The sequence below is a fragment of the Lathyrus oleraceus genome, chromosome 5, assembly GCF_024323335.1.
Source record: "Lathyrus oleraceus cultivar Zhongwan6 chromosome 5, CAAS_Psat_ZW6_1.0, whole genome shotgun sequence".
Taxonomy (NCBI): Eukaryota; Viridiplantae; Streptophyta; class Magnoliopsida; order Fabales; family Fabaceae; genus Lathyrus; species Lathyrus oleraceus.
The window spans coordinates 242,977,678-243,049,766 of NC_066583.1; the positions used below are offsets into that span (position 1 = coordinate 242,977,678).

At 34.8% G+C, this 72,089-nt stretch overlaps 3 protein-coding genes and 1 pseudogene across 3 annotated transcripts; 1 reads left to right on the forward strand and 3 right to left on the reverse strand.

The window, feature by feature from the left end:
- Positions 1–9,065: 9,065 nt before the first annotated feature.
- On the reverse strand, positions 9,066–22,582 carry LOC127079982 (uncharacterized; annotated as a pseudogene).
- A 6,055-nt stretch (positions 22,583–28,637) lies between these two features.
- Positions 28,638–36,331, reverse strand: LOC127083454 (uncharacterized). Its single transcript, XM_051023768.1, has 10 exons — positions 35,956–36,331; positions 35,663–35,819; positions 35,021–35,195; positions 34,374–34,489; positions 32,496–32,555; positions 32,099–32,249; positions 31,575–31,641; positions 30,794–30,865; positions 29,810–29,875; positions 28,638–28,864 (listed from the first exon to the last, which is right to left on the reverse strand). Exons 1-10 carry the CDS (start codon positions 36,157–36,159, stop codon positions 28,730–28,732), a joined length of 1,203 nt encoding a protein of 400 aa, XP_050879725.1. The 5' UTR covers positions 36,160–36,331; the 3' UTR covers positions 28,638–28,729.
- A 1,835-nt stretch (positions 36,332–38,166) lies between these two features.
- On the reverse strand, positions 38,167–43,831 carry LOC127083455 (probable plastidic glucose transporter 1). The gene is made up of 11 exons (XM_051023769.1): positions 43,361–43,831; positions 43,047–43,247; positions 42,418–42,517; positions 42,095–42,207; positions 40,115–40,208; positions 39,882–40,038; positions 39,464–39,610; positions 39,300–39,373; positions 39,074–39,162; positions 38,733–38,847; positions 38,167–38,609 (listed from the first exon to the last, which is right to left on the reverse strand). The coding sequence occupies exons 1-11, from the start codon at positions 43,654–43,656 to the stop codon at positions 38,427–38,429; spliced, it is 1,569 nt and encodes a 522-aa protein (XP_050879726.1). The 5' UTR covers positions 43,657–43,831; the 3' UTR covers positions 38,167–38,426.
- Positions 43,832–57,480: 13,649 nt separating this feature from the next.
- On the forward strand, positions 57,481–65,979 carry LOC127079983 (metal-nicotianamine transporter YSL3). Its single transcript, XM_051020330.1, has 6 exons — positions 57,481–57,644; positions 57,726–57,860; positions 57,969–58,158; positions 58,254–58,371; positions 58,451–58,867; positions 65,960–65,979. Exons 1-6 carry the CDS (start codon positions 57,550–57,552, stop codon positions 65,977–65,979), a joined length of 975 nt encoding a protein of 324 aa, XP_050876287.1. The 5' UTR covers positions 57,481–57,549.
- The last annotated feature ends 6,110 nt before the right edge of the window (positions 65,980–72,089 follow it).

The following is a 72,089-nucleotide window of genomic DNA, read 5'->3' on the forward strand; positions in this document are numbered from 1 at the left end:
AATGTTGTTAATTTGATGATCATTGGAGGCTCTCCAAGCCAAAGGAAGATCATCCACTGCAACTGGACTTTCAACCTTCTCCTTTTCACAATTTTTATCTTCTTTTTCTCATGTTCCACCGCTTTGGGATGATAAATTCCTTTTTTGGTTTCTTTAAGAATGTCTTGTGAAGATATACTTATATCATGAAAAGAAACACCTATCTCAGCATTTGTTAGATAAAACATTAATAGTAATCAACATGCTTTTACCAATTAAAGAACACTAGTTGTTGATCTTCTTTGGTCACACAACCCTTATTCCTTACAACAAAGTCAATAAAACAGGTAGATGTCACCCATATCATCTCTTGAGCATCCACAAACAAAATCTCATACTCTCTTCATAGATCCAAGACTTTTATCCTGCAAGATCAACTAAAACTGCTAGGTACTTAATCTTCATTGGGTCCTTGAGGATCAATGAAACTTTGGTTGCATTTGGGGAACCATTGAAAAACATCTTTAGGAAAAAAAGTCTCATAAACTTTCATTTTATAATAGTACGACCTTTCTTGCAACAATAGTGACAAGATAAGTTGTGATGTGATGTACTTTTTCTATTTTAGTCCTTTTGAACACATTTACGCTTTTAATATGAAGGGTTCAAAGACCGTTCAAAAATTGATGGATCAATAGCAAATGCAATCTTTGGTTGTAGTAATTTGTCTAATTTAGCTTGAAGAGTATATACCTCTTTTTGCCAATTGTGACAAGATTCACAACCAAACCATGAAGGTTTTTCATCCTCATTCTCGTCCTTTTGAATATCTACCATAGATTTCTTAATAGCTTCAATCTTATTTTTGATTTCTAAAACTTTAGCTTCTAAGTGTGAAAAAAATCTTTGGTGTGAGTCTAACTTTTTAAAAGCATCTACAGCTTATCTATGTAGATTATCAAAATATTTTTGTAATTGAGAATAAGATAATTTATTAATAGATTCAAGCTTAGAAATACTTACATTCTTCTTCTTATTTTTGTTTTCCATGTAGCAAATTTTGGCTGATTCAACATTTAAACTTGAGCTTTCATCGCTTGAAGAATCACTTTCACTCTTTCAAGCATCACAGGCTCTTCTAGACTTTCTAGATTTCTTGTGATGACCCTATCTTTATCTTTCTTAATCATAGGACAATCTGGTCTATAATGACCGACTTTTCCATAATTGTAGCATAAACTTCTGGGTTTATCCATCTTATTCTCATATTCCTTTGAGGAGTTTGATAGACTTCTAGATTTGATTTGGTTCTTGTCAAAGTGCTTAACTCCATATTTCCACATGTATCTATTAAACCTTTTGACGAACAACCCTATATCTTCTTCATCAGAGTTCTTGTCATCTCTTGTTTCACAATCACTTTGCTCATTAGTTGAGGACTGTGAGCTTAAATCCTTTAGATAAATAGACTTCTTCTCTACCTCCTTGTCCTTAACTTTATCCTTCTTCATCTTCCTCTCAAGCTTTTTCTCATATTTTAAGAAAGTGATATCTTGCTCATGTTCTTCTAGTTTTCCAAATAATGTTGTGAGATCAAGTGTTTTAAGATCATTCGCTTCTTTGATCATGGTGACCTTGGGTTACCATTCCCTATTAAGACGCCTCAAAACTTTATTAGTAGAAATATCATTGGAAATAGGCTTACCTAGAGCATTCAACCAATTTATAAGATGTATGAACCTCTTTTGCATATCGGCAATGGTTTCACCATGCTTCATGCAAAATAGTTCAAACTCTTGATTCAAGTTATTGATCCTAGATTGTTTGACTTAATTAGTTCCCTCATGGGAAACTTCTAATGCATCCCACATAGCTTTAGCGGTTTCATAATAAGAAACACGATAATATTCATCAACATCGAGTGCGGGTATGAGAACATTTTGTGCCTTCCAATCATGTGACCATAATTTCTTATCATTATCATTCCATTGATCTTCGGTTTTGGTACGACGACACTTTCATCATTGGTCATTGTAATTTGATTAGGATCATTGATGATGACGTCTCATACACCCTTATCAACCAAGTTGATATGGACACGCATACAAGATTTCCATTAGCCATAATTTTTCCGGTAAAAATGGGCGTTCTATTGTATGCCCTTTTAGGTTCGGTAGCCATTTTCTAATAAGAGAATATTGAAGCACATAATTAACCGAAACTCATGATACCACTTTCTAGATGATAGGCTTAGATCTAGAGGGGCGTGAATATATCACAAGTTAAAAAATTTAACAAAAAAATTGTTTTGAAAATTTTATGGCAAGCGAAAGTAACACGGATCAAATCATCTAATCGAATCTCTATCGAAAATATCAAATATGTGTTAATGCTATCAATGTATGATAATGAACACAAATTGATCAAAGACTTTTAATCATTACCAATTGAAGGCTATGCTACAATAATAGTCTATTCCCAATGATAAATCACACAAAAAATCTATTGCGACAAATGATCGAATCTGTGCGCAATCGATTTTGTTTAGAAATTTTTATGATTTTTTTGATCTTTAAATCCAATCACAATCTAAAGGATCGTATTCAGCTCAATAAAATCTTTTTCAAAAGGTTATAAAAAATTCTATTCAAACATAAAACAATCGATAAATCCAATAATTTGCAAATGAAAAATAAAAGAGAGAGAGAGGGAGAGAGAGAGAGAGAGAGAGAGAGAGAGAGAGAGAGAGAGAGAGGGAGAGAGAGAGAGAGTACACAAGTATTTGTTTCGGAAGTTCCACAATCGACCTTTCCATGGGTACGTCTGCCCTCAATTCCAACTCATATTACGATAACGAAATTAACCTTACTTTTCAAAAGTAGTATACAAGAGAAATGTAGCAATCCAACCCTACAAACCCTAAGTTTGATGTTGATTCTAACACCTTCCCTTCCCTTAATCAAAGCTTGATCAAGTAAACCAACAATGCCAATTTGATCCACCGTTATTCCTTTACAAGAAACTTCGGTTCTTCAAAGCCTTCACTCGATTGGGTCCAAATTGTGAATTTTTATAATCCAAGATTTACAAATATGATCCACTGTCCCACACTAATCCTTTGCAAGAACCTTCTATTCTTCAAAGCTTTCACTTGATCGGATCCAAATTGCATAATCTTGTCCAAAACTTTCAAATCCCAAATTGATCTTGAAGGAAAACTCAGCTCGGTTTTCTTATTTGAAACCCTAAAAGATATCAACCCAATTTACACTTCAACAACCTAAATTGGATGTTATCAACCCTAATTCTAGATGGTACCGAAACAAAGAATGATTATGTGTAGTTTGTTTGTGTGTATGCATAGAATAAGGTTGAAGATGATGAGAACTCTTTGAAATCTTGGTTTCGTGTAGGTTTACTCTTGAACCTTACTTAAAATGAAGAATATATATGCATGCATGTTTTGAGGCAAAAGGAATGCAAAATATTTGAAAGAGTTATGACTTTTTGGAAAAATATGTTGCAAGGGTTGACTTATATAAGTCATGTGCCGACCAGTTCGATGCATGTTGCTGTGAGGGAAAAGATTCTTAGTCCTTGTTTTAATGATGTCAAACCTTTTTAGCTGCTCATAATGTGTACTTTGGACGGATTCATCATATCATAGAATGTATTCATCCTCTAACATGCTCAAAGTATAAGTTCAATGTGTCCATGCATATAGTAGCATATCATAGATGTGAATAATGCACTTGATCATCGTTGGTACCTTAGGTTCATAAGAGAATGGTTTGAATTGACCAAAATACTTCTCAAAAACTCATTTTTGACAGTTTAAGAACTTTGAGTTGACTCATGACTAGGAGCGTAACTCTCAGGTCTGAATCGATCGAGTCTATGAGTCGACTCATGACTTGGAGCGTAACTCTCGGGTTTGAACAGGTCGAGTCATAGGTCTACTCAACTCTGGAAAAACCTGTTTGAGTCGACTCATCCTCTATTTGAGTCGACTCATTGTCTGTTTCATTTGAACCATGTTTCCACGGGTCTGAACAAGTCGAGTCATAGATCGACTTAACTCTGGAAAAACCCTGTTTGAGTCGACTCATCCCCTGTTTGAGTTGACTCATCGCCTGCTTCACTTGAGTAGTTTTGCCTCGGGTCTGAACAGGTCGAGTGACCATTGTGAACAGGTCGAGTGGTCGTTGTTGGTACTCAATTTTCTGCTGTGTATTTTTGCAAAATTATTTTGTTATGTCTGTTACTTGGTCCATCCATCATATATATATTCTAGAGTCTCTTCTTCAATAGAGAATAAGAAAAATGAAATATATACACTAAAGGTCCTCTTCATCTTCATTCTTCATTGCATTTTTCAACAACTACACATAACAATTTTTATTAATCATTATGCATTGTTGTGGTGATAACGTCCAAATAGAATTGTGTAATCTTGGTTTGGGTAGAGGCTTTAAGTGGGGTTTTCTTGAATAAAACCATTGGGGTTTTGTCCTCCAAGAATTGAGGGTTTTTACACTAATCTTTGCTTCATAGATTCAGTCAAGTGAAAGGTCTGAAGAACGGTGGGTTTGTTCAAATAAGTAACGGTAACTGGAGAATTGTAAAGAAAGATTAGGGTTCAAGCGTCTTACGATTGAAGTCAACCGAGCTAGAATTTTGGAGAACATGGAGTTCTTGCAATAAGGTAGCTACAACCGGAGGTTTCACGCATATCTAATCGAAATCAGCCGAGCTAGAGTTTTGGAGAACGTAGAGTTCTTGCAATAAGGTAACTATAACCCGGAGGTTTATTTGGAATGCTTGAAGGACTTGGTTCAACTTGAATCAATGGGGGAAGTGAATAGGATCTGCAACAACACTTGGGGTTGGTTGGTGGTGATCATTTCTTCTCTTGTATTAACTTTGTAATTTGATAATAAATATCTCAATTCTAGTTTTGAAATTGGGGGCAGACGTACCCTAACCGAGGACGAAAGGGGAACTGCCTAAATAAATCTGGTGTTGTTCTCTCTTTCTCTTAACTCTTTAAATTCTGCATTAATTGAGTCTAGTGTGAATTTAATAGTAAAATTAATCTCGCTTAATTGTTGTGTATAGAATCTGTTCGATAAATTGGTGCAATCACTTTGATTGCAACTAAGTAAAATTCTTCACATTCAATTCGAGTGAAATTGAGACTTGATGTGAAGTGCACACCAAGTGTTTGATAAAATTGACCTCACACGAGTCTATCAATATTTTACTTATTCTCTTATTGTGTTAACTCATCATTAATGGTAACTATATCAAGGATTGGGGTAATTAATCGATTGGTTAAGATAGTAGTTGATTAACTCCATCTTAGTTATTCCATTTGGTTTCCCGCATATCCGATCTTTCCATTAACAGGTCGTTTAGACGATTGTGGTCTAGGGAGATTTCGTAACCTTTGAAAACATTTTTAAAAAGCTCTAAATTTTAAATACTGATTTATTCAACCCCCTCCCCCTTCTAGATCGGTACTATCGTCTAACAGTTGCGACCTATATATGTTATGCGTCGACCTGTATAGGTCATGTATCGACCTGTAGAGGTAACATATCAAACAGAAGCTACATGCTTTAAAAATGGAGTATATTAACCGACCTGAAAATCGGATGTGTCGACATATAGGAAAATGTTTCTTCTATGTGTCGACCTAAAGCATGTATGTGTTGACACATAGATTGTTTTGCCCATAAAAACTTGTTTTTGATGCATGAAACTTTTTCCAAATATTTTAAATGCTTCCTAATGCTACTATGCACATTGAGAATCAGAGGATATCGTCCAATATACATAAACGCTAAAGTATCCTAATTTTGACATCATACAAAATACGTCTAATGGAAAGTTGCACTTACAATTGGCTACTTTGAGGGAGCTAGAACATAAAATGAAATGGGATTGCCAGAGGGTGAGGAAAGAAATATGCTCATAGTCAGAGACTTCCTCGGTGTTGTCATGATGGTCTTTGATGTAGTTGTTGAAGCTAGGATGGTCATAAGTAAAATTAAGTTGGATGTGGTGCTTAAGTGTAAGGTTAAAACTTTCCCCAGTTGGTCGAAGACCAGTGATATCAACAATATCTAAAAGAGTAGGAGTGTCCAACCACATGGTAAATGAAAAGTGTTAGTCTAAGACTCCCCAAAACAGATAGTAACTATAAGCATGTTAAGCTTATACCTGGGTCCAATTTTTGATAGTTGGATCAAATCAAAAATACCCTGATCTTTCTAATTTTGTTCTTTCTTCTTTTGTATTTTGTGCAACCAACTAAGGTAAGAATCACTGTTGGTGGAAGGATAAGAACAAAACATACGGTTGAGATGTTCCATGAATCCAAACTCAAAACTTCTATGTTCAAACGCACGAGGTTTGTTTGATGGTAAACAAGGGAAAAACTTTTCCAGATTGGTTGGTTTCATAGATGATATGGGCAAAAGACCCAAAAATGCATGAACAGTATCTGTAAGAGAAAAGGGAATCAATACCATGGAATCCCAAATGGCAATTTTCTCCTTCTCAAGAGGTTCTAGAACATAGCTCCGGTTGTTAAGGAGGACAAGTCATTGAAGATCAGCAGTACAAGGGATTGGAAGTTTCTTTTTCGTGTCAGAAGAATTCATTGTTCTTAGAACTTGAGTATAAGAAGGGGTGATAAAAATGAAAGTTGCAGGAAAGTAAAAACTCTTAGGGTTCAGACAAGAAAACAATATGGAGAAAAAGAAGAAAGAAGGAGAATAAGGTATATATAGTTGTGGAAGAAGACTCTTTAGTTTCTCTCTGAAATCAAGACAAATGACATTTTGATTTTTTGTTTTAAAGTTGTTAATTAATGATTTTATTTGTATTTTAAAAGGTTAAATAATGTGGGCCACAATGGCCTTAGAAGTTGGAATCGGCGTCGTGATTGCACACACGTTTATTGAGGTGACGACTAGGGGAAAGTGGTCATGATGACGGTGACATATGCATACTACTTTAAACAATGTCAAGAGTGTACTAAAAATGCCACCTATCTTCCATATTGTAAACATGATCAGAAGTGGCATATTTGGTGGGGCATATATTAGCCTGAGATTTTTTACTCAACATATTCTACAAGAGTGAAGGTGAGATAAATATACATGCTAAGTACAAGTATACAAATCATGTTTTTGATGCCAAGATCACAAAGATTCAAAAATAAACAAGTTGCTTCTCAACAAAGGCAATTGGAAGACCTAAAGATGTTTTTCGACAACCATAGTAATTTTTCAGTAGTTTAAGAGCTGAAGACACGTGGAAGTAAAACAAATGACAAAAAGTCACATAATAGTGTATGTGTCGAGTGTTGGAGAGTTAACCATTGTTGATGGTTATTGATGTACATGTATATAAGTCGATTTGATATCTATAACAAGGGTTAACATTTTTCATTATCGCTCTCTATAGAATTCAAACATCCAAGTTACAGAGCTAAAAAAATTATGTGAAATGTATGAATCAGCGTTCCACTTTTAATCTAAACATTTTTTCCTTAATTTATTTTATGATTCTCTTTGGTTACTTTATCTTTCAAGCAATTATACATTTTACTTCTTGGATTTTTATCTAATTGTTTTACATTCAAACATTAAGTTATCAAACACAAATACATTTTCTTAAAGATTCTTTGCACAATATGTCTTTAGAATTTTTTTAGACTTTAACCCTTTAAATTAATTAAAGCTTGTGATTTGATTTACTAAAAATACTATTTGCATTCAATTTTATATTAAAAAAATGTATTTTTTTAATGATAAGTAATACTACTATGTAGAATGTTTATGGGAAAAAGAACAACATTATTCTCATTCTTATTGTTGGAAACATAGCAACTTTTATTATTGTCCCCCAAAACGTTTTAATTTTTTCCAAACTTGATCTGAAACTACATTCACTTTTCAAACCATTCCTTTAAATGAACTTATAGTAGAACGCTTAATTGTTTCACCGTAGGTATTTATAAAAGGTATTACCAAATCGTTTCATTTGCATGGTTGGCTGATGGAGTCGAATTCCATTCCAAACTGGCTTGATGTTCCAAGAGATCTGACAGCAAACATCCTTCTGAGACTCTGTATTGTTGAACTTTTCACGAGTGCACGACGAGTGTGCCTTCTATGGTGGAACATTTGCAAGGATTCTCTCATGTGAAGCACTATTAAGATGACTAATCTCTTTTATACATCCTATGATGACACGTATTTGTTGAAGATTTGTTTCAATGTTGTGAAGCGAAGTTGTGATCATCTCGAAAAAATTGATATTTACCGTTTTGGCAGCAATGATCTCCTTAAATGCATAGCTAATAAGTAAGTAATACCAAAATTTATTGTTTTTATATTTCTTTTCAATGTACCTTCAAGTGGAAATCAATATTGTGATCTAGGGTAACTTAACATCGAGTTTTTACTTTAACTAATTTACTTTTATTTCCGGATAATCTTAGAACTGAACGGTGTCTTTTGTGTGTTTTTGCATGGAATTCCTATCATAAGTCAGAGATAGAATTATACATACTTAATACTCTTTTATGCAAATATGTAACAAGATAAGTGTCATAATCGACACTTTTACACATATTAAAAAAATATAATAAACGAATGAGAGAATGTCAATTTTACCAAAGTATCCTTATTTATTATTGATGTATTTTTATTTTGATTAATGCAAGATGAGAAAAATAATAAATTAAGAGTATTAATTAGAGGATACAATTGGAAGATCAAAACTAAAATTACAATGAAAACTAAAAGAGACACTTATTTTAGGATAAATAATTTTTGAAAATGTAACATTTATTTTGAAACAGAGTGAATATAAACAAGTTAAATACAACAAATGAATTACAACATATTAGCCTCAAACCTCACATAATGAAACACTCAAATCAATCGGAACTCATATCATTTTGTCTTCATATCACATCACATGTACTTATATGGCACAAAATACAAAGATAACAATAATTAACCTCGACTTAATTAAAGTTCTACCTTTCGCCCTTTTAAAAACTTTAACTAACCAATAATTGAATCATGGTTGAAATGTTCAACTATCTCATTTTCAATGTAAAGCATTATATTGTCAGTAAAAAGTCCATCGTTCATCTTATTTTGCAATCTTGTTTTGATTATCTTCCTTGTTGAGAATGATCTTTCTATATTAGTTATAGAAACTAGAAGAGTTAAGATAAGATAGATTAGTTGATCAATCAAATAGTATGTATATGTCTTCCCTGTCTTTTTTATAGCTTCACACAATTCTGATATAATTGATAAGTTATTTAAATATGGATGACCAACAACATCAAGATGAAAGTGTTGAAGTTGATATCTCAAACTATTTTTCTCATGCTCACTTAAATCTATAGGATATAATTTATCTACAAGTGCACATATATTATTCATATCAAATGCTGTGTAAATATCCTTAGGAATCAAATTGTTGTTTAGACTTAAAAGTTCCATTGTTTGCTCACAAAACCTATGACCCAATTCTTGTAGTTGTTGAATGATTGTAACACAAAACAAATTTACTCTAAAATGTTGACCCATAGTCATGTGATCCATTTGATGACGTGCACGAACTTCACGCTATATATAAACTGCATTACAATCAGGAGAATCAATATCATGTTTTCACAAAACAATATTACATCTTTCAATAAACCATCCTAACCATAATCTATCAACTTCTATATTAAAGTCTTTATAGTGGTGACTAACTGAATAACATTAAGTATATCTTGAGATTTTTGTTGTAAAGATTGACACAAACGATCTGTAATTCCCATAAGCTCTCTCATATGTGCAAAATTAATATGAACACAAATTATTTCATAAACTTATAAACAACATTAGCATCCCCACATGTAGCATAACCTCTCCCATTTTTTCTAATATTTGCAAGAACCAAACAAGTTGGATTATGCAAATTTGTCATACTACAAACAGAAGAAAAATGTGACCTCCAACGTGTATCTTCGACTCATTTCAAGTGCCAATCTGATTTTGTCCTTTACCACTATCAAGCTCACCAATCTCTAGCAAATGTGAAATATCCTCAAAAATGGCATTTTGTAACTCATCATAACGCTTACTAGAAGAGCATACAACATTGACAATAAGAGTCGAGTGTGAAAAGAAATCATGAATAAGAAAAGCTTCTCTTAAAGCAGTAACCAAAGCAAATTGTAATCTATGTGCAAAATAATGTATGTAATAAGCATAATGACAATCCTTAATAAATAATGCATGCATTCAGGAGAATCAATATCATGTTTTCACAAAACAATATTACATCTTTCAATGAACCATCCCAACCATCATCTCTCAACTTTTGAATTAAAGTCTTTATAGTGGTGACTAACTGCATAACATTAAGTATATCTTGAAATTTTTGCTGTAAAGCTTGACATGAACGATCTGTAATTCCCATAAGCTCTCTCATATGTGTAAAATTAATCTGAACACAAATGATTTCATAAACTTATAAGCAGCATTAGCATCCTCGCGTGTAGCATAGCCTCTCCCATTTTTTCTAATATCTGCAAGAACCACACAAGTTAGATTATGTAAATCTATCATACTACAAACAGAAGAAAAATGTGAGCTCCAATGTGTATCTTCAGCTCATTTCAAAGTGTCAATCTGATTTTGTCATTTACCACTATCAAGGTCACCAATCTCTAGCAAATGTGAAATCTCCTCAAAAATGGAATTTTGTAACTCGTTATAACGCTTACTAGAAGAACATACAACACTCATAATAAGAGTCAAGTGTGAAAAGAAATCATGAACAAGAAAAACTTCTCTTGAAGAAACAACCAAAGCAAGTTGTAAACTATGTGCAAAACAATGTGTAGCGGTAAATTCATGACCATTAAGCTATGGATAAACTTAACGTCAATAAAACCAGAGTCGCCACCGCGATTTTATTGTTTCCAAAGGAAAAGGGAAAAGTACGAACAAAACTCAAAGATAAGAAGTTTTTAAATTAAAACTAATAAAATGCCAGAGATTACAGGTAAGGGGGTTGGTTACACAGAGAGAATATGTTAGCACCTAAAGTGTCCTAGATACTCCTAGGGAGCCCTTTTTTATGTGTGTATGTGTTTTTGGTATAAAATTATGTTTGCAATAAATAGAGTGTGGGGATGAGAAAAAGAATTCATTAATTATATATTTTTGTGTTTGACAAGACCTTCGGACTTGTGCCTACATACCAACATAAAATGAGGGGTCAAAACCTCGTAGTTCGTTGTATCAATTTCAAACTGAGTGAATTGCTTTTAGCAAAAATTTAAGTTTGAAAGAGGCACAAAAAGGCCTAAAAGAGTTTGAATGAGTGTTAATTCTTTTTTGTTTTTTGAAATTTTAAGTCAATATGGTTAAGTTCATTTACACGTTTGATTAAGAAAAGAGTTTAAAAATGCAATGGCATAAGGTCAAGGTTTCTAATTTGCAATAAAGAGTCTAAGTTGGAAATTACAAGCAAAGAAGATTTTGAAAAGGGGGATAGATTTGAAATTTAAGAAATAGGAGGAGATGAAGAGACTAATCCTAAGCAAAAAATTTAAAAGTTGAGAGTTGAAAAGATCTGACCAATGAGATGCAATCCAATAGACAAGAATGTCATATACAAACCCAATTTTCCTTTGGACTTTAAATCAAGCAATATCAATAAGCAAGTAGCACAATGAAGATCAAGGCATCAAAAAAAGATAGCCACGTCCAAGCTGGAACTTCATAGTCTTCTTCATAATCTTCCCCATGTATCATATAACACACTCCTTGAATGGCTCAGAATAAGGCATTAGACACAGGTTCCAAATAACATTTGCATCAAGACCATGTAGCAGGGGAATTCAGAAAGATCTCAACACTTGCATAAGATGAAAGCTCAAATCACAAGAACTTGGTTTCAAAAATGTTGGCATTGGCCAAGTCCTTTTGCATAGGGAATGTTACCTAATTCTAAGCCCAAAGCTCAGGTCAAATCCAACAGTCCACACAAGTATTTTTAGGGGTTTTTTGCTGTTTATTAAGTATTTTAAGGTCCTAAGACCACAAACACAAACAAGGTACACAAACAAATATATACAATCATAATATATGGCTCAAGTGAGCAAAGTGAAAATGACATAAACATAAACAAGTTAAATGATATGTATAATGGCAAATGATAAATGACTTGAATTGAAAGTGCATAAAGTAAATGATTTGAAATTAAAAGTTAGTCAAATGTTAGTTGATTAGATGTTAGTGGAGTTTTACTTTTTAATTGTTTAAGTCATTCTTTGGAGAACACTCAACCCTCTATTCACAAGCATGAATCCTTGAACCAGGACATCTTCCAAAGGAAGGAAAAAAGACTAAGTTTTCACACAATACCATGAAAGGGGGGAGACTTACAATCTCACTTACTAGAATGATATGCCTTTGTGTCAAAATTTAGCGTTATGTTAAGCAATCGTAATTGGACTTATGCAGAAGTCACAACTATCTGAGGTTGGGCAATAATTTTTTTGGTGTTAATGCATGTTAGAGATATGGTATAATGAACCATACTCCTAAAACATACCACACACAAAAAGAAAATGATCAAAGGATGGACATAATCTCATCCATACATGTATTGGTTCAGCTAACACAAAGTTATTAATGAACCAATTAGCCTTAGGATATTGAGATGTCATTGGCCAATGAAAGGGATGGGATAGAATGGGATTGAAGATGAAGAGGGATGGGAAATGAGACAAACACAAATTGGTCATGGGAGGAATTTTATCAAATTAAAATCATTCATTCATTTTGGGAGATGAAATATATATTTCATCAATCTCCTAAATCCAATGATTTTAGTACAACAAAAGTCAAATCAACTTTGACCAAAGCTCAAGCACATAGTCAAACTTCACAAGTCAATAAAACTGGCTCAACATAATTTCTACACAATTAAACAATTAAAAGTCAAATAAAAATGCATTAAATTAAATTATGTTTGATCAAAAACCTAAAATCTCTTTAAAACACCAAATAAATGGACAAGAGATTTATCATAGGTCAAGTAAGGTCAAAGGACCTTGGAGAAAAAATTTCATTATTTTTGAAAAGTCATAAGTATTTTTAAACAATTAAAATATGCATAAAAACAATTAAATCATGAAAAATATCAATATTGATCCAAAAAATAATTTTAACTCAGAAAATGAAAGAACAAAATATTTGAAATTTTTTGGTGAAAGTCCCATATTTTTTGGATCAATAATGAAATTAATATGAATTAATGAAAAATAAGCAAATAAAAGGAAAATTCAAAAATTCAAAAAAACGTGGACCATCTGATCTCCATCATTAATTGAGGTGGCAGATCAGATGGTGATCAGAGCGCTTTCCACATGCACTGCAGTCAAATGAGACACACGCGTGGTAATCACAATCAACGCCGAAGATTAAAACATTTAAAAAGGAACATATGGTTGAGATGCTTCCAACACATCGTCGGAGTCAGAGCTCCGGTCTTCTTCTCCGGTGGACCTCACCGGACTGGTCCACCTTCAACCATCACCAAAATGAAAAAGCAAGACATGGATTCAAAGAAAAAAAATGCTCAGGAGCTCGAATTTGGCCTCAATTTTTTCCAATTCCAAGTATATAAAAAGATACAATGATTTGAATTTTGAGGATCATGAACTGAGTTGCTTCGATTTGACCTCAAAGCAACTCAATCTTGTTGCCTACATTGGTAGGACTTCAGCAAACCAAAAATCAACAAGAATAATGGAGAATTAAGAGAGAATCGAAGAGAAGAAGTTTCTAAAAAATCACCTTCGAGTTGATCTAATTCCACTTGATCTTTATTTGGATTTGATTGCTTTCTCCTTCTCTTGCTTGCAGAAACCAAATGAGATGCAAAGGGAAGTGAATTTCTGGAGTTTGAACTTCCAAACAGGAGATGAAGTTCAAGCTCAATTTCAAGAGAAATCTCAGAAAATTCTATGGCAGTGAGGGTTTGAATTGGTCTAGCAAAGCTTGGGCGAGGTGTTGATGATGAATCTGAAGCCTTAAGCTTGTTTAAATAAGCAATGCACTTGATATTTGCACCACTAAAAAATTGGACAAATTTGGAAACCTTTTTGCATGGGTGGATGGGCAATGGTTTGGGCTTCGAGAATGATGAAATCCACTTCCCATTTGTGTGTAAAGAGTACTGAATGCATCATGTGTAAGCATGCAAAAGAATTTGATCATTTGAAATCCAATCTTGCCAAAACACTTTCCATAATGAAGCCATATGCAAATCCCTCAATTTTAATCCAAATGAGATGATCTTGGATGTTTTGGAAAGGTGATACCAAGGGGAACAACTTTCATGTTGAACACCTTTTCATTTGAATCTTGGAGCATGATGAATTTTGAGATGGAAGTTTGGGAAATCAAACATATTTGAAACTTTTCTAAGTCCCAAGTCAAATGTTCACTTCTTCCACCTTGAATAACTCTTTCTATGGACTTCAAATGAGAAAAATTCCTTCATCAAAGTTTTAACTCTTTTAAACCTCTTAAATTTTGTCACAAGTTTGACCTAAATTAGATTCGGCATGAAGGCGTTATGCATTTTAGAAGTTGAGGAAAATTACTTGTTCAATGGTATTGGCCCAAAATGACCTATAATGTTTTCACTTGGCACATGCATTTGCAATTTAAATTTGCACTTATTCTAAACATAAAGTTGGAGTAGACATCTTGAATTTTATCATGCAATTTTAATGTATTTCATATCATAAAAAATGAGCAAGTTATGGTCTTGGGAAGTTGACCTCCAAACTAGGGTTTAAACAAAATGACCTATAATATTTCACCATAAAAAATGACTTTCCAAGCAAACTTAGCTCTAGACATCAACATGAAAGTTGTTTGGAATGTCATTTAGAGTAACGTCTATCTTGGAATAAATTTCATATTACAAAAATTGTAGGAGATAGGGTTTATGGAACCCCAGTTTTGATCAATTGACTTCCTCTGGTCAACCACCATGAACCAACTTGCTAGCTAGACATTATCTTGACTTTTGGGACTCATGGAGGATCATATATGCATAAGGTGATATAATGTGAAGTTTCCCTTGAAATATTTTATCAAATGTTGAAGAAACTTGTTGAAGAAGTCACACAAGATACCCAGATGAATTAGGGTTTCCAAGGCAAACCAACTCCAAACTTTTGATAATTTCTTGATCAAAATAACATGTGAAGATCATGGGGATCCATATATGATACTTAGAGTCAATGTTAATCATTTCTTGATTGAGCGCTTTGCATTGAGGGTCTTAAACCCTAGATATGAGCTTGATAGAGCATAGGTGAGCATGTATATTACCTACAAAACAATAAACTATACATTGGCATATTTTTGGTATTTTGGTTATTAAAATAAAGAAAAATTAAGTATGATACAATCAAAAGTGCTTGGTGATCTCTCCCAATACAAACTCAATGAATGAGGGGTGAGGAGGATGCCAAGATGTGATCCCAATGCTAATGCATATGATGAGATAGCATGAGGGATCTTAGGGTCAAAATTGGGGTCTTACACAATGTATGTAAGAATAATAAGGACAATCCTTAATAAATAATGCTTGAAATCCATTCCCATCCCCTATAATATTACAAGCATTATCATACCCTTGTGCATGAATATCTGAAACATTTAGAGCATGTCTAGAAAGAACATCGCAAATTTCATTTTTAAGATGGATAACCATAGGGTTGTTCACATGCACAAGCTCAAAAAATCATTCTTGAATACACCCATTTTTATGCACAAACCTCAAGATAATAATTACTTTCTCCCTCAAAGATTCATCACGTGATTCAACAACAATTATGCAAAATTTAGAATCCCCAAACTCTTCTCGGATATAACTTTTCACTTTACTAGACATGATATGCAAACTTTCCTTTTGAATTGAATGAGAGGTATACTTTGAATTATATAGAGCATTTTCTAGTAATGCTTTTGCAAGTTCATCATTGTATGATGCTAAGAGTTTTTCCATTTCAATAAATTTACCTCTATTTTTTAATCCAAATGATTCATTATGACCTCTTAAGGAATAAGCTTGAAATACGAGCCAACGAATAAAATTAATAGAGCTCTTGAGGTAAAGTCTATTTTGGATAACTTGATCAGCACACTAAGCATATTTTTTATGTGAATTAATTGATTGAACAAGTCTTGAGAAGATTTCAAAACATTATTGTGGTGTGAACAAGGACTCTCTCCAATATGATAAAGAAAAGCGCATTTCTTTGCGGCTATTGAAGTATAAGAGAGTGAGAGACAACTGAATAAATAATGTGTTTAAAAAGCACTACAACATCAGTGGTGATTTCTCCACTCGAGAACCCCTAAGAGATTTTGTAGACATATTAACTAATTGGTCTTTGGATTTTACAAAATCAGTGGTGATTTCTCCTTCTAGTACATTGTCTCTTACATAATGACAATATATTTCTATGTGCTTGATTTGTTCATGGAAAATCGAATTAGATGAAATATGGTGTGCTGCTTGTTGAAACAAAATTGTCCATATCCCTTGGATTTTGATGATAGAAAATTATTTAAAGAACAATTGAGTATACTAACATATGTTTAAGTGTGCATGATTATAAGCTTAATATTCAAATCAGAATTGACCCTGATGAAAGCATATGTAGAGAAGTTGAATGTCTCAGATTCTGATGGATCAGAATCTGATGACTTTAAAAGTGGCATTTCAGCTTTTGGAGGATCAAACTCTGAACGTGGAGTTTCATCTTCTGAAGGTTTAGACTCTGATTATGGTATCACTGCCTCTCGTGACAGCTCAGACTCTAGAGACCTCCACTAAAGGTTCTCAGCTTCTAGTCCATACTTTGTTTCCATAGCAGACCTATCTTGTCAACATCAGACTTATGAAAAAAAAGTCAACTATAGTCTCTTAGTGCAAGGCTCAAGGAAAGTTAATGTGACTTCTTTAGTCCTTCCCAACGTCTGGTTTATACCTGGTATGAAAGCGAAGCAGTGGACTATGTTATTACACATTGGTTGAATATCTTAACAGGGTTTATCTTCCAACGTCTCTCTCTTGGAGTTGCTTCTTTTCAAAGATCACATGTGCAAACAACTTTCCAACGACTCTTTTTCTGCCTCTATAAAAGGGAGTTGAAGATTTGAAGGAATGTTAACAACTATTAAACAATCTAATAGAATGCATTAAGTAAAAACTTTAAGCTGAATTTTTATCTATTTATTTCACAAGCTCTTAAGATTTGTTATCTTTGTATATCTTAGAAATCTTAAGTGTTAAGAATCATTGTGGTTGTTGTAACACTTCTATACTTCTGATTTTTCATCAAAGTATAGTTGTAATCGTTTCTATTAAACTATTTGTTTAAATTAGATGAAGTTTCTTGCTGGTTTGCTTGAGCAATGAAAGTCTCTTGCTAGTTTTCTTGAGCAGTGGAAGCCGCTTGCTTGAGCAGAAATGTCTTGATGTATTGCTTGAGTGGAAGTCTCTTTCTAGTGTGATTGAGCAATTGAAGTCTCTTGCTAGTTTACTTGAGCAAAGTGTAATCAGTTTGATTATAGCGGAAATATCTTGTTGGACAAAAGGACTTGATTACTCCCAGTTTAGGAGAAGAACCAGGATAAACACTGTGTGTTGATTGACTTCTTGCTTCTAAATATTATTCTTTCGTTGCTATTAAAATTTTGATATCAGACTCTAAAATTGTTCAGACTCTGAAGTTGGTTTTTAGAAGTTGAAAAAGAATTTACATACACAATTCAACCCCACCTCTTGTGTATTTTTCTCACCTTCAGTTGGAATCAGAGCACGGTCTGTACTAAACACTTTACAGTGGTACAATAAAAGATCCTGAGAAAAATATGTGTTCCTTCATGTCAGATGCATCTAGAATGATCGGTACTGGTGGCATACCCTATGACTATAACACTTATGAGAAAAGTCATTACTCAGCTAAACCACCTACATTTATTGGTGACTCCACCCAGTTTGAATGGTGGTAAAGTAAAATGTATAATTATATCATTGGTCTTGATGATGAGTTATGGGATATCCTTGAAGATGGAATTAACATGAAGTTAATGGTGTTGGAATGGTAAAGAATAGGAAAACTCTTACACCAACTTAGAATAAAATTTATAGAAAACATCATAGAGTTAGAGGCATTCTGATATAAGCTCTACCTCATTCTGAGTATATCAAGATCATTGATAAGTCTACTGCTAAGACTATCTTTGAGTCTTTGTGTTCTACTTATGAAGGGAACCAACAAGTCAAAGAGGCTAAGCCCAACCTTCTTGTACAAAATTATGATTTTTTTAGAATGAAGATGTTGAAACCAATTTTTCTAGGTTTCAAGTTCTAGTATCATGCCTTCAGGTTCTGAGCAAAAGTTACACTATTTCTAACCATGTAAAGAATTTGAGAAGCCTCCCTGCTAGATACAGATCTACGGTCATATATCACTTCAAATTCATAAGATGGAACTGAACGGTGATGAGCCTGTGATGAAATCTAAAACACTAACGTTGAAGTCAATAGCTGAAAAATCTTATGGTAAAGTCGTCAGAGCCTAAAAAGTCTGGAAATTAGAAGAGGCTTCTGATGGTGACTCTGATGATGAGGAGATAACTTTTATCATCAAGAGGTTTCAGCATTTGACAAAAAGGAACAACATATTCTATGGTAAAAGTAGTGGCTTCAGAGGATCTAGTTACAAAGACAAAGCAGGTGACCAGAAGAATTTATTCAACTGCAAGAAGCATGGTCATTTCAAAGTTGATTGTCCTGATATGCAGAAAGACAGACCAAAGAAAGGAAGCTTCCAGAAGTACAACTTCAAAATTTAATTCAAGAAGAGTCTCATGGAAACATGGGATGAACTTGATAATCAAGACAGTTCAGACAAAGATGAAGGAGAAACAAATTTGGCACTGATGGCTCTCATATCCTCTGACACAAAATTCGAATCAACTTTTGATTCAGAGTCTGATGAAGAAGACAAGGTATTTTCTAATCTATCTCATTCTGATATGATCTCTTTTATTCCAGACCTCATGACTCATTTCTAAGATAAGGCAAGAGACATGAAAACTTTAAAAAGGGAAAATAATTTTCTGAAAGAAGAACTAAAGTCTTCTCAAGATAAAATTTAATCTTTAGAAAAAGATCATATGGCTTAATTAAAGGAAATGTCTGATAAATCTCTGAGTGAGCATGAAATGGTTCTTCAAGATTTTATCATGACTGGTCTTGAGAGAACAAAACTTGCTTCCATAATATATAGAGTGAGTAAGAGCAAAGGAGAAGGTTTGGGTTACAGTGAAAGATGTCCTAATGAAAAAACTCAACTCTTGAGAAAAAAAAACTCGCCTTCTTCTTCAAGTAGTGCTCAAACAGAGGTGAAAACTTATTTTGTGTTTGCTTATGATAAAGGAAAAACTCTGATCTCATCAGAACCTGAGATAATATAATCAAAGGTCCTGAACAAATCAGTACTTGAGACTTTAAAGTTAAAAGTCCTGAAGAAATCAGAACCTAACATTCAGAAGTCAAAGGTTCTAAAGATATCAGAACCCAAAACTTATGAATCAAAGGTTCTAAAGGGTTCAAAAGCCAAAGTCAAAACTTATCCAATACAAAAAATTTATAAGCAAAAAGTCTGGAAGGAGTCTAGACCCTTTTATCAAGCAAAGGCTAAAAAAAAAAGGAAGCCTGTCAGAACTAACAATATAGGACACATAAGACTATGGGTACCTAAGTCTGAAATTGTGTTTGCTACTGATATGCCTAAAGGGAGAAATAAGACAACAATCATGGTACCTGGTCAGTGGCTGCTCACATTATATGACGAGAGAAAAACATATGTTCCAAACCCTGAATATGAAGAGAAGGGAAGTGGGGGGGGGGGGGGGGGGGGGGGGGAAGAGGACAAAAAGTGAAGATCATTGGTATGGGTACTATTGGTAATTTCTTAATATTTGTCAATAGTGTTTGGTTAGTAAGTGGACTCAAACATCACTTACTGAGCATTAGTCAATTTTGTGACAATGGTTATGAAGTCTTGTTTATAAGAACTTATGTTCAGTTATCAATTAATCTGAAAAATCCATTTTATTCAAAGGTAAGAGGAAGGAAAGTTTTATAAAATTAATCTTTCTGAATTGACTGATCATAAGGGAGTTTTCCTTATCTCAATAAGTGATGAGAAATGGCTCTGACACAGAAGGTTAGGTCATGCTAGGTGGAGATTTATCTCCAAACTTAGCAAGCTACAACTTGTTAAAGGGCTTCCAGATCTTGACTATCACTCAGATGCTCTGTGTGGAGCATGTCAAGTAGGAAAGATTAACAAAACCTCTTTTAAATCTAAAAACATTGTCTCTACCTCCAGACCCTTAGAATTACTTCAGATTGATTTATTTGGTCATGTGGGGATTGCTTCAATCAATGAGAAGAAATATAGATTAGGCATTGTTGATGACTATAGTATATGGACTTGGGTTAAATTCTTAAGATCTAAATATGAATCATATGAGGTATTTAGAAACTTCTACACACAAGTTCAGTCTGAAAAGGAATCAAAGATTTTGAAAGTCAGAAGTGATCATGGTGGTGAGTTTGAAAATAAGCCATTTGAGAATTTTTGTGAAAATATGGAATCATCCAGGAGTTCTCTTCTCCTATAACTCCTCAGTAGAATGAAGTTGTGGAAAGAAAGAACAGGTCCTTGAAAGAAATGGCTAGAACAATTATCCATGAAAATCATATTCCAAAATACTTATGGGCAGAAGTTGTTAATACATTTTGTTATGTTCATAATAGGATCTATATCTGACCAATTCTGAATAAAACTTCATATGAATTATTTAAAGGAAGAAAGCCAAGCATATCTTATTTTAACCGGTTTGGTTGTACACGTTACATTCTGAACAATAAATTCAACCTAAAAATTTTTGATGTTAAAGCTCAAAAGGGTATATTTTTAGGATACTCTGAATGCTCTAAAGCATACATGGTATGTAATTCTGAAACCGGAATGGTTGAACAGTCTATAAACGTCAAATTTAATGAAAAAGAGCCTGACTATCATATGTCAGAGCCTGTTGAAAGTTTTACAGATATTTAGGTGTTTGAAGATCATTCAGAGGTTGGTCCTTCAGAAATCAGACGTTCAGAAGATGGAGGCTCAAATACTAGTCTACCAGAAGCTGACCTAATTCTGAAGCTCACTCAGAAGCTAAAGATTTTGAAGAAACCCCATATAGTTTAGAAGTCTCAACTCTTCCCAAGAAGCCTTTCAAGTATAAAACTTCTCATCCAAAAGAGATAATCATTGGGAACAAAGCCTCCACATCTGAGTTATCTCTCACTTTCACATCATCTATTTGAATCACATGAGACGAATCTGGAACATACTTCCGAAGTTGAAACACGTGAAACACATTATGAAGATTCAAAAGAGACGGTGGTAAATCAACTTTTTAGGCCACTTCCTATTTTCTTCATAATTTGATAAGGACCAATGAAACATGACGTAAGCTTTTGAGATTTCAAAGCACGACCAACACATGTCACCGGAGTAACTCTCAAAAACATATTATCTCCCTCTAGGAACTTAAGTATTTTCCTCCTCTTATCATGGTAACCCTTATGGTGACTCTGTGAATCTTTCATCTTCGTTTGGATCATCTTGATCTTCTTAGTAGTCTGTTGAACAATCACAGTTACAAGCACAACATTTTCACCATGCTCATACCAGCACAAAGGTGGCCTACACCTTCTACTAGACAAAGCCTTAAATGGTGTCATTCCAATACTAGAACGAAAAATGTTGTTGTAGTGAACTAAACTAACGGTAGGTAATTGTCCCAGCTACCTCCCTGCTCCAAAACACAAGCTCTCAGCAAATCCTCTATAGACTCGATAGTCCTTTTTATATGATCGTTTGTTTGCGGATGATAAGCAGAACTCAACTTTAGCTTAGTATCATTGGCTTCCTATAAACTCCCCCAGAACCTCGATGTAAATCTCGAATCTCTATCAGAAAAAAATACTCTAAGGAATACCATGCAAGCTAACAACCTTCTCAATATACACTTCAGCAAACTTCTGCAACGAATAATTGATCTTAATCAGAACAAAATAAGTCGATTTAGTCAATCTATCCATTATAAACCAAACTGAATCATTCTTTTTAGAAGTATTAGGCAAACTCGTCACAAAATCCATTTAAGTCTTAGGCATAAGTTATGAGATCTGCATACCCAAGTCTTTGAGGTGGCTTGATGACTCTTCTCGACCTATCTCTTGTCAACAGGTAGTCATCGACAGTTTCCTCAACTTCCTTAGTATCTTCAGCATCTTGTGCTTCCTCTCCGACTTGATATGGGATACGTAATTTAGCATCAACATGCTCCACCTCAACAAGAATCTCTTCATGTTCTAGAGCTTCTTCAAACATTTATGCACTTAGACTACCGTCGTCAGTTTTCTTGAAAGCAATCTCAGCTTCATTGAAAATTACATCTCAACTGGTGATACACCTTATGTGACCTGGCTCTAGGAACCATAACCTATAAGCTTTGATTCCTTCATGGTATCCCATGAACATGCATCTCAGAGCTTTAGGTTTGACCTTGTCTTGCCTAATGTGAGCATAGGTTATGCAGCCAAATACTCTAAGTTTGTTGAGATCTGATGGGTGTCTCGACCAAACTTCTTCAGGTGTTTTCATATCTAACACATTCGAAGGATATTTGTTTATTATATATGTTGATGTCAAAACAACCTCTGCCCAAAACACCTTCTTTAACCTAGTACTAGTCAACATGCATCTAACTCTTTCCAAAATGGTTCGATTAAACCTTTCAGCCAAACCATTTTGTCGGGGAGTACCTGCAGTAGTTATGTGCCTTGCAATACCAAAGGCTGCACAAAAGTTGTCAAACACCTCATTGCAAAATTCAAGGCATTATCGGTTCTCAACCTCTTGACCTTTCTGCCAATCTGATTTTCGACCAGAGTCTTCCAACTTTTGAAGTTCTCAAAAGTTCCATCCTTTGTCTTCTGGATGAATACCCATAAATTTCTGAAATAATAATGAATTATGGATAAAAATACCTTGCTCCTAAATGTGATGGCTACCTTGCAGGGCCCCAAAGATCAACATGGATGTAATTAAGGGATCCATGTGTTCTTTGTTTTCCTTTATTGAACTTCACTCTGCAAGATTTTCCAAGTACATAGGGTTCATAAAACTCCTGCTTTTCGACTTTGTCTCCACCAAGTAAATTTTGTTTCCCCAATTCGACCAGACCCCTTTCACTGACATGGCCCAATCTCATGTGCCAAATTTATGTCTTCGACAAAGGTTTCGTGGATGCAAAATATGCATAACCACTGACAACTTCAGCCTCAATGGTATACAAGTCTTGTTTTTTTGTGCCTCTTAAGACTTCCTTCGACCCCTTCATGACTTTTAGAATACTTTCTCTCCTTGGAAAACATATCCTTTCTTGTCGAATTCACCAAGAGAAATCAAATTTCTCTTCAAATCAGGTACATGCCTGACTTCAGTCAACAACCTTATTGACTCATCATGGAGCTTGAATCTCACAGATCCAACACATGCAATCTTGTAAGCTTTATTGTTTCCAAGCAATACACACCCACCATCTTGATCACGTAGTTCCTTGAACAATTCTTTGTTTGGAGTCATGTGCCAAATGCAACCCAAATCCATAATCCACTATTTACTTGAGTCACCGCTTGAAACCACAAGAGCATAAGATGAGTCAAAATCATTTTGAATAATGGTTGTTTTGCCATTATTCTTACCTCCATGATCTTTCAGGCATTCAAGGCAGACTTTTCTTGTATGACCCTCCTTCTTACAGTGATAACATCGAATACCAGATGCATCACCACTATAAGACTTCTGTTGACTTTTACCATTCTTCTTGTCGAACTTGTCATCTCTCTTTGTGAATTTCGTCTTAACCGACAGGCCTTCACCAGTCGAAGATGGCTTGTGCTTATTTCGTTCGTTCAAATCCTTAGAATACAAGGCCGATTGAACTTCTTCAAAGGTCATAGACTATCTTCCATACAAGAGAGTTTCTTTGAAGTGAGCATGTGATTTGGGCAAAGCACACAATAGCAACAATGTTTGATCTTCATCCCTGATCTTGACATCGATATTTTCAAGATCAATAATCATCTTGTTAAACATATCCAACTGCTCAACCAAAACTTTGACTTCACCCATCTTGAATGAATGTAGAGCTTGCTACAGGTAGAGGCGATTGACCAACGATTTGGTCATGTACAAACTTTTGAGTTTCACCCATAACCTCGACATCGTCATCTCCTTCAAAATCTGTCGAAGAACCTTATCACCAAGGCTTAATATTGTGGGTTTTCTCTACCATACTCGATTTTCTTTGTCTGTTAATGCAACGTCTATGGCTTTGGCTCCCTTCAACTCTTCTAAACAATCCTACTAAACCAGTAGGGCTTTCATCTTGAAGCGCCACATGCCAAAATCATTCACTCCGGTTAACTTTTCAATCTCATACTTTGTTGACGACATCTTCTCCACGCTCATTGCGCCAATTTGTTATAAAAACGATACCGAAATAACAAAGTATAATCGGTTTCTTAATCGGCAAGAAACTCACAAAGGTAGAAAAAAGGGAAGCAAGAAGAACACAATAAGTTGGTTATAAACTGTTATTCTTACTTTCTCTTTGAAATAAGATTACAAGTGTTACAAAATAGCAAATAACCCCTCTCGCCCTAATTAGGATTTGCGTTATACAATGATGAAAGACTAGTATGTTATTTATAAGAAAACTAACACACTAAACTAATGGGCTTTTACACACGGGATCATTACACAAGCTAACTTAAGCAATTGGACATAACAAACAGACCCAATTCGACATGCTAACAATTCTAGCATATTTCGACTACAGCATGTGCACAGACTTTGACGGCATGCTAAGATCCTGTCAATTTGTCGAACCAAAAAACTACTTTTCGACCATACTAGAGTTCGTTCACTATCTCACATAATCTTAACATTGTTTTAATTTTAAGTTCAACTTTAAATAGTATAAGGTTTACCTGGATTACCTATTATGCCAAGTTATGAATGAAACCACTAAGAACACCCACATCTATCATCTCTATTTGAGTTCTTTAAATAAGATACATTAAATTTTTTATATTATATTATACCTTTTCATTTTCTAAAGAACTCTACTACATATTTTAAATATTCATACAAACCATCAAAAACTCTAAAATAGATCCCATCAAATATGAATTGCATTGTTGATTTGGAATAGAATGGGAATTGTCATCATTTTGTATAAAACTAGGTCAATGGTAAAAGTGTAAAGATATTTATATTTTAAATGGGATTGACAATTGAAGCTTTGATTGTCGTGTATAAATGGTAAAAGTGTAGAGATATTTATATTTTAAATGGGATTGGCTACATGAATCAATGATAAAAGTGTAAAGATATTTATATTTTAAATGAGATTGGCTACATGGGTCAATGGTAAAAGTGTAGAGATATTTATATTTTAAATGAGATTGGCTATATGGGTCAAACTATTATTTCAAAAGTAATATTATATTCAACTATATCTAATTCATTAATCTTAAAATCTTTCATAATACTAGTATCTTTTTTTAAGTCTTCCCTTCTTTGTTTGACTACCCTCCATTTGATATACTCTTTTTATCACAAAGTTCAAGTATCTTCTCTCTAGACAAACCATCTAAATCTATTTTTCACTGTATTTTCTACAATGAGTATTACTCAAACATTCTCTAGTATTATCATTTATAAATTTATTTCATCTAATATTATCGCAGGTCAAACACAACATCCTCATCTCAGTCAGTGCTATTGATGGGGAATGACAGAGGAGACAAAATCCCACCATATCAAATGCTTTGCGGCACCGTTATAGCGGATTATGGGGGAAAACCGCAATATTAGACACATATTTCGTTCCTAGTTATTTATTGTTTTCCTCTTGTATTTTGTTTATAAATTTTAATTGAAATCTTACCGTGGTAGTCACCTACATTCCATGCCGCTGGTAGATTGCTGAAATTTTTCAAATAAAGGATTCAGTGAAGCAGTGAGAAAGCTTCCGCATTTAGAGAAGGTTGATATTTCACTTTCCAAAGGCTCTTCTCGAAGTCCTTGGCTAATCTTGCCCTCTTTTGAAGTCACTTAAATATTTAATATAAAAAAAAGGGTGTTTTAAATATAAGAAAAAGGAGTCCGAAGCTATGGCATTTGTTATTGCTGAAACTATGCCTGGATTATGCTATCTTGATATCAAAGGACATGAGCTCTCTGATGTTGGTTTGCTTGCCATTCTTGATAAATGTCCTCTTCTTAAATTAGGCCGATATCTCAAATTGAATGAAAGTTTGGAGAAGAGGTGCATTGATCCGTTCAATGAGTTGAATCTTCCGGATGATTATTACGATGATTAGGGACGAAAATGGGTAGGATTTATGCGGCTATTATAGTATTTATATCCATACCCACAATTTAAAAAATCTCCTTATCCGAATCCATATCCGTTTGGGTGTCAAAGTTAGTATATAATATATGGATCCGTATATTTATGGATATTTAAGTACTCATACCCGTTATCATTACCCGCATTCATATTAAAAATAAATAGATCAATTATTAAATATCATAAAATTTTATATTTTTAAAAATATTAAAAAAATTTCAAATAATTTATTATTAAAATAAACAAATACTTACATTAAATACGCAATTGTTTAACATTATATTTTTTAAAATTGATAGACATACATTTTTATATAATAACATAAATTAAAATATACAAATATAAATAAAAATACATAAATATATATTGTGCGGGTATGGGACAGGTGGATATCAAGGTACCCATACCCGGATCCGTACTCGCTTATTTTCGTGGGTAATTACCGAGTTCATGCATGTATTCATTTTTACACATTTTTATCCTATTCATTTTTGATAATTTTGCAAATGTCCATTGAAAATAGTCAAATAATAATCTTTATTGGGACTATACAACATCGGATGATTCTCTTCATTGCCTGGCATGAGCGGTTTTGTTGCAGAATTGATAGTTTTTTTTGGAATAATTAGTAGTCAAAAATATTTTTTCATGATGAAAATACTAATTACTTTTGTAACAGCAATTGGCAGATGTTCTATGGATATAAGTTTTTGAATACACCAAACTCTTATTTTTTTGATTCTGGGCCCAAAGAATTATTTATTTCTATTTGTATCCTTATACCCATAATAGGGATTGGTGTTTACCCCGATTTCATTTTCTCATTTTCGGTTGACAAGGTTGAAGCTATTCTATCTCATTTTTGATGGATTAAAAAAAAACACATTGTGAATACTTTTTCTAGTTTCATATTATTCATAATGTTCATGCACATTTACAATTAATTCAAAATAGATCACAATAGGAGGATCGAATGGACAACATTATCACGACGCTACGAAGAATCAAAATAAAAACAATAGGAGCAATAGGAAGAATCAAAAGAAAATTAAATAAAATTCAGAATTTTATGAGTCCTATTAAATTCTCGCGATTCTATATTCTTTGGTTCTTTATTAAGAGGATTATGATTCTTATTGGGGGGCTATACAACATTAGATGATTATTATCACTGAAGATTATGTTAACTACCATCTTTAGTAAACAAACTAATATTCCATCTAGGCTTATAAAAAATGTCATATTTAAACAATTCACGGTTCTTAAGAAAATGATTGAATGCGTTGATTTTAATGATAAAACTAATATTATTTACTAAAATACCCCTATTAATTGGAATTAAAAAAATGATCGGATAAAATAAAAGTTAATAAATAGGGATATAATAGTACAAAAATAATAATAAATGTTGCATTGATATTGTAAATGGACAATTATTTTAAGATAGTTAAAAAATACAAATGAGACATTTTTTATGAGACTGAAGGAATACTAGTATTAACTTTTAAAAATTCATCTGCCCTTTAAGATTTATTTTATTTTTCCTCCCATTAATTTAAAACCTGAAAGTTGCTCGCATTATTCCAAATATTGAGCTCTCACAGCTCAATGATGCTTAATGTCTATTGGGAAAGAAAGTTTAGGTTAATGTCTTATGCTGGTGTTGCTATATTTTCCCATCTCCAGTGGTTCCAAATTGTAACCAAGTGAAAGTTAAAACCCAGGTATGGCTGAAAATAGTAAAACCCATGTATGGCTAGAACAATACAGACTTAATAATCTTTGATGCAAGTTTGTCACATGAAGAACATAACTGGTGGTTTACGCATTGAAACTAAAAACTTTATTAAGTCGTTTTCTGGTTCTTAGTCTATAAGATTAGTTGGATTCAAGGTTCTGAAGGAGAGCTTATTTGGATTCAAAACCTAGTGAAATGGCATTTCGTTTAAACTATACTTGATATAAACAAGTTAGAATATAACAAATGAATTACTCACAGCATATTAGCCGCAAACCAAACATAATACACCACTCAAATCAAATCTCAATTCATATCATTCCGTCTCCTTGTCAGGTCCTATGTACATGGTACAAAATACAGAGACAACAATAAGTAAAATTCCAATCAGATGATCCAAAGCTGGACTCACTAATGTCAAAGCAACGCCCCAAAATTGGGTTAGTGCTGCCTGAAACAATAGAAACATAGGTTCATATCAGTGCCCAGGAATATTATTTAAATTCAAGTGACATGGAAAATGGAAGTAATAATCATTTAATTGCTTAGCAACACTGGTGCATGCAATTAGATCAAAAAGACATGGCAGAAAACAAGAACATTAAGATATTATTGAGAACATTAAGATATTAAACACATCTATTAAACTAAGCCGGAAAAAATGAGATGCTCAAGACTAGTTCCAACATGTTTAACCAGGAAGAGATTAAATACAGAAAACGCCGCATCTTTGATCCTTGTAGCCGACCCTACCTTTGGTTGTTGTAATCATGCAAATGAGAATATGTAGGATTTTTTTTCTGGTGATTAGACTGAAACTGAATCAATTTGATCCCAAGGGGAGACTCACAAAGCATGACCAAATGTACAATTGTAAAATACACCCACAAGCTTTCACTAGCCAGCAAGTGTTGAGTGCTCTTAGGAGATTATAAATCAAGGTCTCTCTTTCAGCCCTGACTACGAAAAGTACACAACAGAGTGGTGCACTTCTTACAACATCTTCCTACAAGTTATTGATCTCTGGCAACATAGTAATCTAGCAATTCTTGATTAGTTATCTAGTGCACGCTTTTTTGTTCTCTGTCCGATTCCAAAAATGGTACACTATTACAGTCTAGATTGATCACAGAAAGCCAATTATACTTGAAATTGAGACAAATCTAGGATGTGTTTGACTGATTGGTTTGTTTCAGCTTGTCTCAAATTGCCTTTTTGTTGCTTCAGAGTCTATGTTTTGAATTTGTAAAAGTGTGCTAAGTACTGTGTAAATATACATGGAAGTGAGAAAATGAAAACATTGCAGTTGATTTCCCAACTACATTGAAACTAAGTTGTCAAAATTAAAATGACAAACGAAATGAGAATGTGCATGAAAGCTGTACGGTGAGGATACCTCCATGTACTGGACGTTGGCAACTTTACCCATCCTCTCAAGTTGTAGTCCTCGTGCTAACAAGACCTGTAACAAATTGATGTATAATACTATAACATATTAAAGTATGTTTCTTCAACAGAGAAAAACCATGGAGATAAGATAGAATGTAATAAGGCATTTTCCTAAAAGTAAAAGAAAATAAAAAGCAAGTTGAATTAACATATCAATACAAGCCCCTTAAATCTGAATGAAAAGTAGACAGCAAGACCTTGAGATAACAACCAATTGAACATCATAAAAAGCCAAAATGAAAACTCTATCAACAAGAATGAGTGTGGCAGTACCGAGTTAGTCGTAGGCATGTACCAGCAGTAATGGTATAGTAGTAGTTGACCTAATTATAAGTATAATTAGAAATTTTAGGTTACAACTTATAACTATACATTATATCAACCATATTATCAGTAACAAATTTACTCTCTTTTCTGTCTTCTTTTAAAACCAAAACTATTAATCAGAGAAGTGTTCTATTTCTCTTTCCAATTTCACTACCTAACCAGTATAATTTCAACAAGAAGGATGTGCCCATGATTCATTGTTATGAAACAGTCATGGAACCCTCTCAAGTGCTAAAATAACCTTGGTATGAAGCAATGTTCGGTAAAAATTACTGTTTCACAAGTCTCTCAGGCATAGGTTAGAAGCGAAAAAATTCCCCAAGTGCTAGAGGTCAGTCACTACAGGTTTGACTAGAATGAGTAGAGCCATAAAGTAATTAAGAGCATGATCAAGTCATTCATTATACACTATGGTACTCTGAATGGTGATTTATTGCACCAGGATACCTTTTTTAGATATCATTGTTGAAGTAAAACTCATATAGTCCTCACTTCAAATACAACATTAAGAGACCAATATTTAACTATATTACTTGTCCATACTATGAGTGTTTCAAATTTTACGAAAAAACTGAAAGTTATGATAATCAGCTTAGAGTTGCACCTCAGCAAAGAAGGCCAGAACACCAAGTACAAGCATAAGTAAAATTGACTCTATTCTGGGTAGCACAAAATCCTGTACAAAGAAGACAGGGTATGTTATAAGTACCTTAAATTTTCATATATATGATGTGGACAATGTACAACTTGAAAGCATTTGTAAAAGATATAAAATGCTGATAAAAAACACTTGGACAACCAACATCTGATATCTTACAAGTGCATGCCGAATGTTTCATAGACATGACACAGAATAATCCTTATTAGCATTTGTAAAAGATATAAAATGCTAATAAACTCGAGACAAGCAAACATATGATATCCTACTGGATCATGCCTTGCAAGAAAAGGCTATCCATGAAGCTATTAAAGAAACAACCCCTTTTACAATTATGTTTAGAGATGAACTCACTGAAGAAACTAAGTTTGATACAACAAGCAGAAGTTGTAAAGACTAAGTTGCTGAAAATCCAGAATTTATGAAATCAGTATTGGCATCAAAGGAATGTCTGACTATAGTAGCTAAGGTTGTAAGCAGAGTATGCACAGGCATATTCCTATCACCACTTTAATTCCTGTTTGGTTTCACCGCTGTCTTTATAAATTTGTGAAAACACTATGCCAAAACAAAAAGGAATGTTTTCTAAAACCAAACAAACCCTATAAATTTTGCCTGCTTTCGTATATCTCTGGTTATATGCATAGATCAACACTAATACTTTTTTCTTGAAACACCAACCAGTGATTGAAAAAAGCAAATTCAATCATTCCAAACATAAACTTACCTCAAAGATGTAAGTGCATAATCCCATTGCAGGACTAGCCAGTATGCCAAATGAAAACACAGTCAGTCTGCAATAAAATATAAAGTCATAAAAATAAAACAAAGTAAAAATTTAAAATATATTTGCATCTTTAAATATACTCAGAAAAGAAATTGTAGATTATTTAGCTACTGTTTCACATGTCTTCTCTAAGTTCTATGAATATCTGAGTCTCTAGTTACAGTAAATATTCTTCAACGACTAGCACTCTGCATTTTTAATGGAAAGCTTAGAATTCTGTGCTAACATCCCAGTTACTTCAGTATAAGCCCAGTATTACAGATAAACAGATTGAAAATTTGCAACAGGGAAAATTCTAAAACAAAAGATGGAAAATATTTTGTAGATTTACATATTCCGTCTTAGATTTTAACAATTAAATTAACTATAAATAAATAGAAATGAACAAAACATAAAACCGGGAGAATAATATCTATAAGTTTGACCAATGGAGCATATCAGAACAAACAACTGTATAATCTTACAATGGTTGATCAGATGCTTTAGCTCCAGCCTTTATAAGGCAGTAACTAGTTCCACCAATTATTGATGAAAAGATGCCCACTATGATTTCAAATATATGATGACTTGGCTTAGCATTTGCATTGCTTACTTCCGCAACTTTGACTACCTGTTCTGGAAAATCCACATTTGAAAATTAGGAAATGTAGTCAAAGTATATCAAGTATTCTTCTGAAACCTAGATAATGCAGCTTATATGCCTTGAAATCATTCAGAGGCAAAAAATAGAACACAAGACCGCTTAAAACCATGTGTTTTTATATTAAATCATGTAAGCCTGTTATAAGTTAAAAGGAAAAAAACAGTAAATTATACAAATGATATTGCACTTACAAGAATATGAGAGGGAAACTACTATACCTTGAGTAGCAAGCATTTCTCGGAAGAAGAAGAGCACACCAAAGAAACTACAAGCAAGACCTGCAAAATATGCAACAATAACTAAATTAATCAATGCATGCAAATTGTAATCAATGATGAATACCACTTTTTATAATTATCAAATTAACATAGAATATGGAACTTGGGTTTGTAATTCAGGAAGGATGATTGAACTTTTAAGAATTTTAAGTTTAGTTATTTCTTGTTTGGGTTGTATATTTTAGTCCTGGTTGGTTTAGGATCCTATTTCCTAATGTATATTAGGATTGCTTTAATTTAAAGTTCAACCTTATTGTTCGGGTAGTATGACGTTTTCTTGGGTTACCTATACAAGGTTTAGCATGCCAATAGAGTTCAGTTATGAATGAAACCACTCATAGTATTTTTTTAGTGTTGATTTTTCTATATAAACACAATCAACAGCAACAACCAAGCCTTATCCCACTAAGTGGGATCGGCTACATGGATCGAACTACACCATATTGTTCTATCAAAAGTCATGTTTCTATCCAACTCGTTAATCTCAAGAGTTGTGTTGCAAAGGTACGGGTACTTACCCGGTACCCGGTACGAGTATTGGTATGGAATACGACATTTTTAGAAAACCAAGGTATGGGTACACGAGTATAAATCCATATGTGCTCCGATTTCTCTCGACAGAAGATGAAGAACTTGGTTGTGTAAGAAGTTTCAATTCAATGGGTTGAAGTTTAGGGGTCGAAGATCCATAAGTTATCCACCATTCCTTTGGTTTCAAGATCCACCGATCTTGCAAAGAATCAAATTAGTCAAACTCTACATCAGCACTTGAACATCCCATTAAAAAAATCCTAAAACTATACCATTAGAAGAAGAAAATTGAGTTCGCATACCCAATATGTACCCATTGGAGTACTGACTTAAAAAAAATATTTAAAAAATAGGTAAGGTGTTGGTACGTACCATACGAGTACCGTACGCGTACGGGTACCCGGTACTACTTTGCCTAAAATGGAGTACCCATGCTTCACTGCTCAAGAGCTTTCATAAAAGCATCTCTTATAGTTTTTTTAGGTCTTCCCCTACCAATGGTTGTTTGACTACCCTCCATCTAATCTAATTTTCTTACTACATAATCCACAAGTCTTCTCTCTACATGCTGAAAACACCTAAGCCTATTTTCCACCATCTTTTCTACTATGGATGTTATCCCCAACACTCTCTAATATTGTCATTTTTTATTTTATCTCGTCTATTCTTACCACACGTCAAACACAACATCCTCATCTCTGATGCATTTGTTTTATTTTCGTGTTAGTTCTTTACCGCCCAACATTTTGTCTTGTACAACATCGTTGGTCTTCAAGTTGTTTGATAAAATTCTCCCTTCAGTTTGAGTTGTACTTTTGTGTCACATAAAACACCTCTGAGGTCCACATCCATTTTAACCACTCAGTTTGAATTTGACGGTTTACGTCTCCTTCTATTTCTCCATTCTTTTGTACTATGAATCTAAGATTTTTAAACCAAGTAACTTATGGTATGATATGATCTTCAACTTTAACCTTTAGGTTAGAAACATTTTTCTTTTGCTAAACTTACATTGAATACATTGAATACAATTCCTCTTACTTCCGCTTAAGGGAAAGTCATATGCTTAAATGGTAGTTACAATTGATAGAATAGATTTAACAGCCCACAATACTTAAGCTTTCTAGACCGGATACAACTTCATAAAAAAATATAAGCAAAATCAAAATAAATAAAAAATCATAATATAGACAAGTAAGCATGCATAAAATAGGGCTAAAATTTCTCATCATTCCATCATAATTTTATAATAGCAGATAGTTTACAAAAAGAACTATGAAATCTTACTTGCAATATCTGCAATTTTCAATTTCTCACGCAAAAAGAACCGTGCCATTACAGAAGCCATAATTGGAGTTGTTGAATTCAACACAATAGCCTGAGAAAAAGGCAACCTCTGAAAGCTGAAAAAGAACAGATTTCTCTTATAACAATACACGGGAACAAAAGATTGCAAAGGATGAATGAGTTGCACATAGTCATAAACTCAGGTTACTAAAGCAAATTGTTGATTATGTCAAATTGTGAACCAAGGTTTCAACTTAATACAAAGAATTTTGTAATTTGTATGCATGTAAAGAATTCATGTCAGCATAGAGTTAGTTCCATATTGAAAAAATATTACTGAACCTTTTTTTTTTACAATTTCTTAGTTACACGAAAATGCAATATTATCGCAATTCTAAAACCTTAACTTAACATTAGACTAGGAAGCAGTAACTAGTGCAGTTACTGTTCCAACCAGTGCATAAAAAGACTATCAACATTAATGAACAATGTAATTCAGTAATATCCTAAAACAATGATACTTTACGTACATACAGAGATAAATCGTGAAGGAAAAAGTTCCACTAGAGAAAATACAATTCCAAAATGACAAATTCAGAGCAGAAAAGATTGGATATTAAAGCAAAATAAACTCAAAGACTACTTACCAATATACAAAACTTAACATTGATATACAGCCTGTAAGGGCCCTTAAAAGTAAAATGATTCTAACATTGGATGTTCCAAACAGTGGCTGTTCACTCCTTCTCAACCACAAATACGACAGTATCAAGATAATTGTACATCTTGTAAAAGCAGTCTCAAACAAAGGAATAGCCTGAACTGCCAAGTCAAAAATGTAATTGCAAAAATTAAATGGGAAACAACCAAAAAAACACACAAGTAAAAAGAGATAACTGTAGATCATGAAAAAATTTCTAAAAGTTAACCGAACACCCATCGTAGTTGTACTCAATGCACAATGAAATAGAGAGAGTAGTCTCCCTAAAATGAATCCGAAGTAGGTAAGGCAGTGTTCAAGGAACAATCTATGATTGCAAAATTAGATGGTTTCAATCAAAATATATGGCAAATTAAACCATTAGGCAGAGTGGTTCAAGTAGTTTGAGATAGAGCTATCAATCCTAGATAGCGTCCGACCCCGAAAATGAGATAGCGGATAACCGCTAATTGACTATTTTTTAGACTAATTATATGAATAATAACTAAGATTAGCCCAAACCCATAATGTCAAGCAAAGAAAATGAGCTATTACATATTATGCAGAATAAATAACAGAACAACATTACCAGAAAAAAGATTGGAAAGAACTCCCATAAGAAAATAAACAATGGATGACAAAGCCATGCAGAGTAAACCAGAATATCTGGAGCCATTCCATATCCACAATATACATGGAGTAAAAGGAGACGATGACTCAGACTCAAGTAATCTTGTTACTTCATCCTACATCCAAATATATGAAAAAATTCCAACACATCAATAATTGAAGATAAAATAATAATGAATGGAATATAATCAACATACGAATTGAAGTTTTATATAGAAATTAATAATAGAAATGAAAGGAAATGAAAAATACTCTAGGTTTTCTTCTAGGGTAAGAAGCGGTAAAGATGTTGATCTTTGGTCTATCTGTGTGGGAGAGGAGAGGGGCAATTTGGGCATCAACATTATCGCGAGAGTCGTCGGAAGAAGACGGTGGTGGTGGTGGTGGTGGTTGTGAGGCGTCGTGAACGATGAGTTCGACGACGTGATCTGCAGCGTTGGATTCGGAAGATGTCATGGTTGGTTGGTTACATTCAGATTTGGAAAAGTGACGTGGAATGAGAGTGGAAATGGAATGGTGAGAGAGAAAGGTGGGAGAAGGACTGACTGAGAAAGAGGACCTAATTAGCAGCCTGCCATGTCGTTTCTCTTTCTTTTTTTCTAAGCAATAATTTAAAGTCAAAATAAGTTTTTTTTTTCTTTCTTAAAGAATTTAATTTCATTGGTGTTTAATTTGTCAGGGCTCAGAAATCATTTCTTATTCAAACAGAAATTGTCTTATCTTGACACAAATTGATTTATGTACCAAAAACAATTTAAAAGAACTTTAGATGAATTTTGTACAATTTTAAAAAACTTTCGATGAACTTTGTAAAAAAAACAATTTTAAAATAGGTTTGATCACCTTCACGTCTTCACTCTTGATTTGATTGGTCCTTACCGCAGGCTTAAGTATGTCTTTTCCATTTTTATTATAACGATCAATCAGAATAACTTGTGCCATATTTCTTGATCTTTCAACAACTTCCTCCATACTTATAAAATTCATGTAATATTATCCTCTTTTTCACATTCCAAAAATACAAAGTCATCTGAATAAGTCATTTTAGAAAATGATGTATGTACTTGTTGGTACTATATATTGAATCAATTATTAACACAATAGAAAATGTATTGAATAACTTCATGGAATCGGGATGAGCCTAGAATGTATCTCGAACAATTTTTCTATTTTCAAATACTTTGTACGTAGATACATAATGATCATCATTAAACAGTTTCAGTAATTGTTGCATTTCAGATATTTGACCTCTTATCACCTTGTTGTTTTGGTTGCAAACATTATATACTTGCCTAATATTCGAGACAATTTAGTTTTTTTCTTTTTCAAAATGGATAGTATGTTTTTTCGTTGAACCATGTTCGATGTCATGTTTAAAACAAGTTTCTTCTCTTAAGTATTCAAAAGATATACAATTGAATGATCAACTAACTTGTGACCTAAACCATGATTATGTACATCATAAATCACATTATATGTCCATGTATTATTCGTCTTTTGGTGCTCACACAACTTTAAAGGACATCCACATTTCTTTGTTCTTATGTCATCACGTTTAAACTTCCATATATGTTCTTTATACTGGCCACTTCTTTTGCATCTCATCATAACAAATGCATGTCTTGTATTAAAATCAGAATTCGACATCCCGATAACAATGTCAAACCCTAATTTGATAGCCTCCTTGCAGACCCATTCAAGAATATGTTCATGTAAAGTAAACTCATATTTATTGCTAAATTCTTTTCGAACATCAACGTGGATAACAACTTGTTAGGGGTAATTCTGAATCACCATCCTGTAATGCATTAGCTTTAATCACATCATCAGGGTGTTTGATCACAACATTAGGGTGCACCATAACTATAACCAATAAAAAATAAGACAATTTCAATCAACGTTGAACTAATTCGGATTTCAATATTCGGACCAACCCTTGTAAAACCCAAATGTCAACTTCCGGACTCTACGTTCGTAATACAGAAAGAAAAACCAAATTATCTATATGATCAGTACATTACTTATAATCCAAATGAATTTGCACCTTTTGATATGGAAATACAGTTGAATGTTATTTGCAAAGTGAAAATCTTAATTAAAAATGCAAGGAGATTTTAAAGGGTTTAAGTTATTTTTGTGTTATGATCATTACAAGTGCTACTCATGCAAGTTTATGCGACATTCATTTTCCCATGTTTCTGAATTCTAATATCCGAAGTATGTATCCAGATTCTAAAATCATGATTATTTTTTTACTTAAATGAAAAAGCCTTTTTGATAAAAAGATTAGTTGAATAATTGGTACGTTCGAATTTCAATAAATTTCCTAGAGAACATTATATTAGACATAGGGAACACCTCCCTAAACAAATTGAAAAGTGAGTCCAGTGTCTTGTCAGATTGTCTGATCAAAATTTCAAAACAATAGTTGATTTAATTCAAAATACTTCTTGCACCTGCAAATATAAGACATGGTTTTTACTAGTTGATTTAATTAAAATACTTGTATCAGCATGTGAATTTAAGACATAGTTTTTAATAGAATGTCTCGTTGCATTCTTATTCGTCAATCTCATTTGATCTAACATACACATGTTAACAAAAATGCATGCCATTGAGTCTCCTATATCCTGTATTTTCGATTGGTTATGCTCTTATATATATAATGGAGACTCCTATATATGCAATGAATGAATTGATATGTCGCAATATTTATCATTGGTTCAAGCTTTTGGGTTTAATGAGCGTTCAATTTCTTCTAGAGAGCGCCCCTTGGTTTCTACCAAGAAGTAATGAGCAAATGCCGCGGCTAACAGGGAAACAGCTCCGAAGCTAGCATATACTGGTGCAACTCCAAATTTCTCCACCAACTCAAGGAAGAACAATCCCACCACAAAGTTGCAAACCTTTATGTAAAGGATAAAAATTAAAATTATTAGACTGAAAATTTTCATCACAGGTAACAGATAAGTGACACATAAAAAGAGCTTTCATAGAGGAGAAATCACTGAAGACGTGATAATACCCACCCAATGGGTAGAGAAACTGAGCCCCATGATCTTCCCTCGTGTTTTAGTGCTGCTAAGCTCTGGTATAATGATGCCAGTTACAGGGCCAGCTCCAATTGCAAAAGAGAATATATACCTATAACATTGTATAAACAGAAATCGAATCATCCAAGTCCAGTTAATAGCCATGCTAATAGAAATGTATTAAAAAAATTAAGCATTAAGAGAGAAAGAAGAGGAGGGGGGCATATCGATAGCAAGACAATGCAAGCGTTAGCATTGTCACCTAAGTTACTCGAGGAGGAAGAAAAAGCACTAGTTCTTGCAGAAGCCTTGATGATAATTAGCAAGTAAATGCTTACATGATAGTTCCTAATATTGATAAGTTGTTGCTGAGTTGCTCATCCAATGGAAAGATGACAGCATAGACCACAAGAAACATTGAAATTGCCTACAAAGAAGCAGAAATAAAAATCACGAGTTACCAAGGAATAAGATCTAAACCAATTCAGCATGTGCCTGCACATGCATGATATGGTTGTTTACATATACCGAGAAAGAAGTTACGGACATCTTGTACACACTCACCATTCCTAAGTAGCTTCCTATAATAAGTTTCTGCCTCCCTTCCTTATCGATTAAGTATAAAGCACAAAGTGCACCTGAAGGAAAGAACCAGTTTACAGTGATTAGGATCTGAGGTCAAGATGAGACTTATATTGAGATAAAGAAATGCAGAGCATACTGCAAACCTGCAAAGTTTGTAAGCCCGACAAACAAGCTTGCTAAAGCACTGCTTTGAATTCCGACGTCATGAAAGGTCAATGATGAAAAATAAAGAACTCCGTTTATGCCTGCAAACTGCTGAAGTACAAAAAGAGCACCGCCAATGAAGGCAACTGTAAACACAGAAGAAAGCCCATTATGGATTATTTGCTTCATGTGGCGTGTAGGAAATGATTATGAGTATGCGCTTGTTTATGAAAAATAAAATATATATTTTATGACGTTAAATTCAATCCTAAGTCGTAACTCCAGCAGAAACCATCTCTTTAATGAGGTTATATTTCTGCTGACCTAAATTTTCAATCTATGAAGATAGGGAAAAGAATAATTTTCCATGTACAAAATGTTGTCTCGAAGTAATAGCCAAAAGCACCTTGATACAACCTCTAGAATGTGGCTGCTCCAAGATCTCTGACCATCTGCTGTCCAAATCACTGCCATCATTCTTGCTGACAGATTGAAACTCTTCAATTGCACCCTCAACTTCAGATGCTCCCCAAAGCTCTCGTATTACTTTTTTCGCATCATTTATTCTCCCAGCCTAAGCAGAAATGTCAAATCTTTAGAAGCAGTGGAAAAGCAGACAGAAAAGATTAGGAAACAATGAAGTCATATACCTTGCAAAGCCAGCGTGGGCTATCAACAGCAAATTGCATACCCAGACCAACAATAAAACCAGGGACGCTTGCAATATACAACATTGTCCTCCACCTGAAATATATTTTTGTTGCTACCAGTTAGCCATTATTTGGAAAGTAATTATGACATACAAATGATGAACGAATCAAAAGAAAAACAGACCCAACAATAATCCCATATGGAATTGTATTATAAATGCAGGTTTAATTTTGGTGAACATTTCAAAAGTACGTTCCTATTGCATTAAATTCAAAGTGGATAAAGTATTGGAATCAAGAAGTGTCTTAAGGAAATATTGCTTTCTCTACAGCTGTTGCAGTGGCTCTCTCTCTCTATATATGAAGTCAAATTTGAAATGACAGAAAGGATATGAGCCATGGCATATTCATTTAAATCATTCAAAGAAAATTAGCAGAGAGGATAAACGACACTCATATGATAAATTAAATAAGGAAAGAAATCATGAAATATAACAATACTAAAAAATCAACAAGGAAAATCTAAAATATTCTTCGATACAATATCATTATGATATATTTTTTCTAAGCTCTAATAATTATATCACACCAAGAAAACTGCTAAGTTTATATTAGCCAGTAAAGATCATAGAATATCTTCATTCAAAAATTCCATATTAACATCTCAAAAATATTTGAATAAATTTCTAATCAATTTTACCCTTTTCATTGAATTGTGACAAGCATAAAGAAAAGGCGAGAGGAATTATGAGAAAGGATGGTAAATGGCAATGTATATTTTGTACTTCGTTCCCTTCCCTTCCCTGCCATTGGCAAGCATATTCCTCCAATTTTCTTGTCCACACACAAAAGACATACTGTAACTACTAAACAACTGCTTGAAAAAAATGCTTTAAAGGCCAAAAGTTAAGTGGACCGGGAACAATCCAATTAGGATTAGTTGTTGCTCATTCTAACATGCTACAGCTGCAAATCAAATTGCCAGATAGTGTATGTGTACTTTACAAAAATATCTAAGCCAGGTTACTCTCTATAGGCATTAAAACAGATAATATTCACATGTGAGATTTGATGTTGTTAAAGAGTCTCACATCAGATGATATATGGCCTAAAAATGTTTATAAGTGGGGGTAATCAACACCTTACATGTCGATTTTGTAAGGTTGAGTTAGGCTCAACTTACAATTCTAAGATGGTATCAGAGTCTATCCACCTGCCATGAGGTTTTCACTATCGAACCACCCACCATTTATATTCACCCACCAAACAAGTTTCTGCCATCAGACCATCCACCATTTATATCCATGCACCAAGCTCTATATTGCTGGGTGTGAGGGGTGTGCTAAAGGGTCCTACATCAATGAGATATGACCTGAAAATATGTTTATACGTTAGGATAATCCTCACCTTGCAAGACGGTTTTGTAAGGTTGAGTTAGGTCCAATCTACAATTCTAAGAGACGTGTTACAACTTTTACATCATAGCTCCTTAGGTACGACAAGAGTGCATCATAAATAAAAAAGGCATTAAGATGTGTTTCAATTAGTTTTTTGTAATGACAAATGATAGTTGTTAATGTATTATTGAGTGGAGTTTAACCCATGGACTCCTAATCACTCCAACCCTTATGTCCCCTCCCCAAACCACCAAATCACCTTATCAGTCTTAAGATGTGTTTGAAGCGGCTACATGTAAACCAAAAATTGTAGGCAGATCACCACCAAAATAGAAGATGAAAAATACACAAACACACATCTCTTAAAGCACATCAATGGACAATTTCGGCGGAAAACCTCCGGAAACCTATAAAAGAAACCATTTATAAAACAAATCTGTCATCCTTGTTTATCATTCAACACATTTTTTATTCCCAGAAATCTATTTATTTACTTCAATATACCATACAAACACAAGTGAAAATCTTCGGATTAAATGCTTATTCCACGAGTCTGTGAGGAAGAAAATACAAAGAAACTCACCAGTGTGGATCATTCTCAGAAGGAATTCCAAGAGATAGTGATGCAATAATACCAAGACAAGTGCCAATTTGACATAAGGACCCTAGGGAACCCCTATATTTTGTTGGAGCAACCTACACCACAAATGATTGTGAACAAACATGAGAGAAACTTGCTGTTGTCCTGAAATTTCTCTCCTCTCTCAACATGGGAGAGCACCCCATAAACAAGCACCGCTTAAGAAAAATATTACATGGATTTGGCATCTTAGAAGTCAGATGAGTCAACTTATAATACTTGGGGAACAAGAATAAGAGTTAATCACAAAGTTAATCATTAAGTACCTCAGATATATATATCGGAACAAGAACAGCATTCACACCTATACCAAGACCAACAAGAAACCTTCCCCAAAGTATCTCATCCAAGGAGTGGGCATTTGCACTGTCAGAAATTGGAAGAGATATAATAATATCCTTTAGCAAATCAACTACAATGTTAACAAAAGTGTTTGCAATCTTTGGGAAATACAAGCACTGATGATCAGCAAGAATGTAAAGTCAATCCTGTTATTATCATAAATCATCTATGCATAACCGTAACACAATTCAGAACAACAGGATAAAAATAGCATTTAGCAATACTACTGTAGAGAAACATTGTGCGCTAAAACACTCTTCAAGTTATTAGAAATAAATGAGTTGAGACATTCAAGTTATCTAATAAAAGTTTAATTATTAGAAACATGTTTGATGCTGAACGGCAACCATTAACTATAGATGCGAAGGACAAATAGATACAGATAATAACTCGGCTAAAAGGAAGAACAAGCCTTCTGTTAGTTTTTTTTATCAAATCCAGGGTATTAATGTAAGTGAAACTTTTAAACTCAGAATCAATAGGAAAAGACAAAATGAGACAGTATAAATAGAAAGAAATAACAACAAATTTCATTAATCATGTATTCAACTACCTTATTATTGCGCCAAGGATCAAGGGTATGGCATCAATCTGAAAAGTGAGGCGACAACCAAGTTTGTCAACCAAAGAACCAGTGCTTATGCTCCCAATAAACGCGCCAGCAATAAATATACTAACAACAAGTCCCTCAATGAATGAGTTTCCCTGAAAGCCAAGTTCCTGGGCAATTGAAACAATAGGACCATTCATGACCCTGCAAAAAATAAGCAATCCAGTTTCAAACAGTTGTTCACAAGAAGCTAGAAAATCAAAAACCTAATCACCATAAAGGTTTCAAAAGTTGGAAAGAGGGTGTAACGGACTGACCCGATGTGATAACCAAATGTGAAATTGGACATTGAAGCAATGAGAACGTGAGGAAAAGCGGGTAACCATCCAAGGTCATTTTCAACCAATGGATGTTTTGTTACTTGGTCTGCAACATTGGGAATGTGTGAATCGGGATTGTGATCCTTGATGGCGGAAACTCTGAGCTTGGAAAGACAATGGGAGTAAGGCTTGGTTTTGATTTTGATATTGGATTTTGGTATGGAGAATGAAATGAGTTTGGGGTTAGAGTGAGTGGAGATGATCGCTGAGGACACAAAATCAATGGTGTTCATCGTACTTGAAAACTAAAAGCATAGTAAAAAAACAAGCTCAAGCTCAAAAAGAGAGTGTGCGTGTGTTTTATTAGATTGTCATTTATCGATGGAGGAATCTAACTATCGAAATCAATTGCTTGTGAATCTTATTTCAACCTTAATCCCAGATGTCAATATCATTCCATTTCATTCCCAACCAACAATATTCTATTTATTCTTAAAACAAATGGTTTTATACTAGCATTTATGCATAAGAGAAATAGAAAATCAATGTGTCTAAGCATCGATCTTAGGGTCGGCGACAATCAATGTGTCTACAAGTCTAAGCAGATACTTTTGAGTTGGCAACGACTTGTTTTGATCTAAACATCAACCTTTGGATTGACGACGATCAATGTGTATGTAAGTCTAAGAACATACTTTTGAGTTGGTGACGACTTGTTTTGATCTAAGCATCGACCTTTGGTTTGCCGACAATCAATGTACATGTAGGTCTAAGAACATACTTTGAGTTGGCGACAACTTGTTTTGATATAAGCATCGACCTTTGGGTTGACGACGATCAGTGTGTCGTTCAGTCTAAACATCGACTTTCAAGTTGGCAATGACTTGTCTTGATTTAAGCACCGATCCTCGGGAAGGCGATGATCTTGCTGTGTTCAATCTAAGCACCAACCCTCGGAAAGGCGATGATCTCGTTGTGTTCGATCTAAGCACCGACCCTCGGAAAGGCAACAGTCTCTTTTACCCTATCATATATCAAGATGTTTTCTTCCCTACTTCTTTTATTCCCTCGGTGGACAAAATTTGGAGTTTTTTCATATTTAATTATCTTTCACCATGATCACATGAAGACTGTCGTCACTCATATATTTTTTCAGCATGTTTTATTTTGTCCCTCGATTGAAGTAATTAAATATGGGCATATGTCGTACCCTAAATTTTGCCCGCTTGTTTTATATTTTTAGAGCATCAAAAAATCAAAATTATAAGTTAGCTTAGTCGGTAGCTAGGCGAGAACTTTAGATGCATGGTCGCGGATATCTCTTTTTATTTTATTTTTTTATAAAAGGACCAGAAATCAAATGTTGATTTTTTTATTTTTTTATTATTTAGGTATTTTTAATTATTATTTTTTATTTTATTTATTTTTAAATCACAAAAGCATAAAAAAAATCAAAAAGGTCCGAACATGTCAACTTTGGATCAAACATAAATCACGAAAAAATATTTTTCATTACAAGATATTTATGTTACATTTGAATTTTTCAACATATTTATGTTACATTTGAATTTTTCAAATTGATACAAATTTGAGCCTTAAGTCAAGAATCTGAATCAAATTAGATCAAACCTCGTCAAATACTTCCTAATTGAATCGATCACACTCAATTCTAAAATCTAATTATTGCGTATATAAATTTGAGAATTCTACACAATAAGGATTAAGAGTGTTCATGGGTGCGGGTCGACCTACGATCCCGCTGACCCAAACCGAACTAACTCATAAATTACCCGAATCCATTTATTTACGGGTATACTCAACCCAACCCATAATAATCCATAATCCGTTAATTTTGGTTCGGGTATCGGGTTTGAGTTTTGCAACTTGCGGACCCGTTAACCCAACTCATTGATGCGACTTTAGTAATTTTATTATTATTTTAAATAAAAATATAAAATTAATATTTCACTAATAATCATAATTTTTTCAATTTTTTTTATTCTCCACCAACAATACTATTAGACCAATGAGTTTATGTAATTCTAAGATTAAACATTATTTCTTATTTTCTTTTGTATCATTTCCCATTTATGTATTTTATGAAAATAATATGTCTTGTAGAATTTTATAATATTATCAAGTGTCATGTCATGTTGATGAATTTTATTAGATATTATATTATGTGTTTAATTGAATTTGAGTATTATAAATGAGTATGATTGATTGTATTGAGTTGTGTTACATTGTTTTAATCCACAAAAAGAATCATAAAAAAAATTATTTGAAATACAACCCACGAACCCAACCCAATCCATAAATGAATTGATTAGTTTGGGTTGATTTTGACAATAAAATTAGGGATTGGACAAAGAACTCAGTCCATTGAAGTTTAAATGGGTTTGGTAACAGGTTATGGCAAATCCGATCCAACCTAACTCGTGTACACTTCTAATAAGGACAACAAATTGCACAAAGAAAAAGTCACTTGCAAACCCTCCACCTCTCTCACACGTAAAAATAACACAAAGGAGTTTTCATTCATAAACACACAAAAAAAACACAAAGAAAAAGCCTCATCCTCACCGAAAACCTCCATCGTTAGTTTCCTCTTTTTTTACTCCCCCATGTTACGTTTTTATACTATTATTTTTATTTTTATTTAATTATTTAATTATTTATTATTATTACATTTAATTTAAAGTTTGTTTAAAATGTAATTGGGTCATCTCATGTTGTTCTCTAAGTTTGTTAAACCCATTTTATTAGCACCCTTTAGTATTTCTATTTTACTTTCTTTTAATTTTTAGATAGATAAATTTATTTTGATAATTTATTTGGTGACTCTTGATTGTTAATTTAAATCGTTAAAAAATAAAAAAAAAAGGTTTTATTATAATTAATTGATTTAGTGAATTAATTTAGTGTTGTTAGATTTTTTCCCTGTTTTATTTATTTAACTTAGGTTAATTGTTTGGCCTATTAATATAAAATAAAAATACAAAAAATATTTCTTTTATTTTTATTAGGATATACACCAAAAATAAAAAATTAAAGGGATAACAAAAAAAAAATCTTCTGTTTATAATTAAAATCAACCAACTCATCAAATTATTTTTTACCCTTGTGCATTCTAAAGTCTAAAATAACTTTCTTTTCATAAAAGATAAGGTTAAATTCATTTCGACGCAAAATTCAAACAGATGTCTCATCCTCCATCGTGCGAGCATATATGCATGTGTTTAACCGCTCAAATGCGATCTAACACTATTCTCTAAAAATAACTAACACACAAACATTTTATATCACGAACTACGAGACTTTGATTTTCCCATTGCACTTGGGAATACGTAGGCCCGGGATTTTAAAATCTTGTCGAGCGCATTAATACAAAACTAAATTTGTCCTCTTTTGGTAATTATCTTTTAATAACCAGAAGGAACACAAATAAACATAAGCTAACAACATTCTATTCACAAATATAACTAAATGGTTCCCGTTAAGTATAACTGATGTGAGGGGTGTTAATATATCCCCTTCGTATAATTGACTCCTAAACCCGAAACTAGTTGCGACGATCATGTTTTCACCCTTCAAGGGTTTTATTGACGTTTTCCTTTAAAAATAAAACTTCGGTGGTGATTCTGTAGTTTATTTTGAGTGTTTGCGCGCTCATATATTTTTTTGCGCCACAACAATACTTGACACCAAATTCAACATCAAGGACCTTCGCAATCTCAAATACTTATTAGGTTTTGAGAGTGCCCGTTCCTCAAAAGGCATAACTCGGTGTTAGAGAAAATACAACCTAGACCTGTTACAAGAAGCATGACTCTTAGTTGCCAAGCCTGCCTCCACTCCCATGGACCCAGGATATCAACTTGATATACTAGATGACCAACCTCGACAAGACCCTCTTAAATTTAGAAGTTTAATTAAAAACGGTTATATCTTACACACTCTTTTCCTGACATAACCTATGTTATTTGCAAGTTAATTCAATACTTGACAACACCAACAAATACTCACCTGTTAGCAGCTACATGCATTCTTTGTTATATCAAAAATGAACATACAAAAGGGCTTTTCTTCCAAAACACTTCTTCTCTTACATTGACAGGATTCACAAATTCAAATTAGGGGGCATGTCCCACTACTTGAAGATCAACAACCAATTTTACATTCTTCCTTGGCAACAACTTGATCAGCTAAAAAACGAAAAAATAATTTGATGTGTCCCGCTCCTCCTCCGAAGTAGAATATAGAGGCTCGGAAAACACTACATACGAAGCACAATGGTTGTTATATCTTTTCAAGGATTTATTCATTGACCACATGCAACCGGTGATAATATTCTTTTATAATAGAAGTGTCATCCACATTACCTCAAACCTTATTTTTCACAAAAGAAATGAAGCATATAGAGATGGACTGTCACCACGTCCGTGATAAGGTACAAGCAAAATTGATACATCTAATGCCCATCAATTCTAAAAATCAAGTTGTCGATGTTACAAATTGAGCTTTTCTGTTTTTTATTATGTATTATTTTAAAAATTTATTTAGTTGGAATATTTTAGGCTTTTAGTTTGAGTTTATTTAGCTAATTAGTTGCATTTTATTCTGACTGTATCAACTCTTTGAGCCTATATAAAGACCCATCTTTACTCTGTATTTTTTTTAAGTTTTTGATTAACTAAATTTCTCCTTTTTTTACCATGCTTCCCGACATATTTTTGACTGATAGAAATTTCTATGGATATGATATTTATTTTTATTACTTCGGTACTATTGGTACACTAGCCAAGACGTCATCAAGTTTTTGGCGTCGATGCAGTTGATTGTTGATAATCTCAACAAGACAACGCTTGTGCAACGATTATTTTTTATTTTTTACAAACTAGTTTTCCATGTCAGTGTCAGTTAACACCCCTGTGTGCTTCATGTAAACTTTTTCATCTAGATTACTATGAAGAAATTATGTATTCATATTCGTCTGCTTTAAATGCATGTCCCGATTGATTACCAAAGCTAACAGTGCTCTAATATAAGTATGTTTAATGATCGGAGAGAAAATATCATCGTAGTCAATTTCCTTTTGCCGTGAGTACACCTTTGTTATAGAATGAGCCTTGAACTTTTCACCTTTTTTTTTGTTATTTTGATTTTCTCCTAAACACCCACTAACAACCGATGACCATTTTCCCTTAGGAAGCTGAAACTGCCCTGTATTATTTTTCTTCAAGACTCTATATCCTCTATCATTTCCCACATCCACTTATCTTTCCTCTAGCTAGCTAAATCTTCTCAAAAGGTGGAATGGTCTTCTAGTTAGGCCATATATGATACATTATCTTGTCTGAAACACCTAAGAGAATAAGTTCCCTTGTCTTCTCCTTCATTTGTGTTCAATCAATGTCCTCCATGCCGACCAGTTTCGTCTCCCATAGCTCCCCGCCTTTATCTCTCTTTAGTGTCTACATACATGAGTCATAATCAACATTATCTTCAGGACCGTTCCAAATAATTTGGAAGCCTTTCTAATTTTTAATATTAGACTTCTAATAAAAAAACTCAAAAATAATAGGATAACTTATTCTACTTCACTTTCGTTTTCTTTTATGTATGCAAAGAAAAAAAAGGAATGAAAAGTGAATTAGACTCCAAATCAAAGAAACAACCAATGAAGAATAATGTATAGAAAGAATATAGCATATTGACATGGTTTGCAATTAGTTGTGTAGTACATGACACTGTTTTGGTTTTACAATATACAACTTACAAAAATTTATTTAGTTAAAAATAAATAAAACAAATGATGAATAATTTAATTTAACTTTTGTTTTTAAGAAGATTATTGTGTTTATCTAAAAAAAATATAAAATTATGATGTCTTTAATATGCAAGTTTGATTAACATATATTATTATTTATGATTAATTTTGTTTTCCATATCTTTGAGTATTATGGCGGATTTTGTAAACAACATGTTAGGTTGTCTTTTTTAGATTTGTTTAATTTTGTAAGGGTTTCGGTATAGTCCTCTTCTCTTTTTTTTTATATGTTTTCTTTTTATTATAATTTTATTTAAAAAAATATGACTTATGGTAATTGAAAACTACTTTTTCTTAAGTTTATTATATCCATTGTTCTACACTCTCGTTTGGATAAGCTTATATAGAGTATTGTTGAAAGCACTCGTTAGAAATTGGAATTCCACATCAAATATTTAGTAAATATGAAAGACAAAGTAAGTTATAAATAAACCATCCCATTTATTTCCCATCGAATATTTAGTAAATATGAATTATGTGTTTGGTATATGTTTTGGGGTTCATGATATTGAGCCATTATTCACAATATTGGCAGGGGTAGCCTTATAAACATGTAGAAGTCTTTATAAGGTGAATGGAGCGGTTGGAAACAGGTTTATTTGGTTTATCAGTATGTTGTATATCAGTAGGAACGTGGATTTAACATACAGTATGTCGTATATAAATAATGTACTTTGATTTAAGTATTGGAGTTGTGAGTTAAGTTTATTGCATCACTTGAAATTATTAACTTCAAAATTTACTTTCAAGTGAAAGATCTGTTTTTTTTTTGTGTTAAGGAGTTGTGATTGCACAAAGTCTTCGGGTCCTCTATCTTAGTTACGATTTAATATGTATCCCAAACCTTAAGTTGATACATTTCTTGCCAATATTTTCTTATATTTTAACTGCATGTTGTTGCTGTAATTTGTATTTCCTATTCTTTATTAATCTAACTAGGGTTTATATTTAACATGATTGACACATAAATAATAATAAGTTGTGAAGAATTGTTGAGTTGTTCTATTGGTCCACTTTTTCCCGTGATTATTCAATGTTAGTATGTTTTACTTTGAAGACCTTGCTCAAAGGCTCATCTGAGATGACTTGAGAGTGAAACATGTAATTTAGTTGGTAATTAAGTTGATTATATCCCTTGCAAGTATTGAAAACTAATGTTTCTATTCCGTTTGAGAATCTGAATTATTGATGCAAATTCTTGATGATGTGGTGAAGGTTAATCCGGTGTGGTGATGTGGGGTGAACCTGTAAGATTGGTACACCAACGCCTAAGTCAGTTTGTAAATAAAAGAGGTAAAGACAATTAAGAACATGAATTGTACCTTTTTCTTACTTGCACATTGGTTTTTCTATAATAAGCAACCATTGAGCTTATGATGTATTAGATTTATGGCCAACCTAAAACACTTGGTCCAAGGGCTTGTTATGGCATGATGCATGGAAAGCCTTTCGAGGTATTGTGTCAAATTTCTTGAGTCGAGATCTTGTGTTGAGAAGTGATAGAGATTTCGGGACAACAACATTAAATGACAGTCTCATCATTGATACGTTTCAAAGGTTTTTTTCAAAAGTGGTTATGGGTACATATGTTAGGGTGTGGAGCTTCCCCCAAGGATGCTCAAGTCTTGTTTCATTTTTTAGGTGAAATCTCGACCATTGATTTTTCATCTTCCTATTTTCTTTCATTTTGCAACATTGATTTACCCACTTTGTTTCAATATATAGAGATTGCCTTGGTCTGCAAAACAATTTTTTTCACTCTCATAACGAAACTCACATTTCCTTACAAACATTTTTCCTTAAGCTATGGTGACTCTTGATCTTAACATCTTTCCTATTTGTTTCAGATCCATTGTTCCTGATTAATACTTATTCCAAAATCCTTTAGTTCTTAATTGTTCTCTCGCTGTGTTTCTTTCTCTCATGTATCTTTTCTAGCCCTTTTCCCTTACATTTGTTGCTTAGCTTTCTTATACTCACTATGGAAAACATAAAAAAAAAAAATTTAGAGAGTGTAACGAATGAGCCAGAAGGTGGATATTCTCCATTATTGATAATATATGAAAATACAAATGTTCCAGATGATATTCCCCTAGAGGTTAACCATCTCAACCCCAATTTTATTGTACTTAATGATAGTTCTGGATTTTAAGGGGTTCGATAGAGAATGGTCATGGACCCCTTAGTGCTTATACTAAGAGAAATAACGATGACTATTTTTAATAGGATGGAGAGGTAACCCCCATCAATATGGATTTTAGGGATGTGGTTACCCACCATACTTCCTCCATCGGTTGTTCACGAATTCAGAAGTTGTTATTACGCCTCGTAATGAGTGACAAACTCACTATTTTTGCAATACTTTTAGAGCGGAACATGGACGAGACCCTATGAAATAAAGATTAGGGATCATTTTGTTTTTAAGAGAAATTATGTAGTTTTTAACATGTCGAGCTATGTGATTGCATGTTTAAGTAGAAAGTGATTAAAGCTCATAGTTAAGTAACTATGTCTAGCCCAGATAACATCATGGTTTTGTTGATGACAACTTCTGAAGAAGTAACAACCTTTAAAGTGACTTTGATGATGATAATAAATTCTAAAGCTAGCAATCAAATATGCATAAGATAAATCTTTTCCCCTGAGTAAAGTTGGAGGTTTAGGGTTTGATGATCACCGGTGATACTCTCTGATAATGGAATCTGACTTGAAGGTATATCATGTGTAAGACCCCAATTTTTACCCTAAGATCCCTCATGTCATCTTATCAATTTGCATTGGCTTTGGGATCACACATTGGTATCCTCCTCACCTATTACTCATTGGGTTTGCATTGGGAGAGATCACCAAACACATTTGTGATTGTATCATACTTTGTTTTTATTTGTTTACTAACCAAAATACCAAAAATATGTTTAGTGTAGTGTTGTTTCTTTAGTAGGCGGTGTGTGCACCCACCTATGCCTCATCAAGTTCACACCTAGGGTTTGAGACCCTCAATGAAAGATATCAATCAAAGAGGGATTCACAATGGTCCTAAGCATCATATATGGATCCCCATGTTCTTTATTTGTCATTTTTATCAATAATTCATCAAGATTTTGAATCTTGTTTGCCTTGGAAGCCTTAATTCATCTGGGTATCTTATGTGTCTTCCTCAGCAAGTTTATTTAACATTTGATCAAATATCATCAAGGGATACTCCATTGAACTTCATCTTAAGCATATATGATTATCCATGAGCCCCCAAATAGCAAAGTAACTTCAAGTTTGCAAGTTGGTTCAAAGAGGTTGACCAGAGAAGTCAACTGGTCAAATCTAGGGTTCCCTAGACTCTATCTCCTACAATTTTTGTCGTATAAAAATTATTCCAAGATAAAAGTTACTCCTTATGACATTAAAAACAACTTTAATTTTGTCATAAAGAGCTGATTTTTCTTAGAAAGTCATTTTTATTATGAAAGATTATAGTTCATTTTGTCTATGCCCTAGATATAAGGTTAACTTCCAAGAACCATAACTTGCTCAATTTTTATGATATGAAGACCATACAAGTTTCATGATCAACTTCAAGATGTCTTATCAAACTTTTATTCTTTGAGAAAGGTCAAATTTTACTTGCAAGGGCATGTATTAAGAGGAAACATTATAGTTCATTTTGGGCCATCATCATTGAATAAGCAATTTTCCTCAACTTCTAAAACCCATAACTCCCTCATGCAAGCTCCAAATGGTGTCAAATTTGTGACAAAATTGAAGAGGATTTAAATATCTACAACTTTTAATAAGAAACCAAAGTCATTTGAAGCTCATATCAAAAGTTATTCAAGGTGTAAAAAGGGATCATTTTACTTTTAACTTAGAAAATTTTCAACTATGTTTGATTCCCCCAACTTCCATACTAAAATTCATCATGATCCAAGATTCAAATGGAAAATATTTCAACATAAAAGTTGTTCCCCTTCATGATAGCTTTCCAAAGAGTCCAAGATCATGGAATTTGGGTTAAATTTGAGGGACTTGCGCATGGGTACATTGCATGGCCCTATTTGGAAACTTTTGCACTCAATTTTCAACCAACATTTCATGGCTTCATGATGTGATTTCAGCATCAAACTTGCACGAATTTGGACCTATTTCAATCATCATTTGGGCCTTAATGCATGCCCATGAGTTGTTATTTATGGATTCAATTTCAAAGGGTGTGAATAACATTTTACCATGCTTATATAATGATCTCATTTGCCTCAGAATTGAGGGAGAACCCTGCCCAAGCTTTGATCATCATCCCAAACCTACATTGATAGAATACCTTGAAGGTTTCAATTGAAATCGAGTTTTGGCTCTCATTCTGTTTTTAAACTGAAACTCCAAGGATTCAAAGCCTTTTGTATCCAAATCATCTCCTACAACCAAGTGGAAGCAATGCCAATTGGATTGGAATTGAGATCGAGCTTCATCAGTGAAAACAGAAGATGAATTTTCTGGAACTTCCCTTCTTCGATTCTCTCTCATTTCTCCACCTTTTCACTTGACTTTTGGTTGGCTGAAGTTCTACCAATGTAGGCAACAAGAATGGGTTGCTTTAAAGACAAATCGAAGCAACTCAGTTCATTCACCTCATTTTTCAATTTCACATATCTCTTTGTATATTGAGAATTGGAAGAAATAAAGGACATATTCGTGCTCCCCTTGATTTTCTCTTTAAAACCATATGTGTATCTTTCATTTTTATGAAACTCTGAGCTTGACCAGTCCGACATGCTTGACCGGAAAAGATGACCGGAACTAGGGCTCCAGTGGTGTGCTGGCAATGTCCATACCATCTGATCCTTAGTCCACGTTATAATCCTGACCCTTGGTCCTGATTACCTCATTTGCAATGCGTTGACTGATAACTACCATGGACTGCATGCACGTGGCCATCGGATCTGCCACCTCAATTAATGAGGGAGATCTGATGGCCCTTGTTTTTTTGATTTAATTGATTTTCTGTTTTATTATTTTAAATTCCATTTTCTTTTTAAATTCATAATAATTTTAATTTTACTCCAAAAAACATGAGACTTTCACCAAAAATATTTAATTAATTTCCTCTTCCATATTTTGAATTAAAATCATTTTTTGGATTAGATTTGATATTTTTTTGTGAATTTATTGTTTTTTGACTTGTTTTTAATTAATTTTAAATACTTATGACTTTCCAAAAATTCCCAAATTTTCTTTCTAAGGTCCTTTGACCTTGTTTGACCTAGGATAAATCCCTTGGCCATTTATTTGATGATTTGAAGGGATTTGAGGTTTTTCCTTTTTAAAAATGCATTTTTATTCATTTAAAATTGATTTTAATATGATTAATTGTTGAAATAATATGTTGAGCTATTCGGTTGACTTTGTGTTGTTTGATCTTCTATTTGGCCTTGATCATGGTTGATTTGAACATTGATTTGATCAATACTATTGGATTTAGGGGGTTGATGAAGTGTAAACTTCATCCCTTAAAATGAATGGATAGTATTGATCAGATGAAATTCCTCTCTTGATCAATTTGGGTTTCCATTTCCATTTCCCTTCATTTTCATCCCTCTTCTTCCCTAATCCTTTATTGACCAATGACTTCTCAAATAATCAAAGGCAGTTGATTCATCAATGACCTTGTGCCAAATGAATCAACATGAGCTTGATTGAGATAGGTTCATCTCCTTTTGTTTTTGTGTGTGGTATTCTTTAGGATATTGGTTCTTTGTACCATACCTCTAGCATGCATTAACACCAATATTTTATGGCCCGACCTCAGATAGTTGTGACTTCTACATAAGTCCAATTACGATTCACTACGCCAAAAATGACTTTTAACAGCGCATCTTAGACAACGCTTATAAAAGAAAGCGCTGTCTAAGGTTAAAATTAAAATAAAACACGGAAAATGTTCCAAAAAAATAATGAAAGCGCTGTCTAAGGGGGGGTCTTAGACAGCGCTTTCTAAAAGCGTTGTCTAAGACCCCCCCTTAGACAGCGCTTTTAGAAAGCGCTTTTAAATATAGACCTTAGTCAGCGCTTTTAAATATAGACCTTAGTCAGCGCTTTTGATAAAGCGCTGTCTAAAGTCTTTAAATTAAAAAAAAAATTACAGCTTCCATCTGGATCTTCCTAAGCCCTAATAGAGGGAAAACCCCCAAATAAAACCTAATTTTCCAGATCACATGATAGCGATGGAATTGGAACTCGCAAAGGCATAGTCTATGAATTCTATAGCCTGGAACTACACTACGGTGGCAATCCAAGAACAAAATCAAAGGAGGGGCGGAGGATCACTTACCTACCGGAGTAGCTCCGGCGGCTCTTTAGGAGCGGCGTTCGTTAAGGAAATCCCAAATATCCTTCCTCTTCAGGCGGTGCACTTGTTACTCGCCAATCTTATGCTTACATTTTCGCTCCGGTCACGCGTTGTAATCATGTGCGTGGTGATTGATGGAGGTGAGTGTAGCTTCGTGTTCGTGTTTCTATCGTGGACTTCTTGATTGAATCACGATGATGATGATTGAAGACCGAGACTGAAGCATGAGAGAATGATTTGAGGTGACGACAAAGATGAAGATTGAAAAGCTCTTCTCCTCCCAAAGCTTGCAGGGAAGCGTTCTCTTCTGTTTGCGTGAAAGTGGATCTCCAATACACGCAGGTATTCTTCTCTGATTCGATTCTCCCTCTTCTTCTTCTTCGGTTCTTTGATCTGTTTCTCCTTCTTGTTTTTGAGACTTTTCACTTGAGTTGTTGTTGTGCCTCCTTCGAAGATTCGTGACCGAAGATTCTCTTTCTGATTCGTATGTTGGTTGTAGATTGGTTGCAGGATGAAGATTGATGAATTGGAGAAGTGATTGAAGATTGAAGAATTGGAGAAGTGATTGAAGAGTTAAGAATTGGAGAAGTGATTGAAGAGTTAAGAATTGGAGAAGTGATTGAAGATCCCCCAGAATGAAGATATGGAAAGGTATTTATACAGATTTCCAAGTTTTTTAGAACTTAAATTAAAAGTTAGTTAGGAGTTTAGATTCTGTTAGGAAGGTTATGAATGAAAAATGAAATTGAAAGGTTAATTCTTCATTATGTTATGCTAATTCGGTTAGATTTAAGTTGGTTGAAGTTTGGAGAGTTTGTTATTTCTGTTAGAAAGTTAGTTAGAGGTTAGTTGGGTTGGAAAGTGACTTTCTGTTACAATGAAATTGTTGTTAGTGACCTGTTATTACCAATCGATGGTGTCATGTTAGCCTATTAATGGGGGAGTTAATCATGTTGCAACTTCTGTTAGATTGATATTTCTCAATTAACTAATTTATGTTAAATGGATTGGAAATCAAGTGATGAAGCTGCTATGTGGATTTGGTGAATGACTTATACATGACAGTCTGAACAGAACCATGAATTGTATGTAGACTTGCTTTGAAATCTTTGTTGTGATTTTTGGTGAGCTTGCTATTGGTTGTGAATTGAGGACTATGGATTCTGTTATATTGTGCAGGTTAAGGTTAAATCAGTTGGAAACTATTGGCGGACTCGTAGATTCTGAAAACGGGCTCCTGAGTTCTTTCATTTTGCAGGTTGTATACGTATTTGAATATTGCTATACATTGCCATGTAGATATGGATTCTCTTGTCATTGGATGCTTGGATGTCTGCATTGTGTTTACCGTATGACTCGGTTATCAATGTCAATTGTTAATGATTGGTTTAATGGTGAGTCGAAGTTATCTTGCAGGTTTGAAGTTTATGAATGACCATTGGATTTAAGCGGTGACCTGCTAGTACCGGTAAGTTAATTCAGTCGAATTAGAATTTCATTGGAATTGTTAAAACATGGTTCAGGTTTATGAAAATTCGGTTTGTTTTGATTAGTAGAAGTTTTAGTTAGAGTGAATAAAATTTAAACATAATGCTAATGAAATTTTAGTTAGAGTGATGTTAATAAGTAGAGAGTGTCATTCGGATTCTTAGCACCCGCGACCGTCTTCAAATCCAATGTATGTATAGAAGGACTTATGAGCAAGCAGGGATTGATACACCGGGGAATACTTCTGGTAGTACTAAGGAGCCTGCAATCGGTTGGATGACAGCATTTCTATTTGTGACCAGTTTTGTTGGACTTTTAGCTTTGGTTCTTATTAGAAAGGTTTCTATTTTAATATTGAATTGAATGGCTTCATGATTCTGTTCATTCAAATGTTGTTAAAAGATTCTGTCCGTGAAGTGTTAGTTTTGTGTTGAGAGTTTTAATTTCACAAGGGATGGAATGTTGCTAAAGAATTTGGTTCTGTTTGACCTGAATGGTGCTGATGATGAAGTTTGTGTTGTTTAACAGATCATGATAATAGACTACAAATTAACTTATCCAAGTGGAACTGCTACTGCGGTTCTTATTAATGGATTCCATACACCTAAAGGAGATGTCATGGCCAAGTATGAACCTGTTTTGTCTTTTCTTTTGTTTTTAGTTTTAATGTTTTGGAGTTTCTCAAATTTGTTTAACTTCTTTTGCAGGAAGCAGGTTCATGGATTCGTGAAATTCTTCGCATCGAGCTTTGTCTGGGCATTCTTTCAGTGGTTCTTTACTGGTGGAGATACTTGTGGATTTGTTCAATTTCCTACTTTTGGATTGCAAGCATGGAAAAACTCGTGAGTTCTCTTTTGTTTTTTGTTCTACTACTAGTAGTACTAAAAGTTCTCAACTACATATGAAATAATTATGTAATTGTTGCTGATTAAAGCGCTACAATTTTGCAGATTTTACTTCGATTTCAGTATGACTTATGTTGGAGCAGGAATGATCTGTTCTTATCTTGTTAATTTATCATTACTTCTTGGTGCTGTGGTTTCATGGGGCATCATGTGGCCGTTAATCAGAGGACTAAAAGGAGAATGGTTCCCTGCAAATATAAAAGAAAGTAGCATGAAGAGTCTCAATGGTTATAAGGTTTAAGTTTAGCTAGAATTAATTAAAGGACCTTAATAAAAAGATATAAAATTATTTCTTTTTACACCTTAGCTGATTTTTATCCCTTGCTTCAGGTTTTCATTTCCATTGCCTTGATTCTTGGTGATGGGTTTTACAATTTTGTCAAAGTTCTCTATTTCACTGCCACAAATATCCACGCCAACATGAAAAAGAAGAATCTTAATAATACATGTAAGTAAGTGATAGCTTATAATTTTTCCAGTCCTTGAGGGTTTCGTTCATACTCTCAACATACTCTCCTCATTTGCAGTTTCCGGTAACCAGAAACAGTTGCCTCTTGATGATCTAAGACGCAACGAAATGTTTGCGAGAGAAAATATTCCAATATGGTTGGCATGTACAGGGTACATATTTTTCTCCGTCATCTCTATTGTTGTAATCCCGTTGATGTTCCCTCAGGTGAAGTGGTATTTTGTCCTGTTTGCATATATTTTTGCGCCTTCTCTTGGCTTCTGCAATGCTTACGGTGCTGGATTAACCGATATGAACATGGCTTATAACTATGGAAAAGTAGCTCTCTTTGTACTTGCAGCCTTGGCTGGAAAAAGTGACGGTGTAGTTGCTGGACTTGTAGGGTGTGGTTTGATTAAATCAATTGTTTCGATTTCATCTGATTTGATGCACGATTTGATGCACGATTTCATCGGATTCTTAGATTCCCACCGATGTATGTATTTCTAACTTATGAGTTATTTTTATATTTACACATATCTCATATAATTAAATAGTTGGAATTAATTCAAAATATGTTATATTATTATGTAGTACTTTGAGGAATTCAAGTGTGCATTTTATACAAAGGATCAAGTGGACGAAATCAAAGAGGAGTGGTGTCAATTCATGATAGAGCTCAATGTTTGTTCATAAATTTGTGTAATTAATGTGTACATTTGTAGTATATGTAATGACTTGTAAATGTGTACATAAATTTGTATATATTTTGATACATTTAAGGCAAAATTGGTTTGAATTGGTATATATATATATATATATTTGTTAGCCAAAAATTGGTAGAAAAAAGGCCAAAATGGCATATATAAAATGTGATAATTGTCTGTCAAAATCTGGTTGAAAACAGGTAGAAATTCTGATTTATAAACCTGGAAAAAATGTGGTTTAAAACAAAAGCTTCAAAAAATTTCGTATACCTTAGACAGCGCTTTTGTAAAAAGCGCTGTCTAAGGGGGGGGATTAGAAAGCGCTTTAGGCAAAAGCGCTTTCTAAGGGGGGGGCTTAGACATCGCTTTTTGAAAAGCGCTGTCTAAGGTATACCTAAAAAAATTAAAATAGGAGGGTCTTAGAAAGCGCTTTTGGCCAAAGCGTTGTCTAAGGGGGGGGGGGGCTTAGACAGCGCTTTTAAGATTTAAAAAAGCGCTGTCTAAACCTTTAGCAGCGGAGGTTTAGACAGCGCTTTAAAGCGTTGTCTAAGGCTAAAAAAAGCGCTGTCTAAGGTCTTGTTTGTTGTAGTGATTGCTTAACATAGAGATAAATTTTGTCCCAAAGGCACAACATTCTTGTAAGTGAGATTGTAAGTCTTCTATTCCCCATGGTATTGTGTGAAGACTTAACCTTTTTTCCATTTATGAGAGCTAGTGACATACTTGTTAATCTATCCAAGTTGGAGCCCTTATCATAGATGATGTCTTGGTTCATGTCTTCATGTTTGTGAGTGGATGGTTGAGTGTTCTCCAAAGAATGACTTAAACAATGGTTTCCTTCACTAATATTTGACTAACATTTCTTTATTTTTGCTTTATATTTAATGTCATTTACTTAATGCAATTTAAAATTTAGTACCTTTATCATTCATTGCCATTTACATTTAATGCAAGATATTTATGTTTCAGTCATTTTTACTTTGCTCACTTGAGCCATATCTTTGTGCTTGTATATATTGCGTGCTTGTAATTTTGTTCTGTTTATGGTCTTAGGACCTTAAAATACCTAATAACAACAAAAACCCTAAAAAAATATGTTGGTGGACTGTTGGACCTCTGCCCTCGACTTGATATGAACTTTTGGACTTAGAGTAGGCAACATCCTTATGCTTTGAAGGACTTGGCCAATGCCATTATTTGATACTGATTTATCTTGGCCAATGCCATTCATCTGATACAAGCCTTGGGGCCCACTTTGGTTTATCTGTTATTTTGTCTTTGTGCTTAAGTTGTTATCTTGACCTATTTGTCCATATATGATGATTGTTCCTATGAGTTTGCCACAAGAAATATTTCATCCGATACATTTGAAGACACTAAGGACTGCTTACTTTTGGAATGCTTGCTTGGATTCTGGATATCTTTATTTGATACCTTTGATCTTCATATTGATTGCTTGGATGTTTATGTTTCTTGCTCAAAAGTCCAAAGAAAATAGGTTTCTATTTGACATTCTTGTCTTGTGGGTTGCATCCCATTGGTAAGATCTTTTCAACTCTAAACTTTTAAAATTTTGTCTAGGATAGTCCCTTCAGCTCCTCCTTCCCTTCTTAAATTTTAAAATCTTGACCTCCTTTTAAAAACCTTCTTTGTTTGTGTTTTTCAACTTATACTTGTTTTAATGAGTAGAAACTTTGGCCTTACGCCATTGATTTTCAAAATATTTTATTAATCAAACTTGTAAATGAACTTAATTATATTGACTTTAATTTCAAAAGACAAAAAGAACTAACAACCTCATCTAATCCTTTTGGTTATTTTGTGTCATTTGCTGTTAAACTTTTCAAAGAAGGGTATTTAGATTTGGGTTATCTATGGTTGAGATAAAATTCTCCCATTCCATGATATTGATTATAAATCTTTCCATTTATTAAGGGTTAGTGGCATACTTGTTGATTGAATCCAAGTTGGATCCCTCCTTCTTAAGTCTTGTAAATCACTTATTATCGGTGGATGTTTGGTTGAGTATTCTCTCATTGATAACAAAAGATCTTCAAGCTTTTGTTAAAACCAATCCACCAATTTCTTTGAAATTTTTACCATGAACTACGGGGTTTTGATCCCTCATTTTTATGTTGGTACGTAGGCATAAAACCAAAGGTCTTGTCAAACACGAAAATATAATAAATGAATTCTTTTTCTCATCCCCCCATTCTATATTTTTTAGCAAACATCATTTTCAACTAAAACACTTGCACACAAAAAGGGATCCATAGGAGTACCTAGGACACTTTGGGTGCTAATACCTTCCCTCTGTGTAACCAACCCCCTTACCTGTAATCTCTGACATTTTATTAGTTTTGATTTGAGAACTTATTATCTTTGGGTTTTGTTCGTACTTTTTCCTTTTCCTGTGGAAACAATGAAAGCGCGGTGGCGACTCTGGTTTTATTGACGTTAAGTTAACCAATAGCTCAATGGTCATGAATTTACCGCTACATCATGCCTCATCCATAAAATGATTCAAGTGAAGTTCTTATGTGTTGTTTATCCAATAAAGGACTTGAAGCCTCAATATGTGAAAGATAGGAAGTGTGAAAGCTTGCATGATCGTGTAAGAGTGATCAATGTTTGGTATAAACATAAGGGAGTTTTCGTAAAGTAACATAGCTAAATCACAAACACACTAAAAATATTTTTCGAAGCCTCATTTATTCAAATAAATTCATCAAAATGACTTTGGAGCCTATCTGGATGATTTGAGAAATGTTAGATCGATTAAGGCAAGTTTTTGAACTCCCTAATCAATTAGACCAAGTGCATAATCGATTAGATAAGAGAGAAGCAAGTCTATAATCGATTATGACAGTGTCTTAATGAATGATAATGACTCTCTATAAACATTTTCCAAAATGGGCACAAATAGTTGATTATTTATGGTACCTATAATCGATTAGTCTAAGGGCCTAATCAATTAGGCAATCTGGCGCAACGCGAAAAACAACCGGCGGAAAAAAAACTAGTTTACAGAGCCGCCACCGACGCTATTCATCCTATGACGGAAAGGAAGCGCAGGACTAACCTAAGAAAGGGAAAGGAACGGTCTTACGACCAGAGATTACAAGGTACGGGAGTCGGTTACGCAAGGGGAAGATATTAGCACCCCTCACGTCCGTCGTACTCGACGGGATCCACGCTCAAAAGAATAGGAAAAAAATAGAATAAGGTTGCTAGATAACTGCTCAAAGAGAATGCACAAACTGGAATAATAAACAGGTGAAAGAAGACTGAGGAAGGGGACTCGGCAGGATGTCGCATCTTGGGCCTATGTAGTTTGTCAGAAATAAACATCAGAGTCGACGTAGTTCGGGGAAATGGGGAACATGCTCGCTAGGACATCGCATCCTATGCCTACGTATCTTCTCTATCCAGAGAAGAATCAGAGCATTCGTAGCTCAGCTAACGCACGCCGAAACAAACACCAAAAAGAGACGCTGAGACGTCAAAGGAACACTCAAAAGGAAACAGAATGCCAATACACGGGCTTATATCCGACTCCAAACAAACAACACAAACAAGGAAACAGAATGCCAATATATGGACTTACATCCGACTCCAAACAAACAACACAAACAAGGAAACATAATGCCAATACATGGACTTACATCCGACTCCAAACAAAAGCACACGCTAACCAGCGAACACCAAAGAAAAAGGTTATCAGATTGACAAACTAATAGGGAGTCTGGAACTCGAGCCTAATAGTTGTCACACAAACACAAAGAGACGCTGAGACGTCAAAAGAAACAAAAGGGTTGAAAAAGAAAAAAAGGGCGCCCGGAGAGATCTCGCTCGATCTCCTGCCTACGTATCTCATCTGGTATGAGAATCAGGGTGACGTAGTTCCCCTTAACAGGGGAGAAACTCTCTCATAACCAGAGACCAGGGAAGCAAACAAACTAATGGGGAGACTGACTCGAGCCTAATAGTTGTCATGCAATCCATAATCCCTAAGTTGAAGGTCTCTAACAGAACCTAACTCACACAGGAAGCAAGTCAGTTCAAACAGCAAATAAACATCAACACAATTGAACAAGCATCACACTCTATATAAAAACAAGAGGCTCAAACAAATGGTTGGGCTTTAGTCAAGAGGGGTCATATCAACCTCGACAAACAAGCCAAAACTGTAGGGGTATGCTGAAGCTCTTAACCACTAACATTGAGAGTTAGGGTGAAGCTGATGAAAGGTGGTAATGAGGATGAGACCTCATGCTCTTAACCCTGGCCAGGGTGAGCTCAAATCAAAGAAAGCATGGGGATCCAGAAAGAGGGACCCTATTCCACTTGACTGACTCTATACACAGATCTTAGGTACTTGTTCAAGAGCATCAACACGTAGTGCAAGCATAATGAACGACTCACTGAATAACAGGGGATTGATTGCTAATCCCTTCTATCTGTCAATTGCCTCTTCACTTAGGAGGACTTATCAAGTAACATGCCTCACTTGGAGGTCTTTGGCACAAATGTAAACAATCACAATCAGAGCCTCTTAAGGAGGACTTCAGCCAAATGCCTGCCAAAAAGGTGGCAGGACTTCCAGACTACATGGAGAAAGAGGTAATTACCTAAGTGGTGTATCAACCACACTCCAAAGCTTAAGCAAAAGCTAGCTAGAAACTAATGTACCTGTACAAAAGCTTAACAGTTAGTATCTCAGACAACCAATCAGAAAACACACAGTGAAACTATCCAATATCTACACAATGCAAGTCATAAGTGCAAGCACTCAAGTGAGTTCATCACATCAATTGACCTACAAGACAACAAGAGTTAGTAATCAAAGGTATTGGCATCTCACAAAGCGAAACCAAACCAACCATTAATGCCAAATGCTCAAACTTGAAACACAAAGCACAATTAGTATGTGTACAAACCACTAGTACAAAGACTAGGTTCAAAAGCAAGTCAAAAGACCAAAACAGAATTCAATATTTTGCACAAAGCATATTCAATCAATCAAGAAGAAGTCCTCAAAAGGACCAATGCCAATTCATAAAGAAAATGCTTCAAACAATTCATGTCATGCAAAGGCAAACAATGTGCACAAAGTTGGACATCCAAATTAGAAAATCCAAATCAAAACAGAAACACAAGCAATGACATTGAAATTTTTTATGTGAGCTTATCATATTATGAATGATCATCATGCCAAAAATAAAATCCAGAAGAGTCCAAATGGTATATGAATAAAAATGCACAAATGTAAGGCACAAAATGTTACACCAAATGTCACACTACATGTCCATGTGTCCAAAACAGTGATGGCATATGATAAAAATTCCAAACCAAAGCTCAAACATCAAATCACATGTGAGGATCAAGCATGCCAAATTTCAGATCAATTGGATTCAAGATGAGCATTTCACAAAGCATTTATCATGACATATCAAACTAGCACATGGTTCAAACAAACAATCACAATTAAAAATCCAGAAACACAGAAATCGTGAAATAAATGCTATAAAAATCTAGAGATTAAAACAAGCATGTGAAAAAAAGTTGGGATCAATTTGGATTAATCTACTATTTTTAATGATTTTTTGAAGTTGAAGAAATAAAATGAAATAAAATGAAATAATGGAAAATGGAATTTGAAATAAAATCAGAATATGCATGAGGCCAGGTTCGAACACGCACATGGCAGGTCAGATGATAATTCAAATTAAATTCAGAAAATGCACAAGCGGGGAATCGAACGCACGCAAGGAAGGATCAAAACTCAAAATTCAATTCATAAAATGCACAAGCCAGGATTCGAACACACGCGTCCACAGTCAAATGAGAATTCAACAATTAAATTCAGAAACATGCATGAGCCAAGGATCGAACTCATGCACGCAAGGGACAATGGTGCACACACTCAGCACGGTCAAAGAACACATGGCAAGGTCAATGCATGATAACCAATCAAACTGCTATGCTAGCACACAGTCAGCAACACACAAGCACAATGAAACGCTGTGTTTCATTAAATTTTGTGGAAGCACACATCAACGGTCTTGATACACGCAGGCGAAGTCAAACGCATCTAGGCCAATGAAACATACACGCTAGCACCACAGAAGCAGGCCACGCAAGCACGAGCCCTAGCGCATAACCAGACGCCGGAACAGTAGTTTCGGTCGTCTTCTCCGACCAATCCCACGGCGGAACTTCAAATATTTTTCCAGAATTTGCTAAAATGTACATCAATAGAAAGGTCTTTCCATTTACATCTCAGATATGCTATCAAATTCATCTAAACCATCCTATATTTTCCAGATCGAACGAAAACTTTTTCATGATAAAAACTTATATTCATCCATACATGTTCAATTCTTCACCAAAATCAATTCTAAACATATCAACATGCTATGCATAACAAGATCTACACAATCATGTACATAAAATAGCAAAATGAGAGAATCTAATTCAACCTACTTGGAATTGCAGTGTACTGAATTCGTATCTTCAAGCCTCCAAACTCTCCAGATCTTCTTCCTCAACCTTGCTGTGAAGCTTTATGCACAAAGAATCCACTGAAACCTTTTAGATCCACTTCAATTTCAAGCTTCCATCAAGATGTTCATGCATAAGACCTGCTCAAAATCCAGCTCAATTATCCAATCCAATGGTTGAATCTTGCTCAGAATTCCACAAGGAGTAAGAATATGCAAAGAGAATCAAGGTTTGTGTGAAGAATTTTGGATTTCGAAGAGAGAGAAATTTTGGAGGGAATGTGAATTTTCAGATCTGAAAAGTTAGTTATTATGAGCAAAATTAGTTAGGGTTTGGCTTTTATATGGTTCACTAATGATGCTGTTAATCCAAATTAGGCTTGATTAATCTTGATTAAGGAAATGTGAGGTGTAGTGCAAAAATGGAAAGTGTGCTTAGCATGTACATGCCACACGTGAACAGTGCCATGCTGAGCCTCAATTTCACTTAAAATCATTCAATAATCAAGATGGAAGTGGTAATTGGCTTGCATGATCATCCAAATTTGAATTGTCAAATTTCCCTCCAAAATGCACATGTGTGAACAAATGATCATATGAGCTTCTTTCATGCAAGGCAATGGTTGATTTGGAATCTCTTGGTCATGACAAGCATTTTGCAAAAAGAGTGGACCAATTTGGAGTTTTGAATCAAAAGTTATGCCACTTTGAACTTCCATGTATACTTTGTGATCATTTGGCCATAACTTCTCAACCAATCATCAGATGGACATGATATAGGTCCAAGTACATCTCCATGAGTGATGATGATCCTTCATTTGAGCTTGATTATTGGTTGTGTTGGCTAACCTTTGTATGTTTTGTAGGCTTTGAGAACCAATTCATTTGTGCTTGTGGCTTGCTCATTGTTGTCTGATGATGCTTATCTGTCTGTGTGATATTAACTGTTGATTGTTTGTCTGTACAGTTGAACTGATTGGTTTAGATTTTTTTCACAGGTACCTAAGTTGCTTTGAGTTCATTTTGAACTTGCTTTGCTAGCTTGTGGTTTGCTTACCATTGAGGTATAATTCTTCTGACTTCATGTAGTCTGGAAGACCTGTCCTGTTATGTGGGCAGGCACCTGTCTGAAGCCCTCCTTAAGAGGCAATGCTTGTGAATGTTTAATTTTGTGCCAAGCAGGTAAAGACCTCTTAAGAGGCAATTGGCAGATAAAAGAGATGTGTAATCCATCTCCTGCTACTCAGTGTGTCATTCACTTTGCTCACACACCATGTGTTGATGCATTGTGAATAAAAACCCAAACTCTTGTAGTGTCAGTCATCTGTGGAGAAGAGTTCCTACATTCTGAACTCCCACATTTTCTATTTGAGTCAAGCTCTCCCAGGCCAGGGATAAGAGCTGTGAGATCCTACCCTCACTTCCTATTTCATCTGCTTCACCCTAACTCTCAATGTTAGGGTTAAGAGCTAAAAACACCCCATTCCAGTTGGCTTGTTTTTGCAGCCTAGCCTTGTATGAGCCCAAACTGTTTGCATATAGTGTGTGTGCTTGCTTTATTGTGCTTGTGTTTGTTTGATTGTGCTGCTTAGGATAGCTTGCTCCCTGTGCAAGTTAGGATAGAAACCTTAACCTAGGACCATTGTGGATTACATGATAACTATTAGGCTCGAGTCAGGCTCCCTTTTAGTTTGTCATTTCCCAGTCTCTGGTTAGGTTAGAAGTTCTTTCCCTGTGTAGGGGAACTACGTCGCCCTGATCCTCATACCAGATGAGGTACGTAGGCAGGAGATAAGTTGATCTCTCCGGGCGCCCTTTTTCTTTTTCAACCCTTTGTGTGTGTTGGAGTCTGACGTAAGTCCAGCGATTGACAGTTGGTTTCCTGTGTCTTGTTTGCTTGTTGGAGTCTGACGTAAGTCCAACGATTGGCAGTCGGTTTCCTGTGTGTGTGTTTGTTGGTTCGGAGTCTGATATAAGTCCAGCGATTGGCCTTCGGTTTCCATGTTGGCCTGTTTGTGTGGAGTCTGACATAAGTCCAGCGATTGGTAGTCGGTTTCCTGTGTGGTCTTGTTTGGCGTGCGTTAGCCGAGCTACGAGTGCTCTGATTCTTCTCCGGTCAGAGAAGATACGTATGCATAGGATGCGACATCCTAGCGAGCACGTTTCCCATGTCCCGAACTACGTCGACTCTGATGTCTGTGTCTGACAGACTACGTAGGCCTAGGATGCGATATCCTGCCGAGTCCCGGTTCTTTCGTCTTTCTGTGTTTCCTTCCAGCCTTGTGCAGTTTGTGGGCAGTCTTTTAGCAACCTTTCTTCTATTCTTTTGTGCGTGGATCCCGTCGAGTACGACGGATGCGTAGGGGTGCTAATACCTTCCCTTCGCATAACCGACTCCCGATCCCATCTTTCTCTGGTCGCGAGACCATGTCTTTTCCAGGTTTACTTCGAGCGTTTCCTTTCCCTCCTTTGGGATAAATAATGCACGGTGTCGGCTCTGTTGTTTCGTTTTCCCTCCGGTTTTTCGCGTAATGCGACACTATGCTAGCACACAGTCAGCAACACGCAAGCACAATGAAACATTGTGTTTCATTAAATGATGTGGAAGCACACATCAGCGATCTTCATACATGCAGGCGAAGTCAAATGCATCTAGGCCAATGAAACATACACGCTAGCGCCACACAAGCAGGCCACGCAAGCACGGGCCCTAGCGCATAACCAGACGCCGGAACAGTAGTTTCGGTCGTCTTCTCTGACCAATCCCACGGCGGAACTTCAAATATTTTTCCAGAATTTGCTAAAATGTACATCAATAGAAAGGTCTTTCCATTTACATCTCAGATATGCTATCAAATTCATCTAAATCATCCTATATTTTCCAGATCGAACGAAAACTTTTTCATGATCAAAACTTATATTCATCCATACATGTTCAATTCTTCACCAAAATCAATTCTAAACATATCAACATGCTCAGCATAACAATATCTACACAATCATGTACATAAAATAGCAAAATGAGATAATCGAATTCAACCTACTTGGAATTGCAGTGTACTGAATTCGTATCTTCAAGCCTCCAAACTCTCCAGATCTTCTTCCTCAACCTTGCTGTGAAGCTTTATGCACAAAGAATCCACTGAAACCTTTTAGATCCACTTTAATTTCAAGCTTCCATCAAGATGTTCATGCACACGACCTGCTCAAAATCCAGCTTAATTATCCAATCCAATGGTTGAATCTTGCTCAGAATTCCACAAGGAGTAAGAATATGCAAAGAGAATCAAGGTTTGTGTGAAGAATTTTGGATTTCGAAGAGAGAGAAATTTTGGAGGGAATGTGAATTTTCAGATCTGAAAAGTTAGTTATTATGAGCAAAATTAGTTAGGGTTTGGCTTTTATATGGTTCACTAATGATGTTGTTAATCCAAATTAGGCTTGATTAATCTTGATTAAGGAAATGTGAGGTGTAGTGCAAAAATGGCAAGTGTGCTTAGCATGTACATGCCACACGTGAACAGTGCCATGCTGAGCCTCAATTTCACTTAAAATCATTCAATAATCAAGATGGAAGTGGTAATTGGCTTGCATGATCATCCAAATTTGAATTGTCAAATTTCCCTCCAAAATGCACATGTGTGAACAAATGATCATATGAGCTTCTTTCATGCAAGGAAATGGTTGATTTGGAATCTCTTGGTCATGACAAGCATTTTGCAAAAAGAGTGGACCAATTTGGAGTTTTGAATCAAAAGTTATGCCACTTTGAACTTCCATGTATACTTTGTGATCATTTGGCCATAACTTCTCAACCAATCATCAGATGGACATGATATAGGACTTTTTGAAAGGAGGAGAGGAAGATCTTCAACTTTTATGTTCCCCAAAAATCCATTTGAAACATCTTTGATGTTGAAAAGTTAAGTTGAATGTGGACCAAAAACTTGCCATTTTTGAAAACTTTCAATTATAGGTCACTTTCCATTTTTGGAAACTTTTGCCATGACTTCAAAATCTTCAAGATAGATGTTTAAAATGACAAGTGGACTTTGTTTGAACATGATTGAGGTGTTTAAATTCATTTCCCCCACCTCATAGTCCTCAGATCTTGCACAGTTGATTTTGTGGCCCTCAGATGACCTTGACATGTACTGATCAGCTTGAACCCCCACCACTTGGGGAAATTGCTCAAAAATGAAACCCTAGCTCCTGTAAGCCTCTTATGATAACCATGTGATCTCCATCCTCAGAAAATACCTCATCTCCTTGAGAAGCCTTGGTTGGAAGAATGGCATTGATTAGGGTTGACCAGAGGTCAAAACCCTAACCCAAAGGAACTTGAGGAAGACCTCTGAAACCCTTGATGATGATAGAACCATGATGATGGTAATATATCCTTGCAAATAAGATAATGCTCAAGACCTTTGAAGAGTCAGGAATCCCTAACTGAAGTGCAAACCCTCAGATGGTTGACAATCAATTCATAGAGACCCTCAGGCTTGAATCATGTAACTTCCCATCTTCTGAAAAGACTTTGGAGGATGACCTTCTTATTTCAAATGAAATGCAAAATGCAATGCCTAATGTCCTAAAGTATGAAATTCAATATGCCAAACTAGTCCCAAGAAGAGGAGGGCAAATTTTGAGGTGTTACAGCTGCCCCTATTCAATCCACTGTGAACCTGTCAATATGAACAGCCTCAGCTTTCAGATGATCAGAGTGAAGAGTGGTTGAATACCAAGAACAGACGAACAATTTGCGCTCCGCTGGGAATTATTATTATTTTTTCGCTTTTCTTGAACCCCAAAACTTTTTTTGCGCGGATAATCCCTGATCACCGCATTTGAACCCCGACAACTTCATGTCACTCCTGTTGCCAAACAATGAACCCCGCTCTCCATTTGAACCCCGGTCGCCTGACGATCGTCATTGTGAACCCCATTCTCCAGAAAACACCTTGTGTCTCCTTTTCTCCATTTGAACCCCGTTCTCCATTTTCCCATGCTAATTCCGTTGGCAACGCCGGAAATAACACCAACCACCACTCTGATGGCGACATATCAGAGGGTACACCTTCACAACAGGAAGGTAATCATCTGCATTTCTTCCCTCGAAGACACCCATAACGACTTCTCTGGGCCTCGCCAAAGTCTAAGGTAACACATGATCAGAAGACAATCCTGAGGACCTCATCCCAGATACCATCTTCAACTCCAATCTCCAATTGAACCTCGTTCTCCAGAAAATGCCCAGCACTTCCTTTTCTCCATTTGAACCCCGTTCCCCAGAAAATGCCCAGCACTTCCTTTTCTCCATTTGAACCCCGTTCTCCGCGCTGATCGCGTAACGTTCTTCGATCTTCATTTCCATCTCCGCCCAACGGAAACTCTTCCTCCAATATCGCGCTACTGGGGAATATTGTTGATCCAACGTCACGATGCTAAACTCCTCAGAGCAACATCTTCCAACTTCTATCTCCGCACGACAGAATTTTTCCTCCAATATCGCACTACTGGGGAATACTGTCGATTCAGAATCACGATGCCGAACTCCTCAGAGTAACATCTTCCAACCTCCATCTCCCCACGACGGAATTTTCCTCCAATATTGCACTACTGGGGAATACTGTTGATTCAGAATCACGATGTCGAACTCCTCAGAGTAACCTCTTCACCAACCAGCTAAACCAATTCTCAAACGGTAACCACGGCTTGAGACTAGCTTTATGCTTGCAATGCTGATGCATGAGTTTTTACAGCGTAATGCTCTATAACCATGGAAATGCTACGCAATGAGTTATGCAATATGCCATGCTTTTCTAAATGATGAATGTATAAAAAGTATCCCCCTCAGGGGACGACACGAGCAACTCTACTGAGGAACTCAATATCTCTCCAATCTCCAACCCTGCTTGGGATAACACCACTGCTGGGGAAAGGAAAACCCTTGCTAAGGATGACCTCCACTGAACCCGATCCGCTTGGGGACTTCGCTGGGGAAACAGCTACCAACGCACACCCCCGCTGAGGAAACAACAACTTTCAGACTCGCTGGGGAAATAACAATCCCAACCCTGCTAGGGGAAACAACAAACTTCAGACCTGCCTGCCGAGGAAACACCGACCTCGAACCTGCTGGGAAGACACATCAACCTTCAGGCCTGGCTGCCGAAGAAATACCGATCTCGAACCTGTTGGGGAGATACGGCATATTTGACACGTAACACCCGCCGACTCGTCGAACACTGGCATTCACCATCCAACCACAGTGTCAACTTTCCACTTTTGAGAGCTCCCAGACTCATCTGGTCTCTTCCGATTCATCACCTTGTATTCTCGACTTCTCTCTACTTCGAGACAATTGATCTCCTCAGATCCGGGCCAACTCTCTAGTCCTCAGACTTTGAAGAGTCTTCTTGATTAACCCTCTAGGATCGTCGCAATTATTTCTCCGTCTTTACACCATTCCTCAACTTCTCGTCCCTGATTGGACTTCAAAGGAATC

Coding starts and splice junctions, on each gene's coding strand:
- LOC127083454 (XM_051023768.1), bottom strand. CDS start 36,159: ATGACATCTTCCGAATCCAACGCTGCAGATCACGTCGTCGAACTCATC. Junction 35,820..35,955: donor ACCCTAGAAGAAAACCTAGA/GTATTTTTCATT, acceptor ATTTGGATGTAG/GATGAAGTAACAAGATTACT. Junction 30,866..31,574: donor TATGCACTTACATCTTTGAG/GTAAGTTTATGT, acceptor TTCTTTGTACAG/GATTTTGTGCTACCCAGAAT.
- LOC127083455 (XM_051023769.1), bottom strand. CDS start 43,656: ATGAACACCATTGATTTTGTGTCCTCAGCGATCATCTCCACTCACTCT. Junction 43,248..43,360: donor ACATTTGGTTATCACATCGG/GTCAGTCCGTTA, acceptor TATTTTTTGCAG/GGTCATGAATGGTCCTATTG. Junction 42,208..42,417: donor TTCCGATATATATATCTGAG/GTACTTAATGAT, acceptor TTTGTGGTGTAG/GTTGCTCCAACAAAATATAG.
- LOC127079983 (XM_051020330.1), top strand. CDS start 57,550: ATGATAATAGACTACAAATTAACTTATCCAAGTGGAACTGCTACTGCG. Junction 57,861..57,968: donor TTGCAAGCATGGAAAAACTC/GTGAGTTCTCTT, acceptor ACAATTTTGCAG/ATTTTACTTCGATTTCAGTA. Junction 58,159..58,253: donor AGAGTCTCAATGGTTATAAG/GTTTAAGTTTAG, acceptor CCCTTGCTTCAG/GTTTTCATTTCCATTGCCTT.